This window comes from Balearica regulorum, chromosome 2 (assembly GCF_011004875.1).
Source record: "Balearica regulorum gibbericeps isolate bBalReg1 chromosome 2, bBalReg1.pri, whole genome shotgun sequence".
NCBI lineage: Eukaryota > Metazoa > Chordata > Aves > Gruiformes > Gruidae > Balearica > Balearica regulorum.
In genome coordinates this window covers 97,362,049-97,434,137 of record NC_046185.1, presented here as the reverse complement: position 1 = coordinate 97,434,137, position 72,089 = coordinate 97,362,049, and the positions used below count along the sequence as shown (strand labels likewise).

Genomic DNA, 72,089 nt, shown 5'->3' with positions numbered 1-72,089 from the left:
TGGTACTTTAAAGGTGCAGTAAAATGTATTTACACCCAATTCCTTAGTTTACAAGGAAAGCAAGTTACCTTATAGGTTTTAAAAGTGGCCTCAGCTGAGCAGCAGTTCTCCCAGCCTGGATTTTGGGGATTACATCTCACTCCATGAATAATACTTTCATTCATGGAGCCATAGTTTTCCATCTATAACCTCTACCTCCAGTTGACATTGTTTATTGTCCTCTCCACTGAAATACAGCAAGATGAAGGCGTGAAGTAACAACTGCCTGAAACATACCCAATTACAGAAATGTTGCGTACAGAGCTTTAAGTCATTAAAAGTTACCATGGAGAAATTTGGGGTTAGTGTCCAGTGAAGCAGCAAGAAAAACAGAGTACCTCATAATGGATCATGAAGAAAAATACCAAGTGTTTGCATTTTAAAATTTTTTTAAGAGAATAAAAAAATCACTTTGGACTGGATTAGAAGTGGAGGCAGAAAACATGCAACCTTCTACTGTGAATAGAAGGTGGTTTTGTCTGCTTTCCATGTGTTTTCCCCCCCATCTGCTGTGCAAGTTGTTCATCAACACACATTGGCCACTGTTTATCTAAAGGAATCCTCCAAGGAAGCCTGGTCTTGGGAGCGGCTCCTGCATTTGCTGTTCTTCAACACAGGAGTAAGGCCTCAGGGAAAACTCCTAAATGGGAAGTCCATCCCCTGACAATCCTCAGGCAATAGAGCAGTCCTGAGGGGATGCTGGCAGACAAAACAAAACACGGAAAAAAGCCTAAGCCCGCTCTGTTTTATGCCTGCATCCAACTCAGTAACTCCTAGACTGCATCCAGATACAAGTTTAAAGCCAGCTTAGTCCTCTCTCCTTTCCAAGTATGAGAAGGTGCACATGAGGCATATCTCAAGCTCCACCCTACTGGAGAGTAACAAGAACCAGGGATAGAGCTCAAGAAGACGTTTAGCTGAAGTTTGAATTACAGATTAACGCATCCCTGACCAGACAGGTATCACTGAGTCACGAGGATGACTGCAGAAGGGTGAGCCCAGGGATCCACATGCCAAGTTCATCAGTCGATGAGTAACCAGGTGTGTAAGGGCTAGGCTGTTCCAGCTTCTCTGACTCCTTGCACAAGTGTTTAATATTACCTTGTCCAGTTAAAGACAGCCTCTAGTTGTTATGTTTCACTGTTGCATAGGGTTACCATAGCGTGCATGAGGATCACTACGATTCATGTAAGCAGCAGCTACGGCAGAGGCAGCCAAAGTTAAATGCTCTTTGTAGCAATATATAGCATTCTTTGGATGGCCATTTTACATAAACCACTATTGAAATGCATTATCACTGTTACTATTCTGTTGGAGAAGGGTAGACCCAGAAGAGCAAGCTAAATGCAGATATATACAAAAGGGTTGGAATAGATAAGTTCTAATATTTAATGCTCAGAACCAACTTTTTCAGGGCCAGAAGCAGTCAGACACTGCAGGGAAGTCAGGGAGAAATCCCTTTTGCTTTTCCCGATTTTGATCTGGCTAAAGCCATTAGTGTTGAATAGCACAAAGGGAAAACCAGAACAGAACAAACCCCCTTCCTTTCAGAGTTTCTCCAACCTAATCCATTCGAGAAATACTCAGATTTTTCACAAGAAAGCCCGATCTATAACAGGCCCAACAGAGAAGGAAGCTGAGCACAGCGAGGCAGGCCACCCTGCAAGCTGCCTGCGTGCAGAGCAGGCTCATGCAGGTTAATAGGGCCAGCCACAACACCTGCAGGCTAGGCTCAGGGTAAACATTTGCCTTTCAAAACAAAAATAAATGAAAGGCTTTGGGTTGCCCCAAATGAACACAAATATTTTCCTCTAGGAATTCTTCTGTTTTGGTTTTTTTTTGGGGTGTGTGTTTGTTTGTTTTTTGTTTTTTTTTTTAAACTAAAAAAGAGCAGGCTAGAAGTGAAGGGGCTCTCCGAAAAGCTTTATTTCCTTTAATCCTAAAGCAAGACGATCTAGCATCTACTTATGTCCCACGAATACATGCATTTCTTAGCAGCAGCATTAGAATGAAGAATACAGATTCACTAGTTTGCCAACAAACAATAATGTCTTCGCTTGCTCATAATGTCTGCTCATTTCCCAGAATATTTTTAAGGAGCCTTATTTCATTTTATTCTTTTTCTCCCTTCTCTCATTCATCACATTTCCTTATGCTCATGAATATTTATTTGGTATGGCATTTTGTTGCAAGAGAACAGCCAAACCCTATGTACATACATAGCACAGAATTTCCACTTTAAGAGATGGGCTTTATAATTTATAGATGGCACAAAAAACTAACTAGAGTGAATAACCTTAAGCCTAGAAGAGTTGAGAGGTGTTATTGTGCATGGCTTTTGACAAGTCAAATGAAAGTCACGTCATCATCACCTCTAGCTTTTGACAACTTTTGCACTTGACCCCCATCCCAACATTACATCTTGAACCCCTCTCTGCTGTTGACCCTGAAAAAACCATCTTTACACAGCTCGAGGGGACTGCAATGCCACCAGCAGTCACACCCCAAGCCTGCTCAAGGGGAGATAGGAAACACGTAAGGTGGCTTGTCTCAGGCTTCTATTTGAGAGCCTAGAGACAGGCCCAGCTCTGTAATTTTCCCCCAGAGACCCAGAACTTCTCCCAGACCCTGCTTGACTTTTTTTCATGATTGAGCCCAAAGCCATTTGCAACCAGGAGAAAGACTTACTCTTTTTCATTGGGCTGCAGAGCTTGCCTCGCTGTTACGAGCACACCGTACTTATCCAGGCCGTGTGGCAAACAGAGACACGCTTCCCTCTGTCACACAAGCAAAGAACGATGGCAATAACGTTGGCTGTTCCTGCCTGCCCACAGCTACCAAAACGCTAGCAGCTACGGATGCCTGCAAAAAGAACGGGTGGCTGCCTCGCTACGCACTAATGAAACATTTGAGCTACAGCCATTGTTTATTCAAGAACCTAATAAGAGATGTCTGTGGCTATTTTCTACTTAACATCATTAGTTAAACAGAAATTGGTTGCAGATAGAGAACAGCCATTGTGTTTTCTTACCAATGATTTGTTTCCTGGCATTTAAGGGCAGATATAGGTTGGCAGATCTGTTCCCTTAGGCTGTAAGCACTGCAAGGTGTGGCTGCGCTCTGTGTTTACAAGCTGTTATCACAGCTCATCGTTGGCTTTTTCAACTCCAGGCATGTCAGCAAGACTTAAAGGCTCTGTGTGAGGGAACTCCAGAGGAGCTTGGGTTGTTTGCTATCAGCCAAAAATTGCCGACCTGCTTAACTATCTCTTAATAGAAAAGCTATCCACCACAAGCAATCGTTAGTTACTTGCTTTCAACAGAAGACCTCAGCAGGCTTGAACAGGGATGAGCAAAAAGGAACCCAAATGGCCTTTATATCTTTTAACACTTCCAAGTGAAATGCAAAAGATAGCCCCAACCTACAAAGTTTAATTCAGCTAGGTCTTGCTGCTCCCCCTGTGCTGTGCCAGACTAGACCTATGGAACTACACTGGCAATAACTGGGATGCAAGCTCAAACTCTTTCAGGCCCAACTTTCTGCATTAATACTGAAATGCATGCAAGATCCCACTCAAAATTTTCATCTGGTGCCTATTAAAAATGAGACCAAGCTAATTTTAATTAAAACAAGCAGTGGGTGTTCTATCGAGCAAATATCTCCAGAAATCTTTACCGGCTCCCAGAACATAGTGGGAAACACTGCAAAATAACCACTGCTAAAAGCCTGCTCGGGAGCATGTCTCTCAGACTTCTTTACCATCAGATTTCCCCATTCTCTGGCTTTTCCCCTTTGCTACTCAAAGTGCTACCCCCACCAGCACTGGTGGGGTCTTGTAGGGCCTGATTCTCAGCATTTAACTACACGGTACACATACAACTATTGGAAGAAGTTACTGGCAGATCTCTTTTACAGTGCGCTTTCACCATCTGACAGAGCTTCCCTACCCAGCCCAACAGCTGCAGTACACCGGAATGACCGTATTTGAGACAATTAACTGTCCATCTAATCCATGTGCTGGTTTGGATGTAAAACCAGCTGCCTTGCTAAGGTACAAATAACCCAGCAGTTTCCCCAAAGTGGAAGCTTGTCCCTAACCTCCATCGCTTACAGCTCAGTTCATGCCTCAAGTCTGAAAATTTAGAGCCCTTCCACTGGCTTCTAACCCACACCTACCATAAAGCCATCAAATACCTGCTGGTACCCAGATTACCACTGGGACAGATGAACTGAACAGAAGCAGATTGATAGATCCTCCTTCCAGACTTCCCATGCTCCATGTGACCAACCGCTACCCTGAACCTTGCCATCTTTGCTCCCCATGACCATCCATGAAGTCATACCTTCATAAAGCCTGAGATGGCAAAAGTGCACTTGCCTATTTCTTCACCTTTTTTCCTCAAACAGAAAGTTTCAGGGAAAATGTTTTCAGAGAGTTACTGCGTCCAGTTGCAAAAAGCTTTCCATAGTGACATATATAGCAGCTGATGTAGTTAATGCCTGGCCATAGATTGTAATATTTTGAATACAAAGCTCAATGTTCTGCTGACCCTCCCTAATGTTATGTGACATTTCAGTCTAACATCTGATTGATGACCCCAATTCAGATCAAATCTGCAGCAGGTGATAGGCAGGACATGTTTTCCAGCAAATCTAGTTAGCCCAACTAAATCCCCCAGATTTTTCTTTCATGTGGCTATTTTCTATCCAGTACAATGGTGAATATCAAGTGCCATAACAGGAATTTTTTCTCATATCAACGATTTTGTATGATTTCTCAATAATAAACAGCATAAATAAATTCTTCTTTCTCAAGACTAAAAAGTATATCTGATGTCACAATCTACACAATTTGGTACTATTAAAAAATGTGTTAGCACTGCTTCCAGTGTGAGCTTGTGCAATGGTATGGCATTTGTTAGCTTGTTCGACAGCATTACAATCAACTTGCAAATTCAGATTTCATGAGAGACAGTTTTTGTTCTTAAGCAGCAGGACTGCTGACAGCATTGTGTATGTTGTTGTGTGCAATTGTGTGCAGTGTTTTGTGCAATATCATCTGCAAGACTTTATTTTAGATCATCCCCCACCACCACCCCCCCTCCAAAAATGTAACTAGATTCTCTAAGGGTGAGAATAGATTTTACAGTAGATGACTGTGACCTAAAACTTCATGGGGCCTCAAAATAAAATTCCCTCTGTAGAGAAAGAATAAAGAATCAGCTGCAAATACAGTAAGATTAATGTATTAATCATCTGCTGGCATGGCACACTCTGGGAGAGGGGCTAATTAAAAGGGATTTGTGGAACATCATCTAGGATTACTTTCTACTGAGAGCAATGGCAAGATATCTGGGTTATCAGTGATTATGGCTCTAGAAAACAGAAATTGTACCAAGAAACTGAGTCCTCCCACTTCATCTACATCAGAAATATGCTCTTCATATTAGTTCCATGAACATTTATGGCTTTAGAAAACTAGGAAGAGCAAAGACTGGGGCTCTATTCTCTCTACAACCTAAATCCTCTTCCCATAAATGATCGGTGTAATGACTTCCATTTACATCAGGAACATGGCCTGATGAGGGAAGGTAGTAAAGTCCTGCTGGTTTTATCAGCTGAAGCACGTGATACGTGGGACTTGTTTTGCAGCAAATTAAACTATCAACCAAATTAGGGAGCTGAAATCACAACTCTGCTCTTCTGATGGCAGCAGGCATGAATTTTGCCCAAAACACATGGTCTCAAGTTTTTAAAAAGAAAACTAGAGAATGAGTCTGAGGGCACCTCCTTTTCCATCTCTTGTCTATTTGGAGACACTGCTGTGCACTTCAGAAACCCATGTTTCATACACCTGCTACCAAGAAAAGCTAGCTCTTTCCTTGCGTGCCAGGGAAGGAAACATGTCTACGCATGATCAAAATTGCGTCTAACAACAGAGATGCAGATACATGTCTTTTCAGAAGCAGGTGTCCTTCAGAGTGCCACTTGTAGAAAGAGATACAGACTTTGTCACTGAGGGGGAAGCCTCCTGTGAAAAGAGCTTGGGTGCTCCCTCAAGCCAGTCTCAAACACAAGTGACAGTGTCCGTGCAGGAAAGCTCCATTCCCACACTTCGGACCATCACTGGACCTCCTGCCTTGGCTTCAGAGCAGAAGCAGCTGCATTTTCAGGGCCACTCCAGCCCACATTCCAGCTGAAGAGCAGCAAGGAGTGGCCAGAAGAGTAAATTCAACAGCTAATCCTTACAGAAAACACAAAGCACACTGATAGAACCTCCTGTTTGGAAATGGCAGCGTTCTTACATCCCCAAGCCAGAAAGAGTAGAAAACCTTCCTTACAGAAGCAGCAAGAAACAAGACAAATATCCATTTTTCTTTGTTCATTAACAGGCAGGAGGAGACATACTTCATGGGTTTGTAATGCCCTGAGAGAGCAGAAGTAGCTTCATGCATAGATGTGGTTTGGTGGGATGAATGATGATGTGCATTTAATTTATATTTTGAATTACTGACGGATGATGAGGGTCATGAGCCATGAAGTTCAGATCCAGGTCTGAAACAATTCCAAGCTTTTTCAGAGCACGGGGTCATGGGGATGGGGCTTGGGTTTTGCTTCGGGTTATTGCAGAGAAAATGGTCAACTACACAACTTGGCTCTGGAACCATCCCCAAATTTGTCTAGATTCATGGCCTTGGCTTCGACCCTTTAGCGGTAACAACTGTGAGAGAAAGCGCAAGGGAGGAAGAAAAGATAAAATAATGGCATAAATTCCAGTAGCTCCTGGAAAAAATACATTTGACCTTTATTATCTACTAACTTCTAACTCTGACACTTAGCTCTGGTTTTTGCTTTTAAAATACTGTCCCTGGCAGAATGGAGTCCAAAGAGAAAATAGACTCTGGAAAAAGTGTGAGACTCTGGGGAGACAGTTATTTACTGGCAGTTTCACAACCCCTCCTGCACTTCTAATGAAATTTCATTTGTCAAATTCAGTGCAACTTGGTGACAAGCCAAGCTTATTCTGCCTGCCTTTTAGCTCAGAAACATCCTTTTGGTCTCCTGCTCCCAAGGACTGCCTTTATTTCGTTTGAGGAAAAAAGAGTTGCAGCTTGTAGTTAAAAAGCCAGCCTCAAGCTCTCATGGACGCGATTTCTTATTTTAATATGAAAAAGGAGTTAAAATTTTGAACTGGTGTTAGCACCATGTGTAATAAAACATGCTCCTCACCAACAGTACTTCAAAGGGAAATATATTCGGCTTTGGCAAAAAAAAAAACCCAAACCACAACTGGTTGTGATTTTATATGGACTCACCACTGTCTGGGATGAGGCCACCTAACAGGACTCTGGACTCAGCATCCTTCCCACGTAGGATGAAATCCGTAGCTTCTAAAGGAGGGAATGGATCTTACTTCTTATTGATGTTTTTAATATATGAGGTCTGGTTTGTGTACATAGCTTCCATTACATTCCAGTGGTGGGTAAAACAGCTAAGCTATTTTGACTTCTCCTGGTTAAAATACTACTTTAAGCCTGTTGAAAGTTTTTGCATGTTTAGGTCTTAGGGTAGAGCTGTCAGCTGAAACAGTCACAGGTTTTGTCTGCTTTTATGGAAAAGAAGAATTAAAAAAAAAAAAAAGACTTAGCACAAACAAACTGATCACACTTCCCCCATTGTTCAGGAAAAAAAGACAAAAAAAAAGACAGTGATTTATTTTACACAGCCTGAATAGCTGGAGACTGAAATATGGCAAGGAAACTGCCACCCTAAACAAGTTCCTTTAAGCAATTTGATGATTTTTTTTTTCTTTCTGCCTGAGTTATGAGTCCTTGGAATGCACATACCATTGATTTGCTTGGTAATTTGCACAAACAGCTCTTCCTGAGGTCCTAAAGCCACTGTATATCCCAGAGTGGAAATATTAACATGATACAGAGAAACAGAGTCCGATTGTTTGCCAGAGTCAGGCTACCTAACCTTGTAAATGGACAGGAGCAGCTCCGGCTTCTCCTATGATCAAAGAATATATCCATCCTGCAACTAAAATCCGTGTGCTGTGACGCACACAACAGTGAACATGAGGATATATGTGCCCACCTGCCCTTTGCTGAAGCTTGAAACTTCCTTTCTGAACTACCAAATTCTCATGGAAGCATCATTGCTGTGGTATCAAACACCTCCTGGACGCACATCAGGTGGTGTGACCATCTCTATCATACGAGGTCCCTTTTTCCTGACAGAAATGTTTGTGCAATGAGCGATCTTCTTTTGGTAAAGACGTTTGTTTGTGTTTCCCTCTAAAATACAAATATAAATATAACCGTAATTATAAACATAAACAAACACCACAGTTTGATGGGATGAGATTTGCACGGGTGGTTTAGGTGCCTAATTGCCATGTTCTGCACAAAGCCTGTGGTTTTCACCCTGAGAACGCAGACCTCAGCCTCCAGACGCCGAACCTCATTTTCTCTTTCATTCAGCTCCAAACTGCTTTGTGCCTAATACATGCTAAATACTGGTTCTGCAGCAGGCTTGTTCATGACAATCATCCAAAACCCATGCCCAAGAGGAATCATAGAATGATTTGAGTTGGAAGTGACCTTAAAGATCATCTAGTTCCAACCCCCCCTGCCATGGGCAGGGACACCCTCCACTAGACCAGGTTGCCCAAAGCCCCATCCAACCTGGTCTTGAACACTGCCAGGGAGGGGGCATCCACAACCTCTCTGGGCAACCTGTTCCAGTGCCTCACCATCCTCATTGTAAAGAATTTCTTTCTAACATCTAATCTAAATCTTACCCCTTGTCTGTCACTACATGCCCTTGTAAACAGTCCCTCTCCAGGAGGCTACGAGGACTATGCCTTTTATCAAGAAGCCCAATGGCTAAATCTTAATTCTGGGACACCAGAAGTGAAAGCTGAAACCTTTCTTTGCCTGATGTGAAACAGACACTTGACAATGGTTTACCAAACTCCTAGGAGGCCGCCTTAGCCACTATGTTGCACGTTATCTTGGAGTGGTCCTACCACCGTCTCACCAAATGGACTTATTCCACTCTGCTCCCTCACCCCAGTTTACTGGGGCAGAGATGCCGCAGGAGGTGAGTGGGTGGATCGGTAACCCAGCGAATTGGATGCTCACCTGGGACGTGGAAGCTGGGCATCAAGCTGCCTTACAGCAAACATTCAATTACATCATAGATGCCCACCAAATTCCAGCAGGGAGTAAGAGACCCAACCCTTACGAACCTTCTTCTTTCAGCCAGTTCTTTGTCTTCCCTAGGGAAGAGTGGGCAGACTTCCTTTGAACACTTCCTCAAATACCTTGCCACCCTCAGAGGCCAAGGGAGTGACCCACTGTGACTGGTGTTGCTCACAGCCTCCATCCTGGGGACGTACTTCCAGCCTCCCCTCATCTCCATGTCTACCTCCTCCTGCAGCGGCACAGTTCTCAAATGGAGGGTCTGCTCTTACCTGTTGGGGCGTATGGTGGGCACCCCGCTTTTTAACAGTAGTGGATTAAGTTCAGTGACTTGCACGGCTCAGCCTCTTGTCTAATTTGAATTTAATCTTAGAAAACTAAGGCTGAGAGAGACCTCATGGGATCATCTAATATAATTTTTTGCTCAGAGGCAGGGTCTGTTATCCCTAGGCTAACCAACCCCAACATTTTTATCTAACATGCTCTGGAAAGCATGCAAGAAAGGAGAGCCCATAACCTCATTCAGATACTTGCTTCAGTACTTTATACCCCCAGAATTTGTTTTTTATCTTATAGTCAACTAACTAATCTTTGCTTCAAATTTGTTTTCTTCCTCTCTCAGCATGTATGAAAGGAAATATTAACTTGGTCTAGAAATACTGAAATTTAATTTCAAAGTTAAATCTTTCTATTGAAGCTAGCAGTTAGTAGACAATTTTGCAAAGGAAAATAAAAGGGAATGGCTAAAAAAAATTCATCTCTTAATGCTGTGTCCCTCACTGTGTATGGGGCCTCCTTTTGGAGCTTTGCTGTGGATGTTGCAGCTCTTTGTTTATTTTGAAGGGATAAGTTAAGCAGTCACTCAAGGATGGGTAGGAAAAGCCTGAGGCTGGAGATTACCATGTAGCTTTCTAATTAGACTGGAATGAAAATAGGTCTAAATCCATTGAGCATACAAAATATGTTTTCATACTTAGTAATTGATAATAATTATGGTTCCCTGTAACAACAGTAAATGCCTAGTTGTTACTTTGTAACCTAAGGCAAATGAGTAGGTTATTTGTTTTACTTAAGCTGACAAAACTTGTAAAAGAGGCCACTACAATGACATTCCAGAGCACAGGGAGAGCTGTCATTCTATCTGCTGGCTGGTAAAAAAAAAAAAAAAGGAAAAAAAAAGGAAAAAAAAAGAAAAAAAAAATATTTCATAATGTTATCCTACTGAATAGTTGCAGAATTGCACATCTCGCTTGCTGCAAGGATCCAAGGAACTAAACATTAGTTGAACAGTCTAACTCGGTCCTACCTTAGCGCAGCATAAATAGTCATGTACGCCATCAGGAACAGAAGAACGAGCTTATTCTTGAGAAACTGATGGGAAAGTCTGACCCTCATTTCCTTACACAGAAGAAATCACGTAAAAGCAATCAAGCTGAGATTCAAAATACTTCAATACAGACACAAACTATATGATGAACATGTGTTAACTGTCAGCCAAAAAGTACCTAAAAATCCATCCCAGTTATCTAGGGAGGCAACAGGAAACAACATGTGGATATTTTATGCAATGGATGATTGTTAAACGCTGACCCTTTTTGTTGGGTTCTGATTCTAATGGTCAGAAATTGATAAGGCAGGAAGGGGAGAGATTTTCAGCTGCACAAATAGAAGTGATGCAAAAGCGCTACCAAAGCCACAAGTCTGGCTAACGTGTAGAGAAGTAGAGATTTGCAATGACATGTATGTTGAAAGCATTACAGCAAGCACACATATTCCCTTGCGTTTAGTTCCAAAAGTCAGCCACCAATGCAGCCTATGTAAATATGCAACAGGACAAAATAGCATTTCAGGAACCAGTACGGTTTGGTAAACTTGTCAAACTGATTCTTAGATCGATCTACAAAATGTCTATCTGTATGTGTGTGCATCTGTGGGGGGTGTGAGTGTGCCTGGCTTCCTAAGGCAAAGAACGCTTATGGGATAACGCTCTGTGTGTGTACATGTATATATTTCTTAGGAAACTTCACCATGTGCATGGATGACCACTTATCTGAACTTAGGAAACTCATGACTCTTGATTTCCAGGGAGCCAAGTCTGGTAGGTCATCCAGAGTCTAGCCCAGTGAGATGAAATTCCAAATTGCCTGTGAAGTCCTTGCTGTACATGAAGCAATACCACCAAGAAAAACATCTCTTTGCAATGCAGAAATCCCCTTTGTAGCAGTTATGCAGCTGCAAGTTGATTTTGCATATAGAAGATGTTGGGGACTTTGCAAAAGGAGATGATCTATCTGCACATAGGAGTACCCCCGCATACTTTATGAGCCAGCTTCCTTCTGTGCTTTTGGTATTTGGGATTAAACTCTGGCAACAGATGTGGTTTGCAGGTCTGGGAGACATTTAATTTATGGGCATTCTCAAAGCAAACTGCTCAGATTTCCAAAGATTTGGAAGATTCGTATGTATTTAAAAATATTTTATTGCATTTCTGTGGATGAGTTCCAGATATTATGGTGTCCTGCAAATGCTTCTAGCTACCTCCTTTATGGCAGCCTGGATTTTAGACAAGGTCTTATTCACAACAGGCATAGGTCCTTTACAGCACTACTTGGGAGAGCAAGAATTGTTCTGCTATGATGTGGGACAGAGCCTTAATCTTATTTTGCTAATGTGAATTAATACACTGCTTCAGCAGTTAGCAAAGCTATGAGTAATAAACATGAAGACTTTAGTCTTCCAGTGTTTACAGTGATGGACACTCATAAAAAGATTGGCCCAGAGGAATGAGAGGTGCTAGGAGTCCAAGCACTCCCTGGAAGAGGGAGAAATAGATCAAGAACTTAAATTTCTTTAAATTAAAAAAAAAAAAAAAAAAAAAAAAAAAAAAGGAAACCCCCCAGCTATTATAAAGGTTTTATTCTGTATCATTTAAAAATGCAGGAAAATATGTTTAAAATCTTAGACGACAAAGTGAATAAAAGACTTTCACACATCATCTGTATTCTTTTCACAGCTGGGAATGGGGTACCTCCTCAGACTTAGAAACCCCAGAGTTTCACCCTCCTTTTGCACATGAGAGAAAAAAGAGAAATCAGGTAGAAATACCCCAAGATAAAAGCATGTTGTTTCTCTTCCCAGAAACTAAATAATTAAATTGAAATAGAGGTCATCTGGATTTGTTTTAAAATCTCTGCCAGCAAATCTTGAACAATTTCACATAGAAAAGCACGGTTTGTTTTTTTCAGTCTGCCTCAGTATTGTTACCTCCAGTACCCAGATCATTTTGAATACACAGAACTTATTTGCCATTGTATCACTAGCCTCAGGACACTATGTTCAGTTGATTTCATATATCAAAAATCTGAGACATTGCAGTCGCTAGCTAGGCTCTCGTAAGGAGCTATGTGAATGCTATTTCCCATCCTTTCTGCCTGCTTTTTCAATATAAGGGGACAACATTAGTAGGAAATACAATATTCATAGATATGGCATGGAGCAGAAGGAAGAGAGGAAATATTTTTCTCCATTGTCTTAAAGGCTTCCTTCAATAGTGAAGTAGGAAATAGGTAATTTGTATAAGATTAATTTAGCTCATAGATACATATCTTAAGATATACAAGATAAACCAGTTTTGTGTCCTAAAGTAGCAGCCATTTATAAATCTGCAGAGAGGAACAACACAATATAGATATATTCCCAAAACTACGTAGCAGTTGGATATGAGTGGTTCCTATTCCAGGCAAAATGAAGGCTTGCCATTCTAAAAACACTTGCAGAGGCCAGGGGAAATTCCCAAGTTCCTTAATATTCATTTTTTTGGTTAGAATTGTAATTCTAAAACACTTTTTGAAGAAGCGTGAGAAGGTAGGGAACAATGACTTCCAGCAAATAAATCCTTAGCTTTAAAGAAAACCTACAGAGGGAAAATGGTGACCATCTTGACTTTTCCAGATCTTCCTTTCTTCTGTCACCCAGAAGAGGATCAATTAAATCTCTCCACATCCATTTACTCCTTTTTAAATGCTGAACTAGAAAGATGGAAAGATTCATAGGTGCAACTTTCAGAAAGGGGGCAAGGGGCGTTATTTTTTTTTCTCAGTAGCCACCCAGAAGCCCATCCCATCAGGGACTAGGGACAGCTTCCGACCAGAAACAGATGTGTAAACTCCATCTGACTTTTGTCCTTTTGCAGAGGACCAACAACTGCAGAAGCCAAAGATCTAAATGGACGTAGAAGGGAAAAGAAAGAGAAGGGGTTTTTTCTAGAACCTCTAAGTAGAGGCAATCGAAAGGTGAAAGCAGGGTACACTAGAGGTCTGGTATCTATTGCAATCTAGCAGAAAGACACTGGACCTTAATGCAGGTCAAATGAACAGAATAGTCAGGCATCGATACTGTGAACGTAGAGGCCATTTCACACAGACATTTCTAAAGGCCAGATCCTTGGTTAGTGAAGATGTGTGTCAGTTTATTCAAATCAGTGGAAGGAGGCCAAATGACAAGCCTCAAATTTTTATGCTCACCCTTCAGTCTGCACTTGACACCAAGTGGGGTTTTATTTACATTTCAGATAAATCAAGTTTTAAGGGTTATTGTTGAAAAAAAAAACCCAAGAATTTTTAGCCATTTCTTTTCCTTACTCAGCAGGATACCTTTTAAGTTGGCATCTCCAACTTAACCTTTCAATAATTAATGTAATATGGCATAAAATGGGAAATAAATGTGTCAAACTGATTTCACATCCTTTTTCTTTGAGGTGATTGCTGCAAAATTACGTACCATGTTAATCAACACAGGTGCTTGGTTACTCTGTCTCAACCTGAATATTTACTTCTCAGTTGGACTTGCAAAAGATAGACAATTTAAGATGCATTGTTATTACCCAACATGAGTAAAGAAAGGAAATACCAGTCTTTTGAATGAAGCACGCGGTCATTACTTACTGACTGTGTTAAGGTACATTTATTGGATGTAAAAAGCAGGGAGATGTTTTACCATATTAGTTGTAAACAGGGTAAACTGTAAAATTACTATCTTTGCAAAATTTGTCCACGTGCAGCCATTTTAACATTCATTATCAAATAGAAAGTAGATTACCAAAAGCAGGAATCCTTTTTAGAAGGTACAGAATCCAGTATTTTGTTATTCTGACTGAAAACACCTCATTTGATGAGTAGCATCATTGAAATGAGTTATGATACTTCACAAATAAAGTAGAATACCCCCTAGAGAGAGTTTTAATAATCTGGCCTATGTAAGACTTCTACAAGAGCTGCTGTGTGCATCACCACTTAGATATTTGCATGCACGACTGGTAGGAACAATTTGAAATTTAAGCGTTCAGAAATATATTCAGAGGCAAGAGTGACCTGGGAGCAGATCCTGAGAGTGCCATTCAAGGGGAAGAGCAGCCAGTTCCCCTGGCAGCCTTTGCTTCACATGAAATAAATTATGCAATTAGCAGAACAGAACATTGCTAAATGTTCGGGTGGGCTTCAAACCGTTAGAAGCGCTTACTAGATTGCAAAAATGGAACAAACCCACTGGCTTGGTGGAAAGGTCGGGGCATTTTTATCTGTGCTTGGTATTCTTAGAACTTAGAGAAATATATCTGAGAGAGAAGAGATGCTTGCGTGCTAGCACATCAAAGTGCCTCGCTGTTAAACTGGGGGCCTGGCACATTAACCACAAGATCCACCCATGAGTGGGAGCCCCCTTGAAGCTCTCACTGTTCCAGGAAGAAGCTGCACAGTTGCAGAACGGGGCTGTAAGTATTAGCTTAGATATAAATATCACATACTGCCATGGGTAGTTTTGGAAGATGTACTGTGAAAATTCAACTAATGCAAGATTTTAGCAACTTTCCATTGCTGAATGTTATGAACAGTTCGGCAGACCTGAAGCTACGTTTGAATAAATAAAAAGAGCTGGAGAACATATCTAGTTCCTCTGGGTTAATACAAACATGCCCTGCAATAGCCCTTTGCTTTTGCAGTCCCCACACTAGACGTCTATCTTGACTCAACTTTATTTTTTTCAGTATGGGCTGAAATTTGGCAGTAACATCTCAATGAAAAATATTACCTTCTGTTAGAAGGGTAAGAAGATACTCAAGATCCACCAGCAATTACTGTCTCTTAAGTCATCGCATGTGGTCTCCAGCCCTACCAGGAGAATGATGAGCTGTTTAGGTCAGAAGCCACTTTGACACAGTTGTTTATCCCATTAAAAACCCAGATGAAAACAAGACCAAAAGCAAATCGTTGTGAAGCCCATGTTTCACACTCAAACCAGATTTATGGGGAAAAGAACCCAACCTATCTATGATGATGTTCCAAACATTTTCTTTGAGAAAATGAGAAGCCACTTCAGCATAAATATGATGGTCTGGAAGATTATTAAAATATAATGCATATAATTGGCATAGTTATTTTAATATCAACTTTTCCCTGAAATTAAATAATGATTTGTAGCCAGGCTGTGGTTTTAGGGAAGGGTCCCTTTTTTCATTATGGGGTTGGAGACCCAGAATTATGCAATAATTTCAAGAGGTTGTCCTTAAAGATCAGTTTACTAATTGGTTGGCCAAATATTTCCTTAAAACTTCTTTTTGGTAGCAGTTTAGAACTGTGATTTTGAGGGATTTTAGATTATAAAGCTTTTTTTTTTTTTTTTTCTCTAAAGAAGAAGAAAGATGAAGACATGATTTCAGTGCTAGCAGTAAAGAACTCCATGTTGAGTATGTCCAGCAGTTCCTGTTCTGTCAAATGTGGTGCAGCTGCAGATTTACCAAGGAGTATTAGCAGGCATTGACCCTCTGGCCAACAGCAGTGAGTATGGCAAAGGCTCCTAGGATGTGGGTGGATGTTTTAATTGCACAGCTGTACACATCCAGACACATCAGGACTATGCTCAATGCCTAGCACAAGAGGTGTCCACTGCTTGCCAGTGAGTGAAGGAATGTCATTAATGTGGTAAGCCCTTTTTCTTCTCAACTTATTAGCAAATCCGTCAGGAAGGAGGACAAAGAACCCTTGGTCCTTATGCATAAAGACCCACAGGCTGATGAGCTCCCAGCAGAGAAGACCATATCCCTCCCTGAAGATATAAATGCACTGATGACAAACCATGACTGCCTGCTGGCCGCAAGGAAGGATAATCTTCTGTGTCAAGACATTTAGCAGGATGGGATTCAGTGACTGAATAAACCTTCTTCAGCAACATAGCTAGTCTCTGCCCAGCAAGCCCTGTGTTCCTAGAAATGTGTAGCCCTCTTGAAAGGACCTTCAGAGGAACCATTGCATCTGCTTTTCCCCATCATTCGGTTTAAGGAACAGATGTCCCCACCTACATTTCTTCCATAGTCCTGGGAAGCCTGCTAGGCCTCTGGTAACCGAATGAGAATTGGTTGCAGAAAGTAGCTCCTGCGAGCACCGTGAGGCCCTTTTCAGACTCCAAAGCCAGAGGGCTCAGACTAGACCTCCTAAGCACTGACCAGGACTTTGCAGATGTTAGCAAGCAAAAAGGCAGTATATAAGGATTTCTTGTGGGTATGGAGTCAAGCCAGGATGCAAATTCTACTTAGGTACCTGCCATGGAGGATAAGAGACTCAAGATTTTTATTGTGGTGGCACCTTCAATATGAACAGAAGCCAAAGCAAAGAGTGAGAAAGGGCTGGTTTTACTAAGCACTTAGGTGACAATCATTGCACTGCATGTCTCCACTTGTCCCTCTGTCCTTCTAGTTATTGTCCTATTGTCCTACTGTGCCCAGCGTGCAAGTTAAACCTGAGTCTAGCCTTCCCAGCGAGCTAGCTGCAGCCTACACAACAGGAAAACCACATCCTGACTATAAACACACGACCTACAAACTCAGTGTTGAGGTGTGATTTCACTCTAAGAGCGCGACACATTTTGTTTCTGCAGCTAGCAAGGTAGGTAGATTGCTGGTGCAGAGAGGAGGATGCTGATGCAGAGGTTGCTGAATCAATGATGGATTTAGGGGGTCTTTTGTTTTTAAGTACGGCACAAATTTGTAGAAACAGAATGTAACTGAAAACAGCAGTTTCTCTCTACCGTATCTTTGCCTTCTGTGTGCATGCCATCAAATAAACAGGCTTTTCAGAAGTCCTGGGAAAAACTTACTGGCTGCTTTGAGCACTGAGATGCTTGACTGCAATGAATCATTTTCTGTTGCTTGCTGGACCAGGGAAGAGGCCACTTTGTATTTACAGGATAAAAGTGGCAGAGGTCATGGCCACCTAAGCAAGCAGGCTGTGACGATTTCATAATGGATGAATTTTCACTTGGCTGACCCTTAGGGACCGGAAACTGGCCCACATTTTTCTACTACTATTACTCTAATAAATCTCTCCTGCTCCCAGGATTCCTGGACCAAAATTTTACCTGGAAACAGCTCAAACATATTTTGAAGATGTGAGGAATATTATTTTATGTGTTTTCTCCTCTGCATGTCTGGTTTCTGCCAGAAGAAAGGCATTTGTGGACAGGAGAGATGCAGGTCTCAAAACCCAGTTCAGCTTTGCTGAGCCAGGATGTTTGGATATCTTGGCCATGATCCCAACAAACATTCAGGGGTTGGAATCAAAAGGCTCAGGCACCCAACCATCCATGCGAGGGTGGGTATAATGCAATAGGACCTACTGGATATCGCTGCCTTCCTGGAGTTGCAGCTATATGTCTAGACCTGTCCATAGACTCCACACTCAGGCAACTCAGTCCCATCCCTGGCGGACCCATGTTTACTTTTCAAAGTCTAGCCCTCAAACATTCACATGCCTAAGTGAACCAAATCTCCAAACCACTTTGATTTTTGAGGAGAAGGATGACACAGGCCCAAGAGCAAGGGAAATCCAGCTAGGTGCTATTTGTAGCATTACAACACAGACAAGGATATAATGGGGGGAGATTCAGTGAAGATACAGCAGCCCCATCAAGCAATGTCTGTGCTCCCCTATTAAGCAATGTTGTCACAGCCGAGTAGCCAACTCTCCCCGCCATTCAGCCCACGGCTGCCAGTACCTCAGCCGTTTTGTACTTCTTGCGCGATCGTCAGCAAATCACCAAGTGCCTCAGTCTTCATTCCTGCGAAATACTTATGATACTACTACTCTATCTCAAAGAACAGCCAGCAGTTCAGAGATTGTTGACCTACCACATACACTAGGGAAAAACCTGTAGCAGAGGATGCTATAAATGTTCTCAAACGCAAGGGATTACATGATCAAACAGGCGTATTACAACTCTGCGATATATAGTTCTAGGTCAATATACATTTAAACACTGGAAGATGTTCTTTTAACCAAAATTCAACCACAGTGTGGTCAATAAACCATTGAGAGACAATAAGGTATGTAATCCTTCCCTTATTTTCCTCTGCTAAAGAACACAGCTAAACAAACCAGCTTCTTCTACAGTGCTCCTCTTCCCATGTCAGTTGCGGTTGTGGTCCAGAGATGGGTTCATATTAACATCTCAGCACCTGTTTTCTAATCTCATCTGGTCCAAAGTGGCATTCTCTGCAATCAATTCACTTTTGAAATCCTGAAGGGGAATGGATCATAGAGTCATGAATAGCAGGAAAAAAAATCAAAAGATTATTTTTCTAATGAAATGGAGCCATGATGTGAGCAAAAAAGTCCCAAATTATTTTGAAAAGTGTCCTGGTTTTGGCTGGGATAAAGGTAGTTTTCTTCCTAGAAGCTGGTATAGTGCTGTGTTTTGGATAAGCCAACCTGAGAAATAGCACAAATTGTTCATAAAAAAGTAACGGAGGGAGGAGGAGCAAAATTCATCCAGCTCATATTAGCTATCTCGCTCTGAACTTTGGAAATTAATACTGTTATAAAAAGACAGGTCCTTGATTAGAGAGGAGGTAGTTGCTGCTTTGAAAGCTGGAGTCACTTAAGTTAAATCTTCTCATACCCCGACAGATTTTTCTGTATGTGACTACATTATTCATGGTGAGCATTCAGAATTATAGATGACTTCATACAAATTATGTAGTGAGTAAGAATTACTACTCTACACATACAAATGCAACCGTCACCTACTTCAACACAAGCTTTATCAGTTGGACTGTTCCCAAGAGGCAGTAATCACACATAAAACTGAGCAGCTTCAGCATAGCTTGCAGGTTCTCAACACCACCAAAACCTTCAACGAATCAAAGACAGAGGAAGTCTTTAGGATGTATGGCTAGTTTAATTAGGTGGTTATATATATCAATAAAAATGGCATGCCTGATATATTTTAGATTATCTGGGGACACCTGCTTACACACAATACATCTGAAGTCTAGAACCGTGACTATATCAACATGTCACATGCGTGCTTGTTTTTGTTTTCTGAAATGCAGAACAATCCCTGTGAGAGAAAAGAACAAAGACCAACATTAAAGCAGAGCTGAAAGCTGTCCAGAGCTGCAGGTGGAAAAATTCCTCTCTGCATCAGGTGTCTTTCATTGTATCTCTGTGCAAAGAAAAGGCTGAAAGATGCAGATGTACTTTTTTATTTACCCAGATATTCAGGTGAAGTAGTGATAAATAGCAAAAAGGGATATAAATTCACAAGTTTTTAAGGAACGCTTTTATTTTTCTAAAGAGTGAAATAGCAGAATAACCACTGTCAACCTCAAAGAAGGGAACTGAGGTTAGCAAACCCAGCAGCCTCAAAGCCTGGGGGAAGGGGCAGGAGGAGCACTTGCTACTCACCATATAAATGGCGAGCAAAGAGAAAAGCAGACCTGACCTTTCAGGGAGACCTGGAAACAGCCCCAAGAGCACTGGTCATTAACACAAAACAAAACAAAACACACAAAAAGGCATTAAGAAAACCTCACTCCAATGGGAAGAGGAAGTGGTTTAAGGGGATTAGCGCCTGAAAAACAAAGCTCCACTCTTCCTCAGACTGCCGAGGAGTCCCAGAAATATTCTTCTACAACATTGATGGGGCTGTGAAAACGGACAAATGTTGGCAACCACTCAACAAATGATAGTAATGGGAGGTGACATCTCTGGACCTCAACCAGCTAGCACACAATTGTCTCATTTTCATGGTGTGTCAAATTAAATTTAGACTTCAGCGCTTTGCTTGCTTGTGCCATTATCTCCTTTCCAGAGCAGAACACAGAAGAGCATTTACAACTTTACACTGACTTTGACCTGCAAACACAAATGCCAGCCTGCAAAAACTAGTGCAGAAGCACTTCTTTTCCCAGCTGCGACCTTTTTACCCTCCTTGCCTTTCATGTCAGTCCATTTCTTCATGAGTGGCTCTCATGCATCTGTGTCACAGAAGCATTGGAGAAGATTCAGTGGATTATGAGCTACAGGGACATTTTCTCAGCTGGGAGCCTTTTATGGTGGGCAACAAACAAAATTTCCCTTCTCTGACAGTCCTGCTCCAACAACTACAAAAGCCACAGGAGCCTAGTAACCTGTTTCACAAAACTGAAATGCCCTAAAACCTTGGGAAGGTACAAAGCAGACACAGTGGCAAGGCGTTCACGGATACAAAATAGAGATCAATTTTGCCTTGGCACTGTAAGGCTAGGATAACTAAGTCTTCTCTGTCTTGAGACTAAACAGATGATACCATGGAGTCACAGCCACACTTGAGTCAGCTTTGCTAGGACTGGTATTACACCCTCTCAGTCTTTTACTGAAGTAACAGCTTCTTCAGTGGTGCAAACCCAACTCATCTGGAAGTACTGCTGCTGAGACCAGACACTTTAAAAGCATTGATGGTTTTTTTTGAAGCTGGCATTAAGAGTCTGATGTCTTGCTGCATCAAGGCAAAAAAATCAATCCCCTGAGCTTCAAAACTACTCAGACATTTGGGCTTTAAAATGGGAGGAATTTCATGGAGTCAAAACAGGGCTGAAGTTAAAGTACTTGAAGTTGATTAGTTGGTTGTGTGACTTTAGGAGACTGAATTGAATCTAAGACTCAACAGACAGCAGTTGTAGAGATGGATGAGGAAAGAGAGGTACCAAAATGAAAGTAGGCAATACAAGTTTCAGGTAACTGCACAGGGACTTTTGGAGAAGAGGTATTGGTATGACTGCTAGATTAGATCTGAATCAGTCTGAGTTTACTACAGAAGAAGAGGGGATGTCTAATACCACCTACTTCTGCTCAAGCTGGAAATACCAGAAAAAAATCCCTCTGACTGTGGTATTTTGGCACTTTGGGGTTCAGAAGGTCAGTATACAGAGATGAATAAAAATTAGGGAAAGGCCTGAAACAGAGCTCCATCCAATATCCATAAATTTGAGAACTCATTGCATATGGCGCAAACTTTGTGGACAAGTTCCATGGGAGATGGACGCAGGAGAAAAAAGCTACGACAACTTCTCAAGATCTTGAGATACATAACTCTTCTGGAACACAGTTTTGTTGCACAAGTGGATGAAGACTTATCAAGGACCCCGTTCAGTGAAGCACACACATCAGTAAGGAAGGACTTGAGCACGTGCATAAAGTTAAGCACAGGTTTAATCACCCTGCTGAACACAGGGCATAGGTTCTACTCCCTAGCAGTCATTTCCCATTTGGAAACCCTTGTCAGGGAGGGAAGGGGGAAGAAGGAGGGTTTATAGCATGATATTTTTAGATAGATTTTTAATGGAATATTTGTTAAGCTTTCTTCCACCCCAGCTCCCCTCTGCCCGCTGTCTGGGTTTTGTGTGTGTTTTTTTAATGGTTAGCAATGCATCACAGTGTGGCTGCTGTTTAAATATTTGCCTGAAAAAAATGTAGTCTGTGCTTAAGAAAAGTGGTTTGGCACAAACTGGACATTTTCAAACATCCATTTACCAGATGGATCACTTTGTAATTGAACAAAGAAAAAAAAAAAAGATGGTGAAGGAGTTGAAAATCGAGTGGAATGTTCCTAAGCTTGCAGCATTGTTTACTATTTGCATGTCTCCTGGCATCCTGTGAGAAACTATCAATAAGCTCTTCAAAAATGTTCCTTCCCTTTAAAGAAGTCTGCATTTTTAACAATAATAAAAAGGCAGTAAATATACTCTACAATAGCCTGATGGAAAAATGTGCTAAAGTATTTCTATAAATCAAATGTAGCAGTTTGGCATTAGCTCTAAGGCAGTAAATTTAGTAAATTAGGACCAGATGATTTTTAAAATAGAATCTTACATAACTTTCTACCGTGATATATATATATTTTAATTTAACACAAGTTTGTTTGTCTTCATAGAGTTATCTTGGCTGCTACCAGAATGTGGTTCGGTCTTTAAGAACCATATTTTTTTTTTATTTATCAAGTGCAGAATGTTTTAAATATCAAAGGAAGGAGGGGAACAGATTTCACAAAAGACAGAAGAGGCTATAATCTGTACTGATCCACATAAGGTGTGGGGTGCTTTGTATCCCTAATGCCCATGACTATTTCTCTCTTGTTATTTTGATTAATAATAGTCTATTTCTCTATCCATCTTCCTTTTCTTGCCCTCTTTCCCTTTCCCCACAAATTCAAAGAAACGTCTCCCTCCTCTCCCCACGGTGGTTACAGCTCCTACAAACGCAATTTGGTCCGACAGACTTTTCTTTCACCCGTGTGCTTAGGTCAGGAGTCCTTTGGGACCTTTCATTTCTTACGCTTTCTCACTTTTGATCTCTGCTCCAGAAGATCTATCTCTGAGAAATAAGGAAAATCAAATTGTAAGACCAGTCTAAGGAGCCTATTCCACCAGCTTAAGTCCAAACCTTTGGACCCTAGCTACTCAGGTATACCTGAAACCTGCTCTCCCAGCACATCTTTGACTTTCATGTTTCTGAGCCAGTGTTTACGCCACTAGACAGTCATGTCAGACCACTGCTTAGGTTCTGGGGAGAGGGGATTGCATACGTACAGCCTTCACGCTCATCCATACCATGGTCTTTCACTGGAAGCAACAACTTCTGGATTAGCTACTGTGGACCCATCCCACCACAGCTGCAGTCACTACAGCATGCTATAGTGCCTTACTTTGGAAAGCATGACTGAGGTCCTCTTACAGTGCCTACTTACTCTCTAGTGAGCCAGAGCCAACACACTCTATCTCAAAACTTTAAAGGAGAGCCTCTCCAGTACCCTGGCACTCCCAGGGATTTTTAGCAACAGCTTCCAGTTGTACAGTCTCCAGGACCTTATGGCACAACAAATGAGCTAAGCTCCTCCTCAAAAGCCATGAGTACACGTGGAGACAGATATTTACAGCTCCCAGACAGGGCTGAACTCTGAGGAGGTGAGGAATCAAATCCTTGTGTCAACCCTTATGACTCAAGCCCTCATCAGACTTCATGAGCAAACACCGTGAGACAATTGGGATGTGAGGGAAAGGGCAGACAGAGAAGAGAATGTAGGTGTTGAAGGAGAGACTAGCAAAGAGTTGTGTGCAGCCTTCCTTTCATGTGATCCCAAGATTGGTGCTTCTATCAGCTGTGCAACTGTACGTATCCAGATTGAAGCAAGTAGAAGAATAACTGTAGTGGATACTCGTGAGAGCTGAGTTATCTGCAAGCACTGCCTCCCTCAGCAGAGACAGTCTACTATGAGGAGCCAATTAAGTCAAAGCCAAGGCTCGGGATGCTACGTGGTGTGGGCCAAATCCTGGTCCCAGTGAAGTTGAGGGAAGCTTTGCCAATGGGAACATGCTCTGTCCTTTTCACCTCATCTTTGGCTACCCCAATGCTGGAAGCATTCAGAGTTTGCAAACGATAGCAATGGAAAAGAGAGGGAACAGAGTTCCCACGTTCCTTCTCTTCTAGTACTGTTTCCTGAGAGTCCTGCAACATGCAGTAATGCAATGATCTCTTCAAACGACATCGGACTGAATTGCTTGTTAAAAATAACAGAAGAGGAGGAGGGGTTTGGAAATCAGTCATTTTCCTTTAAAGAATTATTTTGGGAGAGCAGACCATAAACAGATTTAGATGGCAGCAAAGATAACCATTTTTGGCAGTTTTGTGGAGATGCAAATTTACACTGAGTACGAGATGAGAGCTTAAACATCAACACCCAAAGAAAAGAAAAATAAGTCAGACAGTGTGAGACATTTCATGTGCTGTTCTCTGTTGTTATGGATATCGATTGACCTCCACAGATCTGCTTGAGGTGAAAGACAGAAAAGATGACTGCTCTCCTATCAGATATACTCCCTCCAAACACCTCCAAAAGAAGCAAATTTCCCTGAAATTCCTCAAGTCTCAAAACACTTCCAGGCTGAGACTTCATGGGAAGTTTGGTGGTAAAGGCAAAACAGGAGTCTCCGCTTTGATTTTTTTTTTTTTAAATCCCTAATTTCCATTTTATTACATTTTCATTTTTTTCTTCCCCTCCTCCCACTGGAAAGAACTGGTTGCTGGCTAGTGGACAACCACCGAGCTGCTGGCCCTAGCAGAGAGAAATGCTTTCAGTGCTATGAAAGAGTTGCTGGTGAGAGATGGGGAGAGGGCAAACATGAGGATATAACAACAGCAGATTACCTTTGCTAAAAGAAGCGTGGGAGATATGCCGCAAAAGGTTCCTAAAACCAGAGAAAACAAAAAATAACAGGCTTTGCAAGCAAAATGGACACAGTTGGCTAGTCTAGTCACAGGATGATTCCTTGGATGATGTGTAAAACTGACGGACAATTTACAGTCAGGAGAGATTGTATTTTGGGGTCAGTTTTGAGTTTTTGCCAAGTTAGCATGCATTTTGCAAATCAGGGGGGAAAGAGAGAGTATGTAGACAAGGGTTTCCTTGGTCCTGGCTCCCTGAGATGGGGCCAAGATGCAGAAATGCTCTGCGCAGAGGATTTATGGGATTTCAAGGATTTTGTATTTTAAATCTATCTAATAGATGCGTAAGGACTTCAGCGCACACCCCTCTTTACAACCTCCTTCCATACAAATTCAGAGGAGAGTGCTGGCATGTGTGTTTGGAAGTGGGGCTCTCCACGCTGTTGACGGCAGGACTGGGAAGGCAGGAGGTGGGGAAGGAGAGTAGGCAGTGGCAGGGCACCAGAGACTGGAAAGAGCAGAGCCACGTGCTGCCACATTCAAGACAAAGCTTCCAGGGATGGGAATTGCTGCATATTGCTCTGTATGTGCACGTGTGGAAGCAAAAGAGACAGCACCTGCTGAGAAAAAAACATACTGATGCTACTCTACAAAACCTCACCTTCCCAGGGATCAAACAGGGTGTCACGGCAAAGTGAACTTTTTTACTCCAGACCACTGTTTCCTACTTAATTGTCCACACTCCTGTTTTTGTGAAGGACTCCGTTGTGGGCAGGTTATGTGCTATTTGAGTCAGGACTTCATTCCCACAAACCTAGTAAGCCTGATGTATGCATTTAAAAGAGCCTTGGGTATTTCCAAACTAGGATCATAATGCTGTGGTGGGCTGGTTGGCCTCCACCAAAAAAAACCCCCAAAACCTAACCCAAAAAGAAAGGAAAAACATTACTCAATTCACTCCTATTTTAACACCTGGTGGAATAACGTAACATGATCCATGTGGATAAAATCTCAGCTCCAGAGTTTCACCCAAACTGGGGAAAGTTCAAGTAGAAAGCTCAGGTAAAGATCTGAGCTTGTGGGTGCCAGGACTATGACGTCTTATGACTGCATGAAAAGCTTAATGTGCCTAAGTTTCTCGTTCCGGTTCCAATTCTGGATTCCTTTCATCTTAAATGAGCTGTGATGTCTAAACATACATTTCCTCTTGAGCAACCTCCCTGTAGTACATTTATCATATTTCATCTGTACAATTCTGAACCAGAGAGAACAGAAGCCTTTTACAGTCTCCATAGTTGTGCCATTTCTCAGCTTTTCTTAAGAAAAGCAACAGAAAAAAACCTCTTTTGGCATCAGTATGTTGAATGGCATGCATGCCACACGTCTGGAAGCAAGCCTGTGTTTTTTAACCCATGTATTAAAAATATTCAGTGCCAGAGAGGAAAATAAAGGAGTGTATTCTGTGAGCACAACTGTTAGACTGGTTTGTTTGTTTGGGAAATGAATAAGCCTTTGACATATCTCTGGAAGGAATAGGCCAGTGCGTGCTCCATCCTGACATTCTTTTCCCTCTCCAGTCTTCCCCACATACCTTACATTCTTCTTGTCCTCCCAACACCACCGGTTCATGGGCAGGCAAGCACTGGGGACTCAGTCTGCCACAGCCCTGCACCCACCTTGAAGTCACCGGCTTCTGCCATCTCTCCTACCCAACGCACCAACGTTATCTGCACTAGTGCACGCATCAAGGTTAGCAGAGCTCTTACTTGCCCTGGCTTTGCAAAGTGCACGTGGCAGCTCAGCTACGACGATTGCTGCAGTCTTCTACAAATTCCTTCCGACATTGCTGAGAACATCAAGTCCCCCTGACCCACGTGCTCCACACCAGCCAGGCAGCTGGGGAGCTGCTGTGCTGCACAGACCTGGAAAAGCTACTTTTTTCCATCCTCATCTGCAGTTAGTACTCAGTATTGGACCAGAGATAAATTTACTTAATTTTGACTTTATGTTCTCTCTTTTCCTTTCTCCAGGGTGAGATGGGTCCTTCATGCTCTTTTAATAGCAATTCCACTGTTTCCCTTTCCCATGTCCACTTCCCCCTGAGAAGGTGACCGCCTGCTTCTCAGAACAAGTGAAAATTGTAGTGGTACTATTCACTGGATCAGGCCAATGGCTCAGTGATAGCCAGTGCTAGAATATCTAAACTCCAACTGCCTCCCAGCTAACAAAGGCTGGATTCACTTTCAAAACCTTTTGGGTGGGAGGACACCAGTGTGTTTCATTCTGGCTGGCATTTGAAGCAAAACAGAGAAGACAGAGGGAGCTGCATTTATTCCCTTTCTCTGAAGGAAGGTCACTAAACAGGGCCTTGATGGTTGACTTACAAAGTTAAATGAGCGATTCCTGAAGAAACACTGCACAAAATGCCCTTCTTGAGAATGTGAACAGCTTTTATGCTTTATTGTGAAAGGAGGTGAGATGCCTGTAAGATTAGTTTGTGTATATTAAAGGAAACGTAGAATTTTAGAGCAAGGCAAGTGAACTAGCTCTGTGGTTAAAAGGCGTCTTAGGTAGAATGGCAAAGGACAGTCAAATTTAAAAAGATACTTCTATTAACAATTTTTATTCTCTCAATTTGACCCTTGCATTTAAACCTGACCACTACAGCAATCGCTACCCGCCCCCGTCTGCCAGGACAGGCTTCTGTTACTGTTAAATGGAACAGACTACTTGCTTGAAAAGATCTCCATCACTGGTCAAAGAAAAACAGAACAGACTTTGTTTTGGTTTGCTGAAATGCAAAATATTCCCTTCTTTGGGTGAGAATGAAATCTTTTTCTCATTATCTCCTAGTAAGGTGGGAGAAGGGGCCCTTCTGTGCAGACAGACACAGAAGCCTGCCCACGTCAGTGGTGAATTTTTGTTAAGGTTCTTTTCAGGAAACAGCAGCGTTTCATCTTTTTTAACAGATTTGTCCAAGCAAGCACATTCCACCACTCTGAGAGTGCATAACACCATTCCATACTGAAGAAATTCCATCCACTGCATACCCCCTGAACCAGCCTGGGTAGCGTTATAGAGGCAGCAGGACCAAGGCTAATTACCACGACTACTTTGCTCGTAAAGGGCAGTGGCACTATAACTAAATCAATTTTAATCCCAATCCCCTGGCCAAGCATCACAGCAAGAAGTGATGCAGATGCCGCACAATGTTATCCAAAGGATAGTTAGGGCTTTGTGCAGGGAAAAAGAAAAAAAAAAAAAAAAAGCTCAGTGTTTCCCAAACACAGAGCTCACAGACCCTTCCTGAAAAGACTCTCTCAACTGTGAGGGAGACACTCTGCTGTGTCTCTCTTCGCTCAGGTTGTGCCATGGACAAATAGGAACAAGGGATTTTTGTTTGAGTAACCTTTCAGAGCAGGATATCTGTCTCGTGTTCTTCTCCTATCAATTATGACAGGGTGATAGCTGGCTGATTTGCTTCAATGGGTATTCCCTTCCCAGCGCGGCTGACAGCTCTTCACATTGTGTGCTGAGGGTGGTGGCGGGCGAGCCGCAGAGCCTGGCTGACAAGCAGTCCCTTTGGCTGCCCTACCACTGCACCTGCTGCCGCCCCCCAAATACCCCAGGACCCCAAGTGGCAGGGTATTTATATCCACCCCCAAGTGGAGGGCACCGGGAAGACACAGACCAGCAATGGCGGTGAGAAATAAAGCAAGCGATAAGCTCACCAGGATGGTGTATGGCAGTAGGAGACAAGCAGTAGGTTGCCCAAATGAGCAGAGAGTAGTATTAATTGCCCTCGGCTAAAGCAAAGAAACAAACAAAAGCCACTGATGCAGGCACAAGACGAAGTCACGGAACCCATTTGCTACTCCGCTAGAATTGCAGCGGCATAAAATATGAGGTGATGAATTAAGCCATTGCTGTGCTGCGAAGCAAAAAGACACATTACATTAATTACCCTCCTGAGAACTTCAATAGGACCCTGCAGTTATAAATCCTGGCAATACAGCTCAAGTTGCCTCTACAACACAGACATTGGTAATGCCAGGTCTTGGCTTCCTCATCAGCATGTTCCATTGTATAACTGAGCTGATTATCCAAGGCAACCAACTCAAAACCTTCCTAGACTAGGCCTGAAAAATAACATTACATAATAAAGGCACGGCAGTCAACAAGGTCATCAAGAAAAGCAAAGTGCTTGCACTGACCACAAATGCGTGCTTGCCCCAATCCCGACTTCTTTTAGTAACGTGTCAAGGTTAGAGGATCGTATTTACAAATCTCTCTTTCAAGGTATATCTAATTCCTGATATTCGTGATAGACTGGTGAGCTCCGCCATGCTGCTAGCTCTACTAGAAGTGTTGCACTAAGCAGGAGTGTTTCACCCTTGGGGAAATTAAAAACCCCCTCAAAGTGCAAAGAAAACCTAAGACGGTAAATGGAGTAGGTGAGAGAGGGGGAGGGAGGGTGCATGAATAAAATGAGCAATGGGACTTCACTGAGGAGGTGGTGTGCGATGGCAATCTCTTTTTTTCTCCCTGTAAAATACCAATTCTTGTATCTGCTTCTTCAGAATTGTCAAGTATAGCTATCAACATTGGTAGACTGTGTTTTCATGCCCAAAGTATCATTCCAGTGGCATCTAATTAAAAGTTTGTAATATGAGTTATGGAGAGTGAAAGAGGCAAAACAATATATACAAGGGAATAACCCAACCAGAATTTTACATTAACACATCTATTACCTCATATCAAGATCAGTCAGGGACATTTTACATACATTGAAAGCAATGCAAGCTAAAACAAAAGCAGAAGGCACAGCTTTTCAAACCTGCTTAGGTTTCGTAATGTGAGTGTAAAGCATTCCGGAAAAGGAAACCCACCAATTACATGAAAAGTATCACTATTGTTGGGATGACTGGAAACCAGATGCACTCTGCATTTAAATATAGGTGAAGTCAGAAATATGATTCTGCTTTTATTTTTGTCTCTGATACTTATCCGGTTCTTATTAATGTGGTTTTACAATCTTTTATGCATTTATCTTCATGACAATGGTGCCAAATAAAGAGATTATACAGAATTTATTGAAGGAACAGGATTTGGATGCTAGTCTGATACCATGCTAATACCTTAGCCACTGCATCCTTTCTACTTAGGAGAAATTTCCTCCTCCTCCCAGGAGAAAAGTTTTATCCTTGCAATATGAAGGGCAAAAAAACACGCAAATCAAAGGTTAAACTCTACAGTTAAGAAACACTCCAATGAGATTTGCACTCTCCTAACAGTAAGCTGGTTATGCATACTCACTGGAAGAATTCTTTTCTTAAATAAAGTGTCCAAGGACACAGCATACAAACGAGCTTTATTCTCTTGAAACTATCCAAATTTATTTTGATCTTACACTTAAAACAACACTGTCCCAAACTCAGCACATATAAAATATTATCAAGTATCTTGTTGGAAAATTAGAGGAATAAACAGCAACAACAAAAACAGAACGAAAAATCCAGAGAAAACCCCCTGCGAGGAGTTATAGCCAGTGAAGCTATAGCACTGCATAGGCAGCCCAGTCACAGCAGCATGGGCTGCACTGCAGAAAGCAGAAGCTCACCTTTTCTCACTAATAACTGAGACATCTTTCATACCAACACAGACTCGTACCGATGAACAATTAGGGCATGTGCAGTCAAGAAGACAATTTAGAAAAAACAGTATTTTTGCATAAATTTGTATAGTACAACCACATATTTTATGCTGGAACTAGAGAACGGAGGAGATTGCAGATAAAAGTGTGGCATTGTTTAGAAACCATGAAGCCATTTTAGCAATAGGATCCCTCTCTAGAGGATGTCACATGAGAATTTAAGGATATCACTGTACTATGGAATGAAGTTATGTTTGTAATCTGGTAGTACAAGATTATTCTTTGCTGTTTTTCCTTAGGCCACTAGAAATAGTCTTGAGTCCATCTGTGACCTAGAAACATTGGGTAAGATCCAACTCGGGCATAAATGAGAACATTTATTTCCTGTTCATCTGAACAAGCTGGACTATATCCCATACACAAAGATTCCTATTATGTGTGCTGTATTAATCATGCCTGATTAAGGGGTCTGACTTAAAAAGCATAGAGGATCACCACACATTTCTGTTCCCCTTTCTTTCCTGCCCCCAAGATACCAGAGTTAATTATTACTCTCTTCCAAATAATCCTTATTTGCCACGGTCACTCTTTATAATGGGCATCTCTAGATCATTAAAGCCATCTTGGCCTCTGGTATCTAATCAGTGTTTAAATAGCAGGCCTTCCCAGGCAAAGCAAACACTTGAGAGTTTTGATTTGAGAGGTAGATCATCTTTTGGGGACATACAAGAACAAAAATCTACTGCACAGACAGGAACGGAGCAGCATGAAGCATTCAGCACCTCCAAAAGCTGTACAAGAAAAAGGTGATTATGGAAGGGATGGATGGATGGATGGACAGACGGAGCTTTGCAGCACCAGGGCTCCCCGCGGGCTGGCTGGCAGCACAGGCCCCGGCCCCAGACCCAGCCAGGCTGCGAGCGGCATTTTTGGTGCGTCGCCACTTTGTCACTGGAGAGCCACTCTTCCCAGTGCTGCCTTCACCGACAGCCTGGGAGCCCTGAACCCCGACAGGCCCAGAGATCCCCCAGGACAGAAGGCGGCAGACAGAAGGCCTTTTGTTCCCAGTGTCCGTTTCACTCGGAGAACTCGAGGGCAGAGGCTTTGAAATGGCGCGGGAGGGGTCGCTGGGTCGCAGGAAGCAGGGCTGCTACCCTGGCTCTGTGCGGGGCTCCCTCTCCCGCTGCACGGCGGGGAGCAGCGCACCCCAACCGCTCCCCTCAGCGCCGCCGCGATAACGGCGACCGGCGACAGCGACCGGTGACAAAGGAGCGGGCAGGGGGCGGGGCCGGGGAGGGTCTACCTTGTCCCTGAGCGTGGCCAATGGGGGAGCGCTATGCAAATGAGCGAGGTAGCCTGGCGGCGGGGCAGGCGGCGGAGCTCGGAGAGGCGGCTGCGATGCGGCGGGAAGTGTAGCGGCCCGGCGAGCCCCCACAGCGCTCCGCAGCCATGAAGTACAAGGTGAGGCGGCGGCGGTGACGGCCGGGGCGGGCGTTCAAAGTCTCACGGGCTTGTCAGCGGCTTCCCTGGCGGCCCCCGCTGAGGGGCCGCAGCCTTGACAGAAGGCGGACGGCGGCTGGTTGGGGGCTCCCCTCGGCACCCCCCCAGGGCAAGCGGGTACAGCCCAAGGGGGTGGCCAAGCCTCCCCTCGCCTGCTGCTCCGCGCTGGCTCCAGGCACGGAGCCTCAAGGAAGGTGGCCGGGGGAAAAATGGGGCAGCGAAGGGGGGCAAGCTGGAGGAGAGCCCCGGGGTGCTGGCGGTGGGGGGAGAAGGATCTTTTCTCCCACCCGAGCGGTGCGGGTGCCCGGCCGGGGGCTCGGCGCCTCTCCCGCTTACGGCGGCGCTGGCTAACGGTGCGAGTCCGGTACCTCGGGAAAGGCGGTGCCCGGCATCGGCTTGGGACAGGTATCGCTGCTGCTTCTCCCCGCCATGTAATTCACCCCTTTTCCAGCGCTTCGTGAATGGCTCGATATCGCTGTGCAGTTTTGCAAGGCGGTCTGTTTGGTGGGTCACGACAAGAAGAAAAAAAAAAAAACCAACCACCACTGTATATTTAAAACGATATATAGCCTATCCTCCTTTCCCATGTTAAATAAAATAAGTGATTTAGTTTAACCTTTTACCAGAGGGGTTTTGTTTTGGGGTTGGTTTTTTTGTTTTTTTTTTTTGAAGACACAAATGTGGAGGCTTTCATCATAATACTACTCTACTTAAAAACGTCTGGGCAAGGTACTGAATTGCCCACAGGGCATTAGATTACGGTATGTCTGTACAGTAATCTTATGTGATTGGAAAAAAGGGGGAGGGAAGGAAAAACTTTCCTTCCTCTGCCAAAAATAACTTCAACATCAATAAAAAGGTGATTTGGAAATGTCACACATTATATACTTACTTGGAGACTAGCTTGCTTTGGAAGTGAAGTCCATCTTCTTACTGAATTTAAGCAGTGTAGTGTAAAAGAGCCCTGATGCTGTAACATGGTATAAGGCTTATAAAAATGGGCAGAATGAGATGTGGGAGTGACACCTAGGTAAATATACACAGATTTTCATACTTTTCCATATATCTCTGAGCTCAGCCCAAGTTTTTAGGATCTCTGATAACCAAACTTTGGGAAAGTTGGGAGTTAAGTTTTGAAAGCCACTGCTAGTTTCTACATCTCATGGTGGTTAAGAATAACTAGGAAAAAGAAATTGTGGAAGATATAGACAAAGATACTCCATGACTGAAAATTTTTATATGGATTTTTTTTTTTAAACTCTGTCTCAAGCAACTGACTGATTTAGAGTCTGAGATCAAATTAATCTCCTATCCCTTTCTACCCCACCTCAAATCAGTTCAGGTAGACTGTATACCTGATTAGAAAAGCTGTGACTCTTACCACAAAACATCAGGCACTTGGGGGTAGAAGAGCAGTGTCCCAGAGCTCATGAACTGCCTTCCAACTGCCCATGGCTAAGCCACATTTGTATCCCAGTGGCAAAACAATGATCCCGTGTAGTTATATGGCTTCCTGACTTCCCCTGTCACCATCTGTCCTTCCTCTACTGCAAGGAGATCGTGCTTCATGTGTAGCCCAGGGGCACTGTAAGAATAGGGACTGGTAAAGTGGCTCGACAGTGGGAAGGCTTCCCTGGCTCTGTAATGTTTCCTTTGCCCTGTCTGGTTGGAATGAGCATTTTGGTTTGGGTGTGTAATTACGTAATTCTAGACAGAGAAAGCTAGACAAAGAACAAGCCATTTAAAAAAAAAAAAAAAAGATGACTGAGAGTTTTGGCCTCAAAAACCTTCTTGTCAGACTAGGGTGTTTACTTTCCCTGGGAAATGTGAAGTAGTTACTTATATTGTTCAACTAGGACAAACATCCTTAGATCTGTTTCTTAATCCCTGGAGTAACATACAGAGAAAATACCTGGTCATGCAGTCTCTGTTATTTTATGTATTTTCTTTCCTTCTTTTATTTTCTGTAGAAAAGTCCTGTAGTTTTTATTGTATACAGAAAATAAAGGAACAGAGCATACTCGTGGCCTACTTGGGGCATACCATCACTTTGGAGGTGGCTTAACTTCCAGATGCAGAGTTGGGTCTATTTAACTGTTCCTGGTATTACAGTGGGGCCTGCCATTCTTTACTTTCATTCTGATAGTCATTTAATGAAATGAAAGAGGTGCTTATTATAGTTTAGTTAGAATAGTAACAGTTGGATAGAACAGGAACTCACTCATGTGAGAGTCTGAGTACATCTCTCCATCACTCATGGCTTCACTTTCAATGTGACTAAACCCAAGGTCATTTCTGGTCTAGAGATCCTCTCCACTATTCAGTCTACCCTTTTTTCACTCATAAGTGTTTTGAAAACTTGTTCCCTTTCTTCTTTCACCTGAGCTTCTTTTATTGTCCATCCCACTCTTTAAACATTCTTCCAACATAACGCTCAAGTCTGAATTCTCTGAAAGCCACTGGGAAAATCCCTGTAGATTTCAGCAAGTTCAGAATTTTACCTTATATATGTCTCTACACTTCTGTCTATCTTTTGCACACCATGTGCAATTCAGTGAAGATGTGATTGTCTGAAGCAAAGACAAACTTGATCCCAAGTTAGATCCTGTTCTACCATTCATGCACTAGTTAAATATTGGAGAACACAAAAGTTATTCTGAGGCATGGAAAGATAGGAAGTGTTAAGCACAACAAATAAGTATTTGTTGTTTGGAGCATTTTGTAATCCTGCTTATCTAAAAGATGCTTTCAGAAACTAATTCCTGTAGGGTGAAGTTGTATTATGACAACACCCCAGTTCTTCATTTGATGACAACAGCATCCTTTTGTGCTAAGTCTCTGTGTACCACAAAACTGCACCTCATCGAGTTCTCACAAGATGCCATTCCAGTATTCTCTAATCCAGAAGGTAGGATCAACCCTTTCTGAAACCAAACCAAGATTGTGATACCAGGGATGAAGCCCTTACAGCTAAAGTGTACTGTGTAGGAGTGAAAATACCAGTGGGTTACCATGATGAGAGAAGAACATGGATGGGAGAGGATATATCCGGCCAGCAATTCCAATATCCTTATCTCAGTCAATAGAAGTGTGACAGAAGCAAAAGGGAGAAGACATTATCATAACAAGGCTTTTGTAGCTTGTTGGCTGTTCACAAGCAGGACAAAAAGAAGGGGAAGGAGAAAGAGGGACTTATCTGTTTACTAAAACATCCAGTTAGTGAAAGAGGAGAGGAAAACAGCTACATTCCTTACCTCATTTAAGCCAAAAGGAATGACGTAGATGTAAAATATGAGGTCTTGATTATCTATTTTTAGATAATTTGTTGGGCAAGGAAGAAACCTAAGTAAATAGGGTTTGAAATGCCTGCCATTTGTGCTGAGGCACAGTCCTGTAATATATAGACTTGATTACAATGCCTGCATGCCAAGACAAACAAAATAGTGTCACCAGGAAGAAATACTATATCCCCAACCAGAAATGCTTGTGAAAAGCTGCTTGTAACCCTGGCAATGAAAGACTTTGGGTGTCAGGCCATGTAAAGGGAAAAGAACTGCCTGTACTTCACTAACCAAGTGCTCTCTGTTTCATTTATTCTTCACAGTCCTCTTTGTTTTCTTTTTTTTTTTTTTGTATCGCAGCAATCACAGGGTAACAATCAAACTCAGAAGTAAATAGGAACCGTGAAACCTTATAAAAGGTAACGCTAGAGGAACAAACCAACAAAGGGGAAAATTGTCCAGGTTTGCGCCCTCTCTGTTACTGTTGTGTATTTGCAATGGAAGTTTCATGGGTTTTCCCTCCTCAGTGTATGTATGGAAGAGAGTGGCAGAAGTCTAGCAGGGTCAGGCCTAAATCAGCAGCAGCACCAGTGAGATGTAGTAATAGGACTGGCTTTATCCTAACGACTGCTCATGAGTAATGTAACTGTAAGTCTATTTCATCAAGAAAGTAGTAGTCTAATCTCTGTCCAGTAGTTCCTAGTATATCATGGGGAAGCAGAACTGCCACGTGAACACTCTTCCTTATATTTTTGATAGTTCCGATTCAGTTTGACCCTAGATAGTACAAGAGCCATTGGATGCTAATCTGGGGATTTTGCTTGTGCTTTTAAGATCTGGCCGGAGGTTGCAGTCACATTAAACTATTACTTTACTTTGAGGTACCTCGACCCAACATTAGTCAATCCAAACAGCGCCATACTATCAAAAGACCCCATCAGAGGGGGCCCTACCAGATCAGAGAGCAGGAAAATTGCTTAATAGTAAGACTTCATGGAAACATCTTCTGCAAAGGAAAAATTCAAGTACATTTCAGGAGAGTTCTGTACCCTTCTAAGCCGATAACCACCATTGTGCAGAATACAGGCCAGACTTTGGAGAAGTCTCATGAAGCATTATTATGAACTTGTTAAGTGTTGGACCACAATTTGTAAGACCACGTACAGATTCACCTTTGGAATCTTATGATCACAAGCACAGCAACAGACAGGGTTAGAAAAGACTATACTTTCACTGATAAGATATCAGTGAACATTGAACTCTTACATGTGGTGGCTCATGAGAGGTTTATATTGTTGAACTGCCTGTGCTCTATTACAAATATCAGAGTCATCGTTAAGCAAGGCCAGGTACGTCTAGTGACCTGAGTAAAAGTTCGAATGAGGCAATCCTCCTGAATCACACATACATCCATGCACCACTACTGGAATGGGTGTACCTACTAGCTACTTTGGCCAGCTTTAGATGCGGTAGGAGACAAGAAGCCTATTTGTCTCCTTGCAAAGGGCTTGCACTCATTATAGTCCTCAGCCAACCATGAGGTCCTGCTCTTGCACAGAAGTGCAGAAGAAAAGGATGATCCCTTAATATTTGGAAATAGCAAACAGCCTTGTGTCTATGCATACAAAGAGCAGAAAACCATGACTGGAGCATAGGGCTTCCTCCTTATCAAAGATGTTAGGGGCACAGAAATGATTTCTGCATACTGTCGATGGGTTTAGGACACTTAGAGGCACCTAGCTAAAGTTACATTTGTTTTGCTTATTTTCCTTGGACCAGCTTAATCACAGACATTTAAGTACCTAAACCCCATTCATACCAAGAGGAGTTAGCAACCTGCCTGTCTCCAAGATCTAGAGTTTAATTTCATTTTTAAAGCTACATAAGCACTTAAGAGGAGCATGCACAGGTGTCTGCCTTAGCTGCAGCAATTGTGGAGAACCCTTATCTTCTATTGTTCCCATTTCTGGCTGCCCTTGATGGAGACAAGTAGCTGAACTTCTTGAGACACTTAAGTCCACAGACCTCTGTAGGAGCCCAACATTCAGTGACATTTGGAATTGTAGATGTGCAAGGCACTTCAGAAGATACTTTTTTTTTTTTTTTAAATGTAGTAGGTGCTCTCTGAGCATCCATGAAAGCAATGGACATTTATCTGCTACAACAGTACTCTGACCCCTGAAAGATGCTTTATGCTAGGTCTTCAGTAGGATTGATCAGAGTCTCCTCTGGGACTGTACTACCAAAGAATATTTATGGTATGCATTCAGCAATATTTGTTAAGTTGGGCTACAGCCGAGTAAAGCTGCATTTAGAGGTACTTCTTGCTGCTTGTAAATGGCTGTAGCTCTTGGTATCAGTGAAGCTGGGTCACTTTATAGCAGCTAAGAGTACAGCCCTTGAATATTGCTGCCTGTCTATCACAGGCTGCTCTTGGCAAGTGACCTTTTTCTTTTGCCTCTTGGTCTAGACATTACAGTAGTGGAAACTGTCTTAATTTTAAGGAGCTCATTTTTCCACAGCAGATTTGGATGTAGCTTGCGTTTGACAAGAAACAGGACTGCTAAAGCTATAGTTTGCAGTCCTAGAAACACAAGTGCATAGAATGACAAAAATTGTGTATTTTTTTTTCTCTATAGGGATGAGGCCCATTCTTGCCTTTCTGTTTTTGTGTTTGTTTTAAAAACACTTCATTCACAGTCAAAATGAATTAGCCTGCCGGGAAAAGGAAGAGTAATAAGAATGGATTTACTCGCTGGGAATGCAATCAGTGCATCAGAAGCCCTTTCTTAAGCAGGCCTCATTCACAGCAAGGTTGAAATTTTTAGCAGGAGCAATACTGCAAATCATTTAGTGACAACAAATCTTAGAAAACACTGAAGGATCCTGGGAGTAAGTCTCAATTCATCCAATGAACATCCTGCTCATTTGAGGGCAGGGGGAGGAAAATACAGACCATGAAAACTCAATTATTCCTTTCAAAGGAATTTTTTGATCCAGAGGGTTAAGTACAAAACAACTGGAAGTGTGTGCTCTGTTTAACATACAGCCTGCCATAGGTAGGGTCATGAATGCCCTTGTCCTATGGCTTTATATCCAGTTAAAATGCTTAGAGTAATAAACCAATCTTTACTGTTATAGAAGGGCCTAGTTTACAAGCAGATATCTTCTCTTTTTTTTTTTTCCCCCTCTCTCTCTGCCTATACGCTTTATCTGGTTTGCAGCCCGGAAATGGCACAAACCAAATTTCTCACATGATCAAGAATGCAGTTAAAGTTGCATTTCAATCTGAGAATGCACATAGCAACTATAACTGGTTAAAATGCACCCAACACAGTCACCCTCTCCCTTCTCCAGGGGAAGGCTTCCCTAGAAAATGTCAGTTTGCCAAAAATCAAGCTGGTTTGGGAGGCTTGTTGACCTTTGCCCAGTGCCCTGTGTTATAGGGAAGACCCTGACCAGACGCAGCAAGCCTCATCTGGTAGCCAAGGCCCTGCTGTCCTGGAAGCGTGTTGAACTTGCAGGCAGCTTGCTGCCTGTCCCCTTGCCAGCCTCCTGAGGGCTGGCAGGAACCTGGAAACATGAGTTCCTCAGCAAGTTGGATTCTCAGGGCATCCCACATTGTGGCTGCTGTGTAGTATCCCAGATGGGCGACACTGAAGTGACAGAGAAGGGTGGCTTTCCCTTCTATGGAGAATTTTTAGGGGGAATAAGAGCATGTCCCAATTCAGCTAAGTTCTAGATTTAAAAAATAAAAAAATCATACTTTCCAAAGCTGAAGACATCAGACAGAAGTTGGTGACAATACTGAGGTCCTATGTCTACACAGCTATGTTTTCTTGACAGTTGAGTTATGATTGTTTCCCCAGAGCTGTACAGAAAAGGGTTAAATTTGTGAGGAGGGGGTTCATTTTAAGGAAACTCTGTCTGGGAGAAGACTGCTCGCAAATGCCAGAAAATGGAAAACTGAGTACTCAAAACACACGTTTCAGGATTCTTTCTTTCTTTCCATCCTTTTTTTTTCTCCTTCTGCTCTGCTTCTTCAATTCTTAAGCATTCAACATCCGATCTTCTTTCATTAAGTTTCTAATTGCTTGCCTGAGGGAAAGAGATTGGGTTTTCCATCTGCTTTTTTGATTTTGATGTACTGCAGTTTAATCACAGTGAGATCATATTTACTTTAAGGCTATTGTTTGCATGCTTTATTTTTTCCCTTTTTTTTTTTCCCCTGTTGATGTCACAGAAGGCAAACAGCCGTCAGACAGATTTGAAAAGACCTTTTAAAGTCATGGAATTAGATCACACCCTTCCTTGGGTGGGGGGAAAGGAAACTAGTTACAAGGGTAAAACATATACAGAAACTTTTGTGAGTTAGGTGTGGTGGAATTTCCCTAAATATTACTAGGTCTTGAAGGTAGGTCAGGGGATGTGGTTTGCATTCCCAGAAAGAGCAAAGAAAATGGTATTTCAACACTCCTGTAAAACTCCAGAAACACAGAGGGCAGGGGAATAAGATCAGACTATGTCATCAGTGGATCACTATTCTACTTCACTGTAAATATTACTGTCACAAACCCTGTGAGCCTTCTGTGATAGCTCCAAAACAGGGTGGGTGGTCTGACAACACAGAAGCAGCATGAGTTAATCTAGGGGTGTTCCTCAGGGCTGAACGAAGCGTGTATCTGAGGTGCAGATACACCCTTTTTTTAGCATAGCTATGACCTGTTGCGTCTCACTGCACAGACTCCAAACAGAAGGTTGCTATGTAGTGAAAGGGAGGTGCCACTTCTGTTAACCTCCCCTTACAAGCTCACCGAGCACATCAAAGGTTTTGTGCGATGTAAATAGTGTTTGTGACACAATACATCCATCCTTCATTATATCAGAAACAGAAAGGGTAAATCAACTCCTTATTTAACATCTGACCTCAAATTACATTTCTATGATTACATTTGTAATGCCCAGGAGAGCAGAGCAGCACCCCCACATCTCACATCCCCTCTAACTAAAATAAAATAAAACCAGCCAAGCCAAAAACCAAAACTCAATTGAGACACAAAAGACTATCATCCAAACAACCAAACAAAGCCTAGCTTATTGTCCTTCTAGCCAGTGTAAAGTTATTATTTCATTGCTCTTCATAGATACAGAGCCAGAAAACTTTCTTTTCAATTCACTTGTTTGAAGTGTCAGGCACAGCAATAAGCTGATGCACTCAGTGCAGAACAATGAAGTATTTTATTAACACAGGCCAAAGCTTCAGTTAGGATCTCTTGCTCTAACCTTCATTTTCGCATTTTCCCTTTTGTACTTCCCCCACACCTTTCTATCCTCCTAATTCCTTCTTTTGGATTCCTACATTTGGATTCCTTCCCAAGTTGCATGTTCACCACCATGCCTCAGTTTCAAAGTACTTTGCAGACTGCCTACAAAAGAAATGGATACACAGATATTTCCTATTTGCTTAAACTGGAACAGCTATGCTGAAATGAAAAACGTTCTCAGACCAGAGAGCCTTCAGTCTCGCACGCGTTTACATTACATTTGAGTCCCAGTCTTGGGTGAACTGATGGACCACACCAGCATCTTGAACAGCAGCGTGAAGTGCCTGGGCCCTAGTTGGTCTGCTTCCTGCCTGCCTGCCCCCCCGATGGGTAGGGTATTGTGCCTGCAAAAACTGAGGGTGAATACATCCAGAGCACGACAGCCATAATGCCTACTTTAGCTTACCCAAGCGTGAACCAGTAAGGAGGGGACGTGCCCATTTTTCATCCTTAATTTCTGCATAACTGGTCACGCTACAAAAAAACCCCCACCCAAACATCCGGAACGAACTCTGCAGCTTAGGCCTCTCAGGCCAGAGAGAGGGGCTGGGACAGCTTGGTGGAACACTGAAATAAGACACTTGCCTTTCTCCCCTGCAGACCCAAGGATTTCCACATCACAACCTCCAGATGGCTTGACATACTTGAGCATGACTGACAGCCCCTGTTCCAGAGATGCTTGGGGCTAGACCGCAAGGATACTCAGGGTGGATGAAGACCTGTCCTCCTTAGGGCTCTGCTTAGGCTGTTATCTCACAGCTTACTCTCTCATTAGTTGTAAATCAGCCTTCCAAATCTGTACAGGGAAAACTGCCTTAGTTTCCATCCAGCAGGACTTGTAATTATTTGGGCTAGCAGCACTTGACCAGAAAAGTACCTGCACTAACAGAAAACTTTTTTTTTGGTGGAAGCAAGCAAGAGTGCCTAAAGAAGTAGAATTGTGGACTCTGCTTGTAAGAGTTAACTGAAACATTACTATGCTGAGCATTTGCAACCAGGCTCCCTCTTTTGTCATTAGCTATGACCCAAGGAAGTTCACAGTTCCCAGAGCCAGCAGGCAGACCCGAGGTCTGAACTCGATGCTAAGGTCTTTTCAGAGTCGTCTTGCTGAAGTTGTGGTAACTACAACACTCTGGTAGCACAGTGAGCTCTTTCATACATGTTGCTGTAGCACTTCCTGCCTCCTCTGTGTAGCTATCGACTACCTGTAAACTTACTAAAAGTAAGTACCTGTACACAGCTTGTTGCTGATGTTTAGCTGTTACAGGTCTGCACGCACGTGCAGGCTGTTAAGGCCAAGCAGCAAGGCAGCATTTTGCAGTCCATTCCCCATGTCAGTGCCCATAGGGATGTCCAAGAACACGGCAACACAGCTTTGTGTGTGCTAAACACTGCGTGTGCTGTTCGCACTGCCTTCTTCCAGGTTTGAGGAGATCAGCAGCAGACATTTTTCTTCAAGGCTGAATGTCTTATTCAGTGACCTCTGTCAACTTCTATTAAGTAGCCTTCATGAAAAGTTGCTTATTGTAGATAGTCCTGTTACCTACTCTGCCTCGATAGTTGCTTTCCTTGCAAACACATGCACAATAAATTTGCTATTTCAGGGGCAGTGACAGTGAGAAACAGAAAAGATGGAAGCTATAAAGCACTGGTGTTAAACTGTCCAATGACTCTTGCACTGAAACCCTTCTGTCAGAAGGCACAACAAAGCCTGAACTTCCCTTTCTTCTACCAGTACCTGCTTGTAGTAAAAACTATTTCTGTTAAATTAAAACTCAACTCTTTACTGGATTTTCAGATCAGTTCTTGAATCTCACAGGCAAATCATTACTATTACAACCACAAGGGTATGTAAATGCTTAAGTTTACTTTAAAATGAATCACTGCTATTGCAAAGAAACCTAAAACAGAAACAAGGGGTAATGAAAACCAAAAGGAAAGATGGAAATCTCTATTAAAAATAGGCAATGGATAATTAAATCCAACCAAGGTGAAGCTACTGGTTTGTGCATATACACTCCTTTGGGGTGTCTCCCACCATCTTTCCTTCCTTTGTTCCTCTCTTCCTTCCTTCTCCTAAGCTAAACATAGAAGAGAAGCTATTTTGCATTTTAAAAACCAGTTTGTCCAATAATAGAAAAAAGGGTCCCACCCTTCTTCAGTTTAAGGGCAGAGATGATTTCTCTGATTCTGTTTTCACATAAATTCTACACATCGGAAGCAATATTTAAAAACAAGACAAAAGCAGAACAAAACAACATGCCCCACCAGCCAAGCACAGAGCTGGGATCAGTATCCACAAGCCTGTGTGCTCTGCAGCATCCTCATATTGCACCTCTGAGGGTGGCGACTGAAATTCTTTGAGTTTATGGTTGGTTGAACCTTTTCCTTGAGCGTTCATTCATCACAGAGCTGGCTGAGGAGTCAAGTCGGCAGCCCTGCACTAGGAGTTTGGCACCATGACACTCAGCCCTTAAAGAGTCCATTGTATTTAATCTCATAGCATATCATTTATTATTCCTGTGTTTGCTTCCATGGCTGTGGGCACCTCACACGCTCTTGTTAACCATGTCACTGGATGTGTTTACTCTAGCAGAAAGACTAGAGGTTTCCACCACTCTAAGTCTTGCATCTTCCCTCTTCTACCACTCAGCCTCCTCAACTAACAGCTTTTTCATCCTCCAAGCCACAAATTACAGTTTTCTATCAGTTCCCTTTGCAGCAGGGAAGGCCAACCAAAACAGATCATATTTTTCAAAGTATTTCCATGCATCTTTATTCAGCTACAGGCATGTTAACCATCAATTGCAGTTGGTTAAGGAGAGAGGAGACACCTTTGACTATTCCATCATAGACCTCATTTATGGATCGCAATCTGTCGTGTACTCCCTTCAGCATCTGAGAAGAAAAATAGTTTACATAGTCTCTTTTTTTTTTTTTCTCTCCCCTCCCCCCCCCCGCTTCAGGCTCTCCAGGTAGAACAGCTGACAGCTTTCAGGGCAGCATCTTTTGCTCTTAGTCAGGTTTTACTAGCCCATGCATCCTGGATACAAAAGAGACAAAAAGCCAAGGTATGCAGAAAATATGAATTACACCTTTCTGGGTTATATCTAATGGACTCAAAGCTGGCATTAAAGGAAAATTCAGATAGAAGGTTCAAATCCCAAGTTCACTTTACCTAGAGAGAGCTTGAAAGCTTTACTTTTGTCTCAACCAATGTAGAAAGTTAGGACCACAGGCACTGTAATCTACATTTAATATGAGAGTATCCATTTCCGTTTTAGTTCTTTTAGACAGAGTTTCTGACACAAGGCATCAAAGCCTGCTGAGTCGTTTCCTGGAGCATGTTCCAGCTGAAATCCCCAGGCAATGGTCATTAGGGTCAGGCTCCCTTTCACTTTGACCTGCTCATGACTGGGGTAGCACTTTATTTAACAGGAGACTGAAAAACTTCCCTTTTTTTTTCCCCCAGTGATTTTATAGATGCTTTCCACTGCACGCAAGAGTCCTAGGTTAAGAGAAATTTAAGCATCTTGAGAACAAATGCTTTTTTTTGTTTGTTTTGCCTGTGCAGAGTATTAACATAGTGGGGGCCTGACCCTGACTTTGACTTCCAAACATCCCAATATTACTAGCAAGGCTTGAGGATACAAATGCTGAACTGAATCTTTCCATTCAATGATTACTTGTAGAGAAGCACTTGAAGTACGGCTGCTGTAACACAGAGGGCTCAGGAGAATGGAGCTGTATATAGATCATAGGTACTTACAGATTTTAAGGAAAGCACCACCACACCTATCATGCAGTTAATTTAATTGGACTAAAGGAGAGCAACAGAGACTTCTGTCCTTAATCTTATTAAAAGAACATAGTAGCTGCCAGTATATTCATTTTACAAAGCACAGTTGATTTCTATGGCAAACCAAATTTTTTTCCCTACCTAGGACCAGCTCATTTCTCCCCTGCCATTACAGAGCTTGAATTTGTAGTTCTGAATCTGTTGCCCTCCTTTTTTCTCTTTGTATTAGAAATATAAAGGGATTTCTGTGCAACTTGTCAGTTGTCAAAACAAGTTCCAGGATAAGTTTCTCATCAGCCCTTTCTCTATTGCCAATTTGTTTAGGAAATGGCAAAGGTCTTTTTAGCACTTAGTCACAGAAAAAGGTCACTGCTGTGCCTTTGCTTTCTCATATCAGATGTTAGTGCTGCTTTGGTGCCTGTTTCACAAACAGATGAGGGACAGATCCATGCCTCTAAAAGTAAGTCCAATTAATTCCAGGTAACCCTCCCCAGTCTCTGCGCTCATGACACCAATGAGAGGGAGTGTTGTGAGATGTGAGGCATGATGCCCACAGGATCCAAAGTTTATTTGAGTTTGTCATATCAATTGAGATAAAGCCCACAAGCATTGATGAGTATCTTTGATCTACAGAGGGATGCGGACAGGCTGGATCGATGGGCCAAGGCCAACTGTATGAGGTTCAACAAGGCTCAGTGCCGGGTCCTGCACTTAGGTCACAACAACCCCGTGCAATGCTACAGGCTTGGGGCAGAGTGGCTGGAAAGCTGCCTGGAGGAAAAGGACCTGGGGGTGTTGGTCAACAGCTGGCTGAACATGAGCCAGCAGTGTGCCCAGGTGGCCAAGAAGGCCAACAGCATCCTGGCTTGTATCAGAAATAGTCTGGCCAGCAGGACTAGGGGAGTGATTGTCCCCCTGTACTCGGCACTGGTGAGGCCACACCTCAAATACTGTGTTCAGTTTTGGGCCCCTTGCTTACAAGAAGGACATTGAGGTGCTGGAGTGTGTCCAGAGAAGGGCAATGAAGCTGGTGAAGGGTCTAGAGAGCAAGTCTTACGAGGAGCGGCTGAGGGAACAAAGCTTGTATTAAGAAATCCTGTGAAGGAAGACTGGAATCAGGGAAACACTCAAAACAACAGGTTTGCTTAGCAGGAACAGTGCCTATGGCGCTGGTAACAAGCAACAGGTTTAGTGTTTCTGCTCCCGGTGCTTGTTGGGAGGAATATTTTGCTTGCTTTGCTGCTCCATCAGTGACTGATGCTGGTGGCATGGCTCTGGGCTATTTAAAAGGCCTTGGGGAAATTGCTGTGAAACAAGTGGCAACCCATTAGTATAATTCACATGCTGGTGCCTGAGTTAACACTGACAACGAGAATCTGAAGCTGTTTGCAGCAAAGTTCTTGAAGCACATCCAGAAAGTATTAACATGCTGCACACCAGGTGGTGAGAAGGTCACTGGGACAGGGATAATGAGCAACTGGGAAAAAACTCACATGAGAACTTTTATCTGTTCTAATTCTACCACCATCCCAGCTTTGTTCTGAAAATTGCTGTACCATAGAAGCTAATCAGGCTTTAAAAAAAAAAAAACACAAAACTTTTAATCACCAGAGTATAAGAGAATAAGCATTTATCATTGATTTAGCCTACTTGGTTTTTGCCCCCTCCCTGTAATTTCCCTTCTTTAAACAACATCCTCTGCTAAAGCCTCCTTTAAAGAGTCAGTTGCACAGGCTGAGCTAGTCATGTTAGTAGATTTTGCCTGTCAAAGACACATTAGGAAGAAATACAGAAAGAGAGATTAACAGGAATATTCAGACTAGATGGAAGTTTTTCTTTTCTGAGCTGCTTGGGCTCAGCTGAGCAGCCAGGTCAACATGGCAAGAGCATAGATGTAGTGTTCAAGAAGAGACCCCTGGTTTTCACCATGCTAAAGAACAGTTTTACAGTTGTGCCAAGGCACGGATGAAATTGCTCCCTGCTTTATCTCTCTTCACATTTCTTCGTGTTATTGACTGATGAGCTGAGTAGACGTACATCAGAGAATGGTGGGCCCCAGTGCTGCTGTTTACATGGGAGTTCAAAATGACACTCCTGCTTTTCCAAGCCAAAGCTTAATTTATACTGACCTCACTAATGATGCTGATGAAAGGCAAAGCCAGTGTTTCTCATACATTTGAGAACTGATCCCCCATTCAGAGAAAACTGATGTCACACATCCCATTTCAACACCGTGTCTTGGGAAAAGCATATTCATCTACCTCTTATGTGACATCTGAGCTTCCCTGTATCTCCATCCACCAGTCAGCCCTTCATCAACCTCCTGGCCATATGCTACACTTAAGAAGAGTTGAGCTGAGCAAGGTTAAATGGAAGTCTACTGTCTTGATGAAGCACAGAGATGATGGGAAAATGTCAGTGTGTGTCGATGGGAAAAGATATAACAAGGGGGAGATTAAAAAAAGTTTTGATACGTCCAAGAAGGAGGATAAATGAGACACATAAAATCACTAAATTGTACTTGATACTGTCCCTTTAACAGAGGGAAGATAGATCTTCACAGCAGCTGCATATCCTATCTTATAGTGGATTAGCACCATTTCAGTTTGTGCACTCCGTCCAAATACTTTAGCTAGAACACTCCAGGTCCAGGACTCCCTATGTTTTTTCAAGTGCTTACAATTAGTTTATAACCATCTCTGCTGACTGCCTTCACCAAAAAGCAGGCAGGCATGAACAATTGTTGCCAACGCATTTGGAAACATCACCAGAGCCAAGAAATTAAATGTTCATGGCCTTTGTGAGGGGTCCAAGAACGTCTGCAGACAGCCTGCCTACTTTCCACTGAATACCTAAGCTTGGCCGATTATTCAGAACTGGATGTGCCGTACAGGCCTGCAAAGAAAGAGGGAAGGGAGCTGGTTCAATCCATGAGAGGAGACAGCACTTGTTAGTAATGCATCTGTACCTCAGACCACAATCTTACATTGACTTGGAGTTGACTTAAAACTTCTTAGCAGAGGTACTGCTGGTAGCACAGCCACAACAAAAATGGAGGTCAGGGCAAGCTGCCTGAAACACTACACAAATGCTTGTGAGTAGTCCTGTGTAAAGTTCCTTATGTTAGTATTACTGCTGCACTTGACATAATCAAACAAAATGCATACAAGAATGCTTAAATTATGTTGACAAAGGTCAAAGACACTCCTTGCCTGCCATTAGACTCCTCCCAAGTTACATGTAGACACACTCTATGGTAATATTTGGTACCTAAATTCTTATGCTCTTTGACATAAGGACATGTAGATTGGTATAGCCTTCCCAATGGCAAAGGCATGACTCCAGCTGGGGTCACTGGGCACATTATTTTAAAATAATAATATTATCTTCAAGAGCTTTCTACAGAGAATAGGACTCTGACTAACCTTGTCCTTTGGTTTTTTTTGTGATTGGTGGGTTGTTTTTTTTTTTGGTGTGCGTTTTGTTTTGGGCTTTGGGGCAGCAGGGAGGGAAAGAAGCTTTGTATCTATTGAGCTAGTGCTATGCTGTGCTGTGCCACCACAGAGACACAGAGCTATGTACAAACACGAGCATCATAGTCTAGAAACAGTGACATTTTGTCAATTTGTATTTGAGGCCGGTTTTTCTCACCAAGTGGTCTACAAATACCTGACTAAGGAGCCTGCAGTTGGCAGCTAAGAAAAGCCAGCCCTCTGTCTTTACACTAATGGGATCTGCACCTCTACCAGAAAGTCTTTTGAGACCCTGCAAATATTTTCAAACACTTTTACAACTGCTCTGGATTATGTCCCTAAGTCTTGTTCAAATTTTATTTTAAATGTCAACTAGCTAGCTGTAGCAGTACACAGAACACATTAACAGGGAAATCAACGTCAAAAGATGAAGGTACAAGCCCCCAGTCACAGGAAGAGCATCTCAATGCCAAGAGCAGAACTCTCCTGACTTCTGTCCAAGTGACTAGACCACTTAAGGAGCTTCTATCTGACCTAGTATTACTGGAAGAGTTCTCACTGGCAGCATTGCTAATGCATAACACTCTCATTTCTCCAGACTAGGAGAGAGGAATCCTGTGCTACATTATTTTCTGTTATTTTGATTTCCCGCACACTTTTTCAAATTCAGTTCTTATTTCTCTCTGCCCAGAACGTGCTTGAAGTTTTAGAAAAATTCTAGCTTGTTTGTTCATTTGTTTTTCTTGCCCTTCTTTCTCTACAGAATCTTATGGCAAGAGCCCTGTATGATAATGTCCCTGAATGCGCAGAAGAGTTGGCCTTCCGCAAAGGAGACATCTTGACAGTGATAGAACAGAACACCAAAGGTCTTGAAGGATGGTGGCTCTGCTCCTTACACGGCCGGCAAGGCATCGTTCCAGGCAACCGTGTGAAACTCCTGATAGGTCCAGTGGTACACGACAATCCCTCTGGCCAGGATATGTCCAATTCAGGACTGATGCATCAATCCTTCAACCAGCAAAAGATCTACCAAGTGCCAAGCTCTCATGCCTCAGCACGGGACCCTGTCTACCAAGTGCCACCTTCCCATCTGAATCAGGGAATTTACCAAATACCCACTGGTCACGGTCTGGTGGGACAAGATATTTACCAGGTGCCACCCTCCATGCAGAGATGTATTGACGGCCCAGCTTTGATTAACAAGGTGTGTGTGTGTTCGCTTTCATGTCATAGCTCCAAAGCAGGTCACTTGTGCTGACACCAATGAAATGGTTAACATCTAGTGATAGCCTGTGGACTTATATATATATTTATCTTTCCTGTATCTTAACTATGTAAAGTTACAGTGGTAACCTTACTGCTGCAGGAGGAAAGGAAAGGGCCAGCTCTTAACAGCTTGCTTAATTCGCTACTGAGATACACAGTACAGCACTTTGAAGCTGTGCTACCACAGCTGCTAGAAGCGAGGGGAAGTATGTGATCTTGTGTCCTCACAGTCTCCCCAGGGAGGCTGCAGCACATCTGGCCTATGGCAGTCTTGCATTACATGCTCAAAAGAGCTGCTGTGGTAAGATTAACTCTCCCACAAATTAATGAACAGTTACATCATCTGCCCAAGTAATTTTTGTTTAATTAAAAATGATGTACTGCCTTGCTGCAGAAGTCCCAATGGGTCTAAACTACAAAGAGAAAGCAATGATTAATGAGACAAGGCCCATACTTGGAAGAGCGAGGGGCAGGAGGATGATGATAATGAGGGATATTTTAATGCCCAACCTCGAGTTTATAAGGGTGCACTTGATGTTTATCTACAGCTAAATTTCTTGATTGAAAGTGGGAGCTGCAACAGCTCCATGACTCAGTCGTTACTGCAGCAGCTGAGATCTCTCAAGGCTCCAGTGAGAGGTGTTGCATTATGTGGGCTCCCCCCTTATTCCTGCTGTCGCCCTCAAGCTCTCCCCATCTCCTGACACTCCCTCATTTTACCTTCACAGGGTACTTGCCAGGCACCCTGGTGGCACACAGCACCTCGGTGGCTGAAAAGGGTTAGGGACAGTACCTGAGGGAGGAAGGGGAGTCTCCTGGCCTTCAGACACGTTACTACCAAGCCAGAGACGTTCCTACAGTCCCTTCATTCCCAGCTCAACAGATCCAGCTATTAGCATCCTCCCTCCCTTTAGAGCTTAAAGCATAGCATTTATACCCGAGTTATGTGAGCAGATGATGTCTGTCAGGAAGTTTCTGACTGGCTTAAACTTTCATCTCCCAATGTAAATTGGCAAGTTTTGGGGTTCCCCCCCCACCCCCACCCGCATCACCCACAACTCAGCCTTCATATCAGGCCTTTGGAAGACATCTTCTAATGTTTTTATTTCCTTGTTATAATTTAATTTTCCTTGATAAGAATAAATGGATTTTTTCCTTCTGAGCAAGAGAAAAAAAAACCTGTGAAATTCTTCCAAGTCAAGTTATAAAGAGGTTTGTTTGCTCAGCTTTTCCACAATTATGCTTTGTAGGGTGTGCAGGAAGATAAAATGAGAAAATTGTACTTGCTGCACAGGTAGAGATAGGATCTTTGCTGGAGCAATTATGTGAGTTTTGTTGAGAAATCTCACATCTTTTCTTTCCTTTTCTTCTTTCCCTATAGACTAGATATAGTGAAATCTTTTTTGGGGCAGTATAGTTTACCTATACACAGTAGCATTTAGATACCCTCCAAAGTAGTTGGTGATCACCTGCACCTATTGATGGGACAGCGCAGAAGAGATCCCATTTTAGTGTGTGTCTGCATGAAACATTACAGCACTATGCAGAGACACCTCAGCTGGCCAGCTTGGGCCACAGGAGATGCACCATACTCCAGAGCTGTGCTGAAGTCTGTTGGGAAGCCCAAGGTATTAGCTTAGAATTAGCGCTGTGTATTTTAATTGTAGGACCTGACCTGCCTAAAGGACCGTTAGCATACTTTACTTAGCATAATGCAAATGCGTGCATGTTCTGCCAGAAAGGAAGAAAAATTCTCCAACTGCATGCAAAGTCTCTTCTCCCTCCTGCCCTCTCCAACTCCACTGAAACTAATAGGACGTTTTGCAGGGACTGTGTTAAAACCATAGATACACTGACAAAATTAAAACAAAGATTTTGGTTAACTGCAAACTTCTTTTTGAAATGCAAAAATCAGAGGTGCTAAAGCACCCGTTTTCTCCAAGTTTCTGCCTAGAAATTTTTCAGCAAGTTTGAACATGCATTTTTCTGAATTCAAGTCACCTTCTTTAGAAAATTAAGACCATTTATTTGGCTGACTTATAATTAGTCTCATTTAATTTCTTGCAATCCATGAAAGGTCAGTTACACTGCATAAGAACGAGTGGCTGTGCTGCCGACTGTAGAATAAACTAAACACGCACATTTATAAAGCATTTTACCCTCAGCAAAGTAGCTACCAACCTCCTTAGCGCTAACCAATTCTTCTTACTTGGGAAAGGATCACTTTAATCCTGACTTTAAATTTAATTCAGCCTAAGACCCCCAAGACTCAGTATTTACTGTGTGTTAGTGGCAGGTTTATGGGATTGCAAACTTCATGCTTTGATCAGAGGCAGACACATCTCTAGTCCCTTGGAATTGCTCAGTTCTACACTAAAAAGAGCCCATTGGGATTGAAACCGTGGTAGACAAGAGAGAACTGTAGGGTATTTAGTAAGGGACGAGCCCGAGGTAAAACCTACTCTATTCTTTAGCACCCTAACCTTGCAAAACTGCTTTTTTACTGCTACAGCTCCAGCTATCTCCCAATGCCTTTGTGAAAGAAAAGCCTAATTAAGGGGAAGCACTTCAGCACTTGTCTCCTTTGTCTACGGAAATGGTCTGTCCTCCAAATCCTCCTCCTCCTCTAGGGATCAGTAAAAACAATCCTTAGTATTAAGGAAAGCTGGAAATCTTGAGCATTTGATTTTGAAAAATCTTTGCTCCAACTTCCAAAACGATGAATCGCCTTTCTCCGACTTAAGCCATTGGGGCAGACGTCACAAGTGAGCCACTCTGCCTTCTTCCATCAGCAGAAACCGGTGGGTAGCAAGAGAAGACCATGTCCTCTAGACACCATTCTAAGCAGGACCAGCAGCAGCTTCTATCCTATCCATTTCTGTGCACGTTTGCCCATTTTCGTTGTGCAAATGTGTGGTTTGGCTGCTGTACAAGTTTTACAGGCAAAGCTTAGGAACTGCTGTCAGGCAGGAATTGTCTAGCCTCAAGCAACAGTAAATCAACAGCAGGCATGTTATAAAGCTGTGCTGAGGTAACACATCTCGTTAGCCAGAAAAGCAAAGCAAGTTAAAAAGGAGTCCTGAGGCAGGTAATTTTAATGATGAATTGATCCTCGCCAAGCTAGTTGTTGACAACTGAGCTGTATCGGCTCCTTCTATCAAATAAAAATACCACCTTCTAAAACTCACCCTACAAATAACAGAGATAATGAGGGATAGTTTAAAATTAGCCTTGGTTAGCCCCCGGCTTTTATAACTGTGCTGCAAGTTTAGTCACAAAACAGTTACACCCTTAAGTGTGAAAAGTATCTGAGGAACATAAAGATACAAAAGCTGTATCTTAGAATTTATTCCTTTTTTCTGTGCTCTGCCTTCAAACTTGCTCTCTTTTGCTGCAACCAGCAAAGAGAAGGAACCTTCAGACAAATCTGACATTCAGGAAACCTGGGGTTTATCCTTGCCACAGACTTCTGCATAGTCCTGAGTGGTGTTTTTGCACCTCAGCAATCTCATCTGCAAAATATGTGGGGGTAGTTATGAGGGAACTCATCCTGTGCAGACTGCTTTCAGAACATCCTTTGGGAAAGGTGCTGTCAAAGCACAAAGCTCTTTTGCCTCTGTGATTAATCATTAGTTCACACATGAGTTTTAAACTAGGGAAAACAGCATGTAAAAACTCACCACCATAATTAAAATACTCTTTTTCTGGTTCAGGGTTTCCCCTAACCGATCTGTTGTGCCATCCCTGCCATCCTGAAAATAGCATTGGCCAAAAGATTTAAGGGAAACATTTCCTTGTTGGAAAACAGTTTTAACAAATTCTGAAAGCTTTCTGTAGGAACCAGTAGCTTTCAGGAGAATTTTTGATCAAGGGAAATGAGCACAAAACAGAATATGAGGCTGATGCAGCACAGCTGTTCAACAAGGGAAGGGGCTGCACTGCAGGGGTTGCCAGCCCTGAACTACAGCTCCCACAAGGCGTGGACTAACTCAGGCAAATACAGATTGATGCCAGCTTGGAACATACCAGCTTTTTTGTTTGTTGGTCTGTTTGAACTAGAACTTTACAGTTCAGGAAACACTCAGATTTATCCACCTTTTAAAAATGGATAAAGCAGAATAGGGAAGGAACTCATATTCACACAAGAACATCCCTGGCCTATTTCCAAGTATAAACATGCCCTTGACAAATCAAGGGTGTCACACCCCGCCATCCTGCAATCTCCACCTTTTTCAAGAGTTCACTGCCCTTAGTAGGAGGTTTGGGTAAGCCACAGCTACGGGAACGGACCTTGTTCCCTGATCTTTACTTATGTTAAGAGTCATGTTGGTTGAATCCATGAGAAAGTAGAAACACCACCCCACAAGCAGCACCACCCTGACAGTTCTGGCACAGACTTCAGTAGCAGAAGCCAGTTAACCATGTTTAATTGGAAGGAGAAACGTCATAACAAGTACTGTCTTAGCTGGGAAGAAACAAACGGCTGCATACAATGTTTGTTGCTTTGAGCAACCTGGTCTTGTGGAGGGTGTCCCTGCCCATGGCAGGCGGTTTGGAACTAGATGATCTTTAAGGTCCCTTCCAACACAAACCATTCTGTGAAATAAGCCTGCCTTTGCATTATTATCTTTTTTCTTGCCTATTTTCACATTTATGAAATAAGGAGAGACATACATTAAACATAGTAAAGAGTTGCGTGGTAGATACATTTTGTCATCAAAAAAGAATGTGAGCATATCTAGTATTTCATAGTTTGTTGGCAAAATGTATTTACATTCCAAGGTAGAACAATGTCCCCATTTACCCTCAAGTCTGAAATGACACAGCTTCCTATGATATCATTTACTTAAGTAGCCCAAGCAGTCATCTTACAGTCTCTCTTTCCTTCTGCTTTCACATTACAAGTTCTACTTTGGGAATTTGTATCCTTCGTAACAAAACATTGCTTCAGTATTAAAACTGCTGAACACACAGCAAATGCACTGAGTGCAGCAGGAACGGTAACACATACCTCAACACTCGGTGCTCTGTTTCGTGAGGCACACTTTAAAGGATGAAATTCCCTCAAATTAAATGAAAACTCAGTGGTTAAAAACAGCACGCAGCCTTTTCCTCAGACTCAGGAGTTTCGCTTGTAACTTTCTGTGTGACATTAATAGGAGAAAAGCCATTTTACCAATATGAAGCCTGTGCAGTTAATCTATCCTCAGCGGTCTCCATGAAAAAAACCACGTAGTGAAGAAACCCTCATCCGCAAGTCAGAGTAAGCAGTAGTTAGTCACCGATGTGATTTGTAGAGAAGTATTTTAAGAAAAAGACTGCATTTTATTAGGCTGAGCAAACATATGACCTCAACATTACTCCTTGTTTCTCCCTAAGCACGGGGCTCTTTTTAATCAGTTCTATTTGTAGACCAGAGGCATGCATTTTTTCCCTGTAGTATCAGAAAGAAAGGCCAGTCCTGCAATCTCATCCAACAACTGAGGTCCTCAGGGACACAAATCTGCCTAGACAGGCACAAACGCAGAATCAAATCTTAAAAAATAATAATAATAAAAAGAAAAATGCAAGCTTAAGGTTTCTAAACACCAAGGAGGAGCCCCAACTGGACCTTTGATTAGTGTGTTTTCAGATGTAATCAAACCCTAATTTTGGGTAATCTGAATTTCCCTGTAAGTACTAAAATCCAAGCACAGCAGCAGAGCATTTTACAAAATGGCAAGTGGAAAACTGATTATTCGAAAAGTGAATCTCATCATAAGGAGGAAGTGTGGTTTCTGGAGATAGGAAACGGATAGATGAAGACTGGTTGCTGACAGTCAGAAAACATAGTTCTATTGAAATCTAAAGGCTTTGCAGGCATTTGATGATTTTGTAGATGTTTTGTTTTGGAGGAAAACTGATTTGCATCAGAATATCATCATTCCACAAGTCTGGCATGAAACATTTCCATTTTTCTTTTTTAATTAGCAGTGGTAATACTTATTTAAGTATTTATCACAAGCAAGATACCAAAATGCTAAGGTGCTGAGTTTCACTACACACTTCTCATTAATCAAAACTCTAGCTTAAATTTAATCACAGGTTTCCAGAGAAAGCTTTATCAGATACATATATTTCTCCACTAGAAGAACTTATCACACAATAATTTGGGGATTTAGTTTCTCCATAAGATCCATCCACAGACATTTATTTCAGAATGCGCGCCTGTTCGATCACCAGTACTGTAACACATTAGGTCTTTAGCCCTCTTGGCCAACACATTGCAAAACAGTGATGTCACTATCTGTCTAAAAATGAGTAATTGTCATGGGATGGCACTGGTAAAACTCATAGTGAGAGTATTGGACAAGTATCCTCTTTCATGCTTCTCTTAAAAATGCTGAGAATTTAATAACAACAGGTATGTTTTGCTCATCTGTCTCGTTCTCTTCCTCCCCAAAGTGGGACATCCTCAGAAGTGATGGCTTAACTCTTTTTAATCACATTTTGTAAGCAAGAATGACTCCATCAGAAGCTAGGAAATACCCCTTCCCAGTTAGCTTTGCAACTCAAGGCCAGCCAGCACTAAGGCAGGCAAGCAGAAAAGTTGCTCGTAACATAACTGGCAGAAAACCCTAGAGTTGACACAAGAGAGAGCAGGAGCTTTTTTTTGTGCCTTGTAGTGCTCATTCAGTAAGGTCTGGAGAGACACAGACCTTTGTGTCTGCATTTAGTTTGTGATCATGAACACCAGCAGCAAGTAAAAATTCAACACCATAATCCAAAGCTACAGCTGTTGCAAGTCAACACCATTCCACTACACCTGATACAGCCCTGTAATTGTATGCTAATCCAAGCTTAGGTCATTTATGTAACTCCACAGATTTTTTTTTTTTTTTAAAAAAAGTTGTTTGGAAAGACAATAAGCCTGCACTTCAGGTTTAGGAAAAACACAAAACTGAAAAGTAGTGTAATGAACTTGCTTTTGTGTGCTGGTTAATGGAAAAAAGTCACACCAGAAGTTAAAAAGTCAGGATTAGGCTAGTTTCAAAGCAGTTGGCTACACCTGTATCACCAGCAGTTGAGGGTTTGAATCAAGGCCAGCACATCATTTCACATTTTTTATTTTAAATTGGTTTCACAACCTCTGCTCTACATAAATCTGGTTGAACTAATATGACCTCAGAAGGAGAAGAGTAACACCCATTTTCATTACTACTTGTTATTTGCATTACAATACCATGGGGGCATTTTTTAAGACTGGGCATCTACTGGTGAGGCACTTCATAGCCACACTTAAAAGTTTCTGCTTAAATCCCTTAGCCTGCAAAGTTAAGCATTTTTAATTTAACACACCGTGAGTGACACCTGGCATGCTTTAGCCCTGACTGCATATGCATTTAGAGCAAAAAAGCAGATCTTCATAGGTATTGGTCTTGAACAGCAAATGGACATAAAGCATATGAGAAAATAAGCAGGTATTTTGAAGATGAAAGCAACATCAAGAAATAAATCAGTCTGTGTTAGGGTAGTATTTGTCATGTATCCTTATCTTCACAGATCTGAATCTTACTTCTCAGAAAACTCACAGAGGAACACCTCATCAAGACAAGCAGCAGTATCACTATGTGTTAATACCACATTTGTTTCCACCACACAGAGCTGATAACTCGCTTAGCCCAGGGAAAAAAATACAGTCATTTCTGTTGATTTTTCTCTTGATTTCCAGAAACCTTGGGGCTCATAGCACTAGAAACCAACTCATAGTTGCAGCTACAAGCCTGGTGCATTAGAAGAAATGCTTCTGTAGTCTTCCTCCCCTCTTTCAGCTTGTGAGCTTTGATCAAAAGCTCCCCAATGGTTCAGTCTTGGCAGAAAATACTCTACTAGAACATTTTATAGTGACCCAGTGTTCATACGTTATTTATTTTAAAACAAAATATTATGATTTTATAATCCTAAGGCCTATAGCAACTTACAAAACCAAACAATTATTAAGAGCGAGTATCCTTAGCACATGTGAGAATGAAACCCCAACTTTTACTCACTGACAGCTAGGAAACACTTGTATGTCATTGTATATAGCAAATAAGTAAGTCAGGGCTACTGCTTCGTAAAAACACTTTTGCTCTTTTTGCAGCAGACAGTATTGAGTGATACAATGGGTATTTCTGTCAGGAAATTAATTATCAGTCACTGGAAATCCTGATGCAGTTTACAAGAGACAGGCAAGGAAACACTATGTACTTTCTGTAAAAAGGGCAGAGTTTTAGCCAGGTTCTTTCAAATACCCAGATTACCTTAGAGACTCTTTTCTTTAATACAACCTTCTTGCAGTTCAACTTAGCCAGAGAACCCTTCCCAAGGGAAAACAGATGTTTAAGGAGACACACCTGGCTTCCTTAAGTACATGCAGCAGAACAGAAGGAAGGGCTAAGAGACAGCTCATTGCCTGATCCAGCATAGTTCAATGGCTCCTGCCACTGTCTTCCAAAGGACTAGGAGTTCAAGAGAGTAGGGATTAGGAATTTTCCCCTAATTCTCTCTCTCTTACAATTTCCCCATATTCTTTTTAGCTATTTTATTCTCCTTACAAGCCTAAGGGAGCCCAGGTAGCTGTTACATATACACCTAAGAGGAATTTTAACTAGAGTTTTGTATCAAATTTACAGAAATACTTTATGACAGAAAACAAACATGCTTTTTTACTTACATTTTGATTCATTTTTCCCATCTCCAAGCTTTATAACAGCCCCATTTTATGCACCACCACTTAGCCTCTTCCAGAGCAAGACTCTGCAGCTGATTTTAATAGACAGAGAACTGACAGCTGAGATTAGCAGCAGTTGATGGCAGTAGCTCATCAACTGCTGAGAGTTACCCATGGGGTGGAGAGCATCATGGGAGGGAACATATTTAAATACCATTCTTCATCCATATTTAAAATAAATATATAAAATTTACTTCACATGCCTCTTCTTTTCTACCTCTGAAAAGCACTGATCTATTTTAAAAGCAGTCAGTGGGGTTAAGAGGCCCTACTGGGAAATAGCCCTTTTCAGCTCTCCTGCCTACGTCCTGAGGCACGGTGTTGTAGAAGTGGAACACACCTCTGCTGCAGTTCTCTCACCTGTAAAATTTGGTGAAGCTTGTTTCCCATCATTCTGCTTATCAGGCATTGCTGTTCATGGGAACAGGCTGAATTCTGCCCTCCACACTACTACTATGAATTTAAAGTAATTCTCTTGGCTTCAGTAGGTTGATTCACCCTTTGTCCTTGTTAAACAATGTAAAATACAGTGTTGCGCTTCTGCCATAAGCACAAAAACTGTCTTGTTGCTGCCTTAGTTAGGAATGTTCTCTGTTGCAGCCTAACATCCATTTTAATCCTAGAGGAAACAGAATGGATTTTTTTCCCCTTATATTTAAGGAAGAGGGATTTAATGAACCACAGGGCTGAATATTTTGCAAAGTACATGCACATTCAGCTCTTTTTCCTGGTTAGGAACATGCCAGTGGCATAGAAAAGACCCAAGTAATTGCTTTTGGAAGAGCATGGTCTTCAGCAAGAACAGAACAAACTTTCTGCTCAATTGTCTTTGTTTTGCAGTGCTGAAAGTTTGAAGTAGGCTCATTACATATTTCACCAGAGCCAAACCTGGTCCCCGTTAGTTGTTCTGCATGGATTAAGTGGTTAACAATGTTTTGAGAATGCTGGGCTACATAGTTTGTGGGAGCACCATCTGTTTCCTTTAACGTGTAAACAAAGAAAATTGGTGGTTTGAAATGCAGGATTATTTAAACTCAGATGACCACAGGCATTCTTAAAAAAGAAGAGGTAAAAGGAAAAAGAATCCTCATGAGGGCAGAAGTTCAGTGAAATAAATTCCTAAGTACCAGAGGGGGCTGCTCTGGAACTTTTCTTTTGCAGCCACCTCCTTCCTTCTGAAGTCCATCTTCAAAACTAAACTGCCATCAGACATTCAACCCCACAAAAAATGGTTCAACAATGTGTTGAAAGGGCTGAGCATTCTACTCAGAAGCAGCAAATTCAATTAATAAATTTATGGGTGAATACCTGAAATGAAAAGTTACTTCTAAAAATAGTGGGTTTGGGGGGTTTCTTACTTCACCTACCCAGCTATCTCCCTCTCCCTCATATAGAAGAAGCGGTGCGACCACATGTCCTGGCTCCCCACCTGAGGTCATGTCTTGAAGACACGAGAGTCAGAACAAATGCTCCACATTTTCACTTTGTCAAGTAGCGTGGGTATTCTCTTAATTACTGTTACCAGGTGTTCACTCAAGATGTGTTTTGGTGAGGAGCTGCTTCTGTTCTGAATTGACTAGGAACGAGCAGTCCAGAGGCACATTAAACCTAATGAAAAGCATTGGAAGGGAAGAGGAGTGGAGGTACAACAGGAAACGTTCTTGTACTCGGTGCAGACCAGATCAGTTCTTGAGGAGGATTTTATGATGAAATCGCTCAAAGCATGTTGTTACTGGATAATAATCCTCCACACAGGAAAATATACCTGAGTCACTGGGAGAAAAAAGAGTTGTCTTTCATGTTATCAACAAACCTTGGCTGTTGCTGGGTGTTGCTGGATTTCTTAAAGTCATATTTTCTGTCTTTCATATAGCTGTTTCAGAAGCCTAAAAAGGAGCAGACAGAAAAGCCTCTGATGCGTTTTTATTTGGAAAATAAATGCCACCTTAATTAGAGTGCACTGCTGAGCACAGGCCTGCAGGTAGCTCAGGTCTTCTGCCCACAGTCACCCGTGTAGGCAGGCTGTCCTCATCAATACCCAGAAGCAGGCATTTGGTGGTTTAACCTCTCACTTCTTTTGACAACAGCAGGAGGCACCCAGAGGAGGTGTTTGTTTCACCCCCAAAAAAAGGAGTGACCCTGCTTGACCACTATGTTGGGTTAGGCAAGCCTGGGAAAGAGTGAAAGTGTCAAAGTACGTGATAAAAGAAGTCTTGCAGCCCTGAGTGAAACCAGCTTCCTTCATCTGACCGGTCTAGTAGTTATTTAAGATTGTATCACAGCAGAGTAAGGAAAAACAGCAGCTTTGTAGTAGTGTAAGATTTTTGTATAGCATCTGGTATGTCAGCCTTTTCTGAAAAACGGGAAGGGTCTCTAAGGATGAGCTACAAGGATGACTGCAGCTGCATGATCCTCCTGCGTGCAGAGCGAGGGAGGATCTCCCTGTGAATACTAGGCACCAGCGCAGCTTCTCTTCCGCGTACGTTCCAGGCTCCGTGGTGTAAGGGTATCATCTGCTTTGCCACTGGGGCTTCTGTTTTTCAAAAGCAAAATATCATGTTTACCTGTGACAACAAGAGCGAGTGGTTTTACTTGTGCATGCCTTATTACCTGTGCTGCTTGCATCAGCTCCTTTTTTTGTATTAGAGGCCTGTGACTTTTCTTCGAGTTTGCTCATGGAAATTAATTCTCTGAGCAAGGAGAGAGTAGCGGTGTCAATGTATCCTGAGTGACTTTAGGCATGAGATGGGTAAGACGGTTACGTGAGCCTGCGTAAAGGGGCTTCTCAGAAGTGTGCAAACCTTGAAGAACTGAGGTGCCATAAAGCTTCTACAGAGGTGCTGTACATCTCCTCCATGGGCAGGACTGTAAGGAGCATCACACATCTGAGGTCTGGAGAAGATCTGGTCAAATTTGACTCCTGACCTGGACTGAGGATAGAGTTCAGCTTCTGGAGTAGACCACAGCTGAGCAAGGGGTTATAAAAATTTCAGACTGAGGGACCAATATCTGCCATTTTGGAGCCTGACGCAGCCTGACTCCCAGCCTCGTCCTGCTAGGCAACAGCCAGCAGGTAAAGCAGAGCTGAAGTGCAGCAGTGCACTGGTCCTCCCCACTTCCAGGGCTGGCGTGGGCCTTGCAGCTGCCCGCCATGAACAGTCTGGGGTGTTTTTGGTTTAGGATGGTTGAGCAGTTTCCCAGCATGTTAGCAAGCAACCAAGGATGCCACAGTGTTCACAGTAGCAGAAGGGTTTGTGGAAACGGGTGACCCAGGAAACAGTCCTTTGTTTTTACTATGTATTGTCTGTTCTCCCAGAGGATCATTTTTAAACACTCAGTGACTCATTACTGAAGTAACGCCGTGGTTGCAATTTTGAAGCCTCTGGAAGGAACCTCTGAGTAAACATTGCTTAAAAGCAAATCTTTCTGTTCCTGACTTGGGTGGAAAGCATTTGACTGGCAGCACTCAACTGGAAAAAAAAAAAAAAGATGCAAAAGCCACACAGCAAACTGTACTAGTCTTATGACTAGCCCTCACTGGCAGAAAAAGCACGAGGAAGCGATGTTGATACAAGTTAGAAGTTTCTCAGGCAAACAAAATAATCCCAGTATTACATGAGAGTGGCCTGGGAGGGATAATATCTGGAGTGATCCATTATGGGAGGCTTCCAGTAACTTAAAGGAAAACTTTCTTAAAAGTTTTGTCTGTAGATACCATTTACAATGCAGTACATGACTCTGGGGGAGAGGAACGGTCTGTCATAAATTCAATACATTTTTAGATTCTTTTTTAAAAAACTCTTATGTATGTAAGCCCTATTAACCCCACATCCAATTCAACAGGAGTTTACTCGTGGGCAGCGAACTGACCCAGCACTCTGGAGACCGTATCGCTTCCAGTTCCTGTCCACTGATGCTTATTCAAGGAAAAGCAGCTGCAAAAACTGCTGTCTTCCCTCCCTGCCAGGCGTGGAGGTTCCTTCCCCACCTAAGGCACACGCAGCCAGTGCAGCGGCTGGCGCTCCCAGGCACACTGCCTTGGGCTTCTCACGCTGAACCAGACCTGTGGACTGGTATGGCAGTCACCTCAGGGGGAAAATCCAGTGACTGTTTGATGGTACACAGGCCAGAGATTACTCAGCAATACTTGGGCAGCAAGTAAAACGAAAAGCCTGTGTGGTTAACGTAGCAGAGAGGAGGTAGCAGGTTAGCATCAGGGACTTCCCCTGCAGACCTCAGTCAAGTAAAACTCACTGTGAAATCTGGCCAGGATGCTAGGATTCCTCACAGCAAAAACTGTTACGGGATCTTTACTGAGCGCTTGGACAGAAACTCTGTTGTACATCTTGCCTACGTTTCTAAAGACAGTTAGGTAGCTCTGGTACAGAACTCTCCCCAGCTGAGCACAGAGCTGCATCTTGTATGGGCCTATGTAATTTGTCATTTTATGCCTTTGGGTTACAGTATTTATATTTTCTTTTGTTAGAGCTAAATAGCACCAGCAGAGGTTAAGATGTCAGCATTTCCACTATAAACCCAGCTCTTTCTGAGGGTTAGGTAACATTTCTTTTATACCACACTATACTGAAGTTCTGCCATGCAGATGCTGTCCAAGACGCAAGGCATTTGTTTTTCGCCGATTTTTATTTGAAGTCATTATGGTAGTTAATGGTTTAGAAAATGTCAAAAAAAGTAAATCCTAAGCTTTTTTTTTTTTTCTCCAGAGGCTGTTCTTGCATTATATACTTGAAGAATGGCTTAACATTTTCTATCTCTTAGCCACTAATATAGACAAACCAAATGGAGACAGCATAATTTAATGTCCTGCTTTGGAAAGTTTAAGCGTAGCTTTTCTATGTAAAGAATTTCCAAAGCCAGGGCTCACACTCAGTCATCCTGGATGTTGTGCTGTGGAGTACAGTAACACAAGACATCCTGCCAGAGTAGGTGGGAAATACCTCCACAAGCAAAGGCGGAAGACTCCCAGAGCCTGAACGTAGTATTTTAAGCCTCTGTCGGGAAGTGGGGACGCTCAGCACCTCAGTGGGAGGGGCAGAGTGGACATAGCCCTGATCTCAGTGAGTGGGTCGTGTAACCATCGCATCGTGTGGTCTGTGCTAATGGACAGTCAACGGGAAGAAGGGACCAAGCTCTTTTAGACCTGCTGCAGAATCTGTGCTTGACATGTAGAAGACACAGTAGCACTAGCAAGCAGCTGTGTCAGAACTGGTTTAGAAGAGAAGGATGGTGCATTGTAGCTACTAATAGTGACTTTGCAATGTTCAGTTGTCAGAAGTATATGTAGACTTGTGTTACTAACATTGCCACATAAAGCGTGAATGTTAATCATTTATACCCTGTGCAGTCACAGAGAGAACATGCCAAGATCCTCAAAGACTTATGTTTCCTCTTTTTATTTTATCCCACAGGTAATAACTCCCGTCAGGTCAGGACAAGGTTATGTTTATGAATTCCCTTCCAAATACCAGAAGGACATCTACGATATCCCCCCCGTTCGCCCTCTCCAAGGGGTAGGTACCAATAAAACTGCCAACAGCACTGACAGGGTACAAGGGGTGATGAATTTCTAGCAGAGGTTTACGAGCAAAGCAAGTTCGTTCTCTCATTTCAGAGAGAAAATATGTTTTAATTATAAGCTGCGGCTTATTCACAGAGTGCAGAAGTATTTCAAAGTTGTATTTGATGTTGACTAAGATTTGGCAGCACACCAAATACAAAAGTCCCATTTGTTTTCTGTGTTTTGATCAAAGAGTATATCTAAACAGAATAAACTTGCTGCGTGGGAACGTTTTTTCCCCTTACTTTGTTGTTGCACAGTTGACAGTAATTCACTCACTAAGGGTACAATTATCGCCTAGATGAACAGCTACTATGCAGGGAATTGTTTTCACCACATATCTACCGCACTATGGTGCTGAACTTGAAATACATCTTTGTTCATATATATCTTAGCATTCAATCCCCAAGACCAGAGACATCTAGAGTGGATGCTTGCAGGACCTGTAACTCAACAACCCTGCACCTCTCCATGGCTTTTTGACAGAGCAGCTCCTCTGGGGAACAACATGGAAGCCTGATAGTACATAACACAGTCTGACACCAAATGTTGGGATGTCTGGGTTAAGAGACATTCAGATAGTGGCCTTGGACCACATGCAGAACCCACTGGGACATGCCACCGAGTGGGATACCTGAAACATCTGACAGCTGTACTGTCTGCTAGTAAGACAGCTCACACCATACCCGATAAAGCAGATAGGCAATGTTGACAGGGGCAGCCTTGGTTTCACAGAGTCCAGTGTGTACTAGTACAAGCTTATTCCTCAGTCCTTCTAATGTCTATTAGTAAGGGCGTGATCAGTTCTGGTCACATGAATATACTGCTCCCCTGTTCACCCCAACAGGTATCTGTAGCAGACTGGCCTTGACTTAACTCTTGGGATGGAAGTCAGACATGACTTCGTCTCTCCAGCCTGCTGTCCACACAATTGCCCAGAGGGGACCTAGCAAAGCGCATTTCCTCCTAACTGTCCACAGTACCAGGCAAATCCAAGCAGCTCTCTCATATGAAACAAAGTTGAAGAGCTCTGATCATCTTCAGGCTGTTAGAGAGGAAACACGGAAATCAGGAAAACTAATCTGAGATCAGAGCTTTCCTGAGGTGACTTGTTTCTGTAACCAATTTATTCTTTCTTTAGATATATGACATTCCCCCCACATCGGTTAAGGGGCCTGTACTTCCAGTTCCCATGGGAGAAGCAAAAGCTTTAGGAGTCTATGACATACCACCCGCCAAAGGGGTAAGTTTTACGCTGTTTCCGCAAGATCCTGTATTTTCATATCAGACCAAAGACATGTTTAAACAAGAGTTCATGTATGATCCTGAAGGAAAAGGACATTCAATACTTTAAAGATTTCCTTAGGTTTTTAAACTGTTAAAACTGGTAAAGTGAAGGACTGCATCAAAATTATTAACGTTATAGAATGTGAATTGATAATTAGACCTACGTTATCTTTGTGGCAGCATGCTGCCTTTTTGGATTTCGCTGCTTATGAGAGTTTGCATCAAGATGAAAGTTAAAAAGTAAGATACTAAAACTGATGCTCAAACTCAAGATAAGTGGCTGTCAATGGCAGATCTTCCATCCCAGCATTTTATAGGCCATATGGAAAATGTAAAAGATTTTGCTATTCTAGCCAAAGGTTTCATGGTTTGCTTTCTTTGATTCAGGTCTATGCTACACCTCCATCTGCATGCGGAGATGATACAGGCCTGAGGGAAAATTTGCAAGATTTTTCGTCTCCAGTGGGTCACAGCATAAGACCAGAAGGAGTATATGATATTCCTCCTCCCATCACCAAAGCAACTGGGAAAGAACTTAATAAATTTTCTCCTGAGAGCCTTTTATTGCTGGATGGAGTGCCACAGAAACAGAATGTTTATGACATCCCTATTAACCATCAAAACCATTTCCTTGGACAGCAAATTGCACCCCAAAAAGATGTTTATGATACCCCAAGGGGAATTGCATTCCCAGGACAACAGACAGGATTCAGTGAAAGTCTCATCCCAGAAGGAAGAGAAGGAGTATATGATGTACCACCACCAGTCCTCCAAGACACTAAAGGCTTACAGGATGTGACTGATGGGATAAATAGGTTGTCTTTCTCCAGCACAGGAAGCACAAGGAGTAACATGTCCACATCTTCAACAACGTCAAAAGACTCTTCTTTCTCAGCATCAACGGCACAGGACAAAAGACTAATCCTTGATCCAGACACTGCTATAGAGAGGCTTTATCGCCTCCAGCAGATGGTGGAGACAGCTGTCAATAACCTCATGGCCTTCATTACAGCAGACTGGCGGTCTTATGGATATATGGAGAAACACATCAATGAAATTCACACTGCTGTGGATAAGGTGGAGCAGTCGCTGCTGGAGTACCTCCACTTTGCAAAAGGATCAGCAGCCAATGCTTCCTGCCTGTCCGAGTTCAGCCTCCTTAACAAAATGAGGAGGGAGGTGCAAAGGCTGGAGGACTCTCACCAGATCCTTACCCAAACCAGTCACGACTTGAACAGCTACAACTGGTCTTTGAATGTTCTAGCTGTCAACAGACTGCAGAACAAGTGTGATGACCTGGATCGGTTTGTTATGGTGGCAAGGACAGTCCCGGATGATGCCAAGCAACTGACCACTACCATCAGCGTCAACGCAGAGGTGCTCTTCCAGCAGGTATTGAGCAGCTCACGTTTCAAAAACAACATACCAGAGAATATCATGAACGCTGCTGACTATGTATATGACAATCCTCATATGCAGCGTCACGGAGAAAAAGCACAGAACCACTGCAATCCCCTTCCTCCACTCCTGAGTAAAGGTCAACACCTTCACACCACCACCAGCGAGAGCTCAGAAAAGAGCTGGATGGATGACTACGATTATGTTCACCTGCAGGTAGGTAAATCCAACACCTTTGTCTGCACAAGGCCAAGTAGTTGTTTTCGATGCTTCTGTTTGCAAAAGCTGTTTGCAGGGAGGTAGCAGTCAGATTGTCACGCTAATACACATTATTGCTTGTTCTCAAATAGGATGGTTGCATACATAATAGCAATAGCCTTTTTCTCTGCCACACTGTCCTTTTTCTTCTCCGTACTCTTAGTGGTGCGCTACCAGTTAAAAAGCCAATATAAAGAATATTTGACCTATGAGCTGTCATTTAGCTCAGGAGCAGTTTTGATTTAACACAGTGTCCTACGTTCTGCAAAACAGGGGAAAGAAGAGTTTGAAAGGCAACAGAAGGAGCTGCTGGAAAAAGAAAATATCATCAAGCAGAGCAAAATGGAGCTAGAGCACCATCAGGTATGTTCACTCAGGTGCAATAATCACACTGAACCACAGCATTCCTTGCACATAAGGAGTACTGGTCAAATAAAGCAGGAGGGGCCCTTCCCTTAGCAGCGCGCAACTGCTAGCATCGTGGCTGTGAGGTGTGCAGGAACAGCAGCGCACACAGTTGGAGAGTCCTAGATGCTAGGTGGTGATGACGGCAGGTATTAGGTCTTGGCTAAACAGTGGCTCCAGGTTAGTTTCTTTCCAGGTGGGATGTGTGCCAGTCAGGCTCCACCATTAACAGATCTATCAATGCGAAGGACAAGGACAGGCTCTGTCCTGCTCCAAACGGGAAATGGTGAGCATCAAGGTTGTAGCACCTTCCTGGCCCTGTGCATCTGCGTCAGCGATTGCTTGTGCCAAAGACAGCTGAAGTTATTTACTGCAGAGTAGTTATTCTGACAATCAGCATCTCTGCCCTGTTCATTTCCTTGTTGCCACTTAGTAGCTGAGTGGAAGGACAGCCACAGCTCTCAGTGTTTGGAATGACATCTCTTGTGGCAGGAATAAGCTTTTCCCTTGAAAACAATTTCCAACCATCTCAATTTAAGAAACTATTTTTTTATACAATGCACCATTGTGGTGGGCCCAGTTCATACATATAATAAAAAACAGTCTCCGTCTCCAAAAGTTTACCACAGAGGAGAAACAGACTTCTGCAGTGTCTCACAGTGGGTCAGTCACAAAACCAGCTTGAGAACTTGACTTTCCTGACCTGCAATCCAGTGCCTGAATCACTGGACCGCACTGAATACATGTGCCGCCTGCACATCTGTTCAGTGAACATCAATACCATTAAGTTAAACGCTGTGCTTAACATCACTTTAAATGCTAAAAAAACCCAGGTCATACAAGATTGAGGGCCGTCACTTTGCCCTCGTATTATTCTTCAATATGTTGTTGCCATATGGTATGGCAGAACATTGTACAAGCAATGTGGAGGTGAGAGTTAAAGGTTTGTCATCTCAAAATCCCACAGAGATGGCAGCTTTTTAAAGATTGTGTAGGAGTCATTGCCACTTGGATCCATCTCTCCTGCTTGTGATTTCAGAATATTCCAAATGAGCAACAGCCTGTAAATTCAGGAGGTTTTTCTTTAAATGCAAATAAAGTATTTTAGATGTTTTTCTCTTCTGAACTCTGTGTATCTGGATATATGGTAACCAAAGCACTCGATTAGCCCTCACTCTCCAAAATAAAAGATCTTAGAAAACACATATAGTGGTTTTTATTTGGCGTAAGGCCAATCTAGGATACCCAGGGATGTCTTGAGGCATAAAGCGTAATACATAACAACATCTTCCGAGAATATTCTTTGAAGAGAGCCTTTTTATTTGCCTTTCAGATCAATCAGTTTCAACGCCTGGAGCAAGAGATCACAAAGCCGGTAGAGAACGACATCTCAAAATGGAAGCCGCCTCAAGCTCTCCAGACGGCAAACAGCACTGCCACCTCCCATGACAGCCAGCTGCTTTTATTCTATTCTGACCAATGCGAGACTCACTTCAACTCCCTCCTAAACGCCATCGATGCCTTTTTCAGTTGCGTCAACGCTTCCCAACCCCCCCGGATCTTCGTGGCTCACAGCAAATTTGTCATTTTGAGTGCTCACAAACTTGTGTTCATCGGGGACATGCTCACGAGGCAAGTGACGACTCAGGACATACGCAACAGAGTGATGAACTCCAGCAACCAGTTGTGCGAACTGCTGAAGAGCATTGTTCTGGCTACCAAGATGGCTGCCTTGCATTACCCCAGCATCGCCGCCCTACAGAAGATGGTGGACCGAGTAACAGAGCTGTCTCATCACGCACAGTTGTTCAGACTCTCACTGGTCCAAATGGTGCCCTCATGAAAGCCAGTGGAATCCAATTCCCGAGAGGCAAAACAGAAAAACAAACAAACTGGAGCTTTTTTTATGTAAATGTTACCATTTATTTTTTTTAGATATTTTTTATGAAGTATTTTAAATACATTCGTATGCATTAGAGAATCTAATGAAATCAGGGATCTGGTTCTGTATTATGTTTCTAATACACATTTAGATTTATATACACTGCATATATGTATATGTTGCTACATTCCCTAAAACATCAATTAAGCACCTTAAAAATGATGCGTTGGGTAAGCAGTGCGTATCTTTTGTATATACTGCCTGTTTCCTCAGTATATTTGTTAACTGGTTGCTGCACTCTTGTTTCATTCCATCTTGATTTTGGCACATGGACTTGGTTGTGAAACCTACTTGTAGCAATCCATGAAGCAAGTGTAATGGTTCTCATAGAACTCCATTCCCTTAGAAATTACTTTCTATAGGTTAATTCCATGACATTTAACTCTCCTCTTGATGTTACTTTGTTACGTGTAGCATTCCATCATTCTGACTAGCATATATGCACCCCTGCAACAGGCAACACGTCAAGCAAGGCGTACAGCACTTTTGGAGAAAAGCATTTGTAGGCCATTTAAGAAACAGAACCTTCTAAGGAGGAAGGCAGAATCATATGGATTTAATATCTTACAGCATTCAAATTCTGCTATTTCTAATAACGGTGCAACAGGGGATCTCAAAATGTGGATGGATTCCCAGCAATGTAAATTCATGCATGTTTACCTTGTATGTCCTTGCATTGGCAATTAAATTTAAGTTAGGCTCGAAAGCCTTACTGTTTGTGGGCTCAGAGTTATCCTGAGAGCATCCCAGGATCCATTGGATGCATCTTTGAGGCTGCAGAAGAGCGATGTCTCTAAATACCTGTCCCTTCCAGAGGGACTAACGTACAAATTGTAATTTGTAAGGAAAGAAAGCAGCTTAATTTGAAATAACAGATATTTAAACATCTCTATAGCATATACACAATTTAATGAAGAAATAGCACTTATTTTTCTAGGACGTATTCTTGGGAATTAAGTGTATCTTTTGCAATTCTGACTTCCATTCAACTACTGGGCTTTTTTCGAAATTCTGTTGCATAGGTGCTGGTCCTTCTGCACTACACTGTTGTCAAAAATGACCTCCTGTTTTAATGGGGCCATTCCATCAGTAAGTACACACAATCCCACCCCGCAATTTTCAATTTAGACCCTTAAAAATTCTTAGCAGAGTGGTAGACTCCTTTAGAAATTTCACATACGCCGGCTGCTCCAAAACACATATAAGCTTATTTGTCTTTGTTGCCTTTTGTGAACCCCCTAAAAATAAGTCACGGAGCGTCTTTTGCCTGCGGTCCTCAGGATAAAAGCCGTGCTTCAAAATGAGCAACAGCTCAGCTAAATTCCAGGTAGTTCTGGCATTTTTAAAGCAGAAACAGTACTGTCCTTGCGTAATTCAAGGTAGTCCCACATCAACATGTTCTGAGCGTTTACATCAGCAAGCAGATCACCGGTAAATATGCAGTCACGAGATTGGTAGCACCTAGAAAACAGGCACTTCTGCCTAACTTCGCTTTCCCAGTTTGTATCCGAGTATGTGCCTTATTGAAATAGGATTTGTCGTCTTCAATAACGAAACCATTTCAGCAGCGCATGAAATCTTGCAGCCTTAATGTATCGTCTCAGAGTGAAGACCGCTGTCAGCATAACGCCGCTTCCAGAGCCTGCAGGAATGTTCCTGGAAAGGCGGCGGGAGCCGGCACAACCTCCGCCAGCCCGGAATCGGCTCCGGGGCTTGGCTCTGGTGTTACATCCAGAAAGGGCAGTTATGCTTTTGTAACCAATAGCCAGTTGCCAAAGAGCAACCCACGTGAACCTGTTTTGTACTAGCATTGTTCGGGATTCTTTTGGACCTCCTTCTCCATTTTTTTCACCATATATTCTTTGAAAAGGTGTTTTGAAGCTTAGTGGTTATGTTGATAGTTTGTGCTTTCAAAAGGAGAACCTTTATGGCAAGCCTGTATTACAGTCTGTTATCTTGTAGAGTCATTTAAAAATTATTAAATTACTAGCTTTTTTATATAAAAAAGGCAACACTTGGTCTTTTTTTTTTTTTCTTCCTTGTTTTCAGAGTTCTCCAAGCTTAAAAGGAAGCATTGCTGCTTGCTAATACTATCAAAGCCATTCTAAAATGAGAAGGTCACTTTCCATCTTTTCACTGGTCAGTGTGAAGTGAGAACATGAGGGTGTACGAGGAAGGGCCAGACAGTTTCTCCGCCTGTCCAGCAGCATTTACACAACTTGGCTACACAAGGCGTCAAATCCAAACTATAACCATCAGGGTGCACAGCGCACGGGGCCACGCTCCCGCCCCATTCCCGGTGTCTGTTCCCGCAGCGTGAGCTGCATCCCGAACCAGCCCGTCACAGCAGAGGCGCTGGTCCTTGGCGTGAGCGGGGCAGTGCCTCTGCACACAATCCCGCGTTAAGGTGGGGTGGCAGGGCACGGATGCGGCTGTCCAGCCATTCTGGCGTGCTCCCCCTCTCCAGCATTTACTGGTGAAGCCATGATCCGCGCAGGAACTGGAAGAGCAGCTTCGCTCAGTGTAGCCATCCCTCCTCCCCACCCCAACCCGATGGTAGGAGCACCCCTCTTCTACTACACCCCAAACTGAGCATTATCCAGGCGTGGGCTCCATCTGAAACAACCGCGTGGCTTTAAGGATCACAGATCCTCTTCCAAAAGTCACTTTCCAGTTTCACAGCTGCCGAAGCACTGCCCTACCTCCTGTCAAATGCCCTGGGAGCACAAGGAGGAGAGAGAAAGCCCTGGGACTGGCTCTGTGCTGACGCCAGTTCTCGGCTGCCAGCGAAAGACGTTCCTGCTGGGGAGCGTTAAGTGCAGCGAAAGTCTCGGGAGGAAAGTGCTCGTCTGGCTCGTCGTGTCCTCGCAAGGGGACAGCCGGCGATGCAGGGCTGCTTCCCAAAAGTGCTCCGTTTTGTTCCTCGGCTAAATTTAAAAAGGTCAGCTAACATCAAAGGAGGGACTGGACAACCAAAATGGTTCAGAATAGAAACCACAGCCTCTTTGCTCTCCCTCCCTGAGCCACAGTGTCCCCACACAGTTGCCAAAAAACTGCTGCTGTTTGGCAACCAAGTTGATGGCCGGTGTGAAATGACTGACTGATGTCCAGCGAGGGAAAAAAAAGTCTGCTTCACACTAGTGGCAAACCCAGAACACACTTGGCTCCTTAATCCAGACATTAAGTAAATATTAATTCATATTAATTAGTAAAATGCTTCCTTTCTCTTCCAGGATGATAGGTGAGGGAGAAAGAGGAGAGACAAAATCCCCCCTTGAAACGGGCAAGTCAGAGAGTAATTATCAGTTCTGTCAGACATTTATACGCACATTTCAGCAGAGCCCACGGGACATCCGTCACCGTGCCCCACGCCGCACAGCCCCCTGCCGCTACCCTCC

General features: G+C 42.7%; 1 protein-coding gene across 1 annotated transcript; it reads left to right on the top strand.

Moving 5' to 3' along the window:
- The first annotated feature begins 31,683 nt into the window (after positions 1-31,683).
- On the top strand, positions 31,684-70,698 carry NEDD9 (neural precursor cell expressed, developmentally down-regulated 9). The gene is made up of 7 exons (XM_075745007.1): positions 31,684-31,889; positions 48,569-49,009; positions 63,253-63,354; positions 64,543-64,644; positions 65,076-66,302; positions 66,618-66,707; positions 68,083-70,698. Exons 1-7 carry the CDS (start codon positions 31,878-31,880, stop codon positions 68,590-68,592), a joined length of 2,484 nt encoding a protein of 827 aa, XP_075601122.1. The 5' UTR covers positions 31,684-31,877; the 3' UTR covers positions 68,593-70,698.
- The last annotated feature ends 1,391 nt before the right edge of the window (positions 70,699-72,089 follow it).

Coding starts and splice junctions, on each gene's coding strand:
- NEDD9 (XM_075745007.1), top strand. Junction 64,645..65,075: donor ACATACCACCCGCCAAAGGG/GTAAGTTTTACG, acceptor TCTTTGATTCAG/GTCTATGCTACACCTCCATC. Junction 66,708..68,082: donor TGGAGCTAGAGCACCATCAG/GTATGTTCACTC, acceptor TTTGCCTTTCAG/ATCAATCAGTTTCAACGCCT.